General features: G+C 36.5%; 2 protein-coding genes across 3 annotated transcripts; one reads left to right on the top strand and one right to left on the bottom strand.

The window, feature by feature from the left end:
* The first annotated feature begins 24,537 nt into the window (after nucleotides 1-24,537).
* On the top strand, nucleotides 24,538-29,858 carry LOC113362792. The gene is made up of 4 exons (XM_026605286.1): nucleotides 24,538-25,855; nucleotides 25,992-26,042; nucleotides 26,149-26,221; nucleotides 29,491-29,858. Exons 1-4 carry the CDS (start codon nucleotides 24,906-24,908, stop codon nucleotides 29,710-29,712), a joined length of 1,296 nt encoding a protein of 431 aa, XP_026461071.1. The 5' UTR covers nucleotides 24,538-24,905; the 3' UTR covers nucleotides 29,713-29,858.
* A 3,352-nt stretch (nucleotides 29,859-33,210) lies between these two features.
* LOC113362791 lies at nucleotides 33,211-36,588 on the bottom strand. 2 transcript variants are annotated; one of them, XM_026605285.1, is made up of 2 exons: nucleotides 35,612-36,588; nucleotides 33,211-33,496 (listed from the first exon to the last, which is right to left on the bottom strand). In XM_026605285.1, exon 1 carries the CDS (start codon nucleotides 36,474-36,476, stop codon nucleotides 35,613-35,615), a length of 864 nt encoding a protein of 287 aa, XP_026461070.1. In that variant the 5' UTR covers nucleotides 36,477-36,588; the 3' UTR covers nucleotides 33,211-33,496; nucleotide 35,612. The 2 variants fall into 2 exon arrangements, with proteins under 2 accessions (XP_026461070.1, XP_026461069.1); XM_026605284.1 differs by lacking the exon at nucleotides 33,211-33,496 and adding an exon at nucleotides 34,407-34,530.
* Nucleotides 36,589-72,089: the final 35,501 nt, after the last annotated feature.

Below are 72,089 nucleotides of genomic sequence, written 5' to 3'. Positions count from 1 at the left end.
CTACATTTAAATCAATGAAACATTCTTCTATAATGTTATAATAGTCGTTAGACATAAAGAATCGACTATCGTCATCAAATCTATTTTCAAGATTGTCATCATGACTTTCATCACGGGTAAAGATGAAAATGTTCAAAACAAAAGCTTACCAACACATATTTCGAGAAAAATATAGGTGAGTAAACTCGGCTCGAAATAACAAATGTGTATGTATGAAAACTATCATACTTATATGACTTTTGTCTCAAAAGTAGGAGATAGAGTAGATAGGCTTTTGAGTAACAAGATGAGTTCAAGTCTCCACATACCTCTTCGTCGGATTAATTTCCAATGGTTCCTTGAGTAGTTCTTCGTCTTTGAAAGATAATCGCCATGGAGTCTGGAGCTCAACTATTCCTAACTATCCTAGACTGAGACTTAGTCATAAGTAAACTAGAAATCAAGACATATAGTTTTGATCACTAACATTGACAAACATGCTTGAGATAGCAACACATGCGAGTTCGACCGAGCAATGCTCTAACAGGTGTGCGTTGCCAGGCCGGATAGTATCCTACTTACAAGTGGCAACCTGGATGACTGTCAGGAACGGTGGGAAACTGGATCATGTTCCACACAGTACTACAAAAAAAAGTCGCATGTTGCATTATACTGGTGCCAAATCTATGGCACCAACCTTGTGAATGTTAGGGATTCCTGGGTGGTGGTATGAGACGCCATCTAGGATACCTTGTTGAGATATCCTTTTGGAAACTGGACAATTGAAATTCTTGGCAACATTTTGTACTCTTTTTGGATTCTTGAGTATGCGGTTTTGGACGTTTGCTCAGATTGTCCAAATTTTCGTCCGCGACCAATTGAAGAAATCTTGTGATTTCTTAGGATCTCGTATGAGACTTTTGCTCAGAAATCCAAATCGAAGAGCTTGTCCACAATAGTTTTTGTTTTGAATTTCGGAGACGAAATTCGTTAAAGGGGTGGATATTGTAACACCCTGTGTTTTTAACATGTCACATGCGTAAAGATGCGTCATGGCATGAGGTGAAGCTTTATTTCAAATTTTGTTGCGTGTTAAGATGAACATTGGGCTAGAGCCAATATGGCGCCAAGTAAGGCGCATTGCGAAGGTATAGTAGGAAAGGGACAATATCACACCAAGAGGATACAAGTTGTAAGCTTTATTGGCAAAAAGTCAATATCGCACCAAAGGTGCTTCAGGCCAGTTGGATGGGTGTCCTAGAAAAAATTAGCACCACAATGGCGCATTACGCAGGTTATTGGCTTGCGGCCAATATCGCAACATGCCAGAGCAGGCTGGCCTTGGCAATGTACACCCATTGGAGTGTCCTATGGGACAAATCTGGAAATACATCCATTACGACCCTTCACTGGACCTGGCTCAGTAAATGTTGAGCCATCATGGACGGACATTGGAATTGGCATTTGAGCCAGAACTGAATATACATCCATCACGACCGTACATTGCAATTGACCAGTGTAGTAATGTGCGACCATCACGGCATTGGGACTTGGTGAAGTCAATTTTCTCTCCTAATCTAAGTTGTAAAAATGTCTTTAAAACATATATAGGAAGGGGTAGTTTGTTGAAGGTGCATACGCGGACCATGCACCAAGTAAGCTTCATATCTTAGCCGAATATGCATCACTTGGATGCATTTTGATGGAACGACCTACACGAAATAGGCCATTACCATTATTGCTTGGCAACAGTCTTTCAAACGAGTTTTCTTAAGCTTTTGTCAATTCGTGGATGAACTACAGTCAGTGCTTGATCCATTTAGGGTAGGGAAGGGTACGTAGGCAGCCACAATGAGTTGCAGCATTACTGGTTCAGTACTTTGTCGCTCATACCATCTAATTTAGATATGATTGCGCATACTGGCCTCTCATATTATCTGGATCGGCAGTTCGACGCAAGAGATGATTTTTGATGAGGTAAGTTGCATTTCATTCCTTGTATGCTCATACTTCCTATCAAGTAGTTTGATTTAGGCGTGTACCAATAACACATTGGGCATGGCCTCGAAAATAAGCTACATTGATATGCAAGTTAGTGGATCTTGCATAAGCCTAAGAAAAGTACGTCATGAGCCTGATTGATGCACCCTTGGCACGAGCAAGACAAGTGCATGCTTTCAGCAATGCCTACGCTAGTGAAGAAGGGGTATTAGGCCTGCAATGTCCTATGCGTAAGTTCAAGGCATGAATAAATAACTACCGAAATATAAAATTAATTTAATTTAAAATTATGTTTTTACTTGTCAAATTTCTTATCTTTACGCAAGCATCGCATGGCTCTAAAATCTAGTTCTTTATAAGCTATATGGACCAATTAAACAACAAATAGATACTTTAACCATTAGGGATTAACCCAATTGGTCAGGATCCTGATTTTCAAGTAGAAGGTCAATGGATCAATTCTTCGTTCGAAAGTTTGGAGATCTCATAAAATACTCCTCATATGTAAGTATACTTATAACTTTATTGTGGGGAATGGGCTGGACCTCCGTTCGAGAGTTTGGAGATCCCATGAAGTATTCCTCTTATGTAAATATAATTATAACTTTATTGTGGAAAATGGGCTGGGTCTGTTCCGGGAGTAGGCTCAGTGGCTTCGGCTGCGAGGAGCAGCCCTTCGCCAAGTTACAAAGAAAAGAAAAACTTTGTTCAACACTGCAACTGAGCTACGAGTCCTCCCCTTAAAAGACCCAAAACAAAAATGCGACACCCTAATTGATCCAGACAAAAATAGTTATGCCAAATCATTTCAGGAGTCTGTATGATTTTTTCACTGTGCTCAATCCTTTCAGAAATTTTCTTGAATTAAACTTCGAAAACATTCTTTTACCCCTAGGATGTGTGCCTCGAAACAAGGCCTATGACTCTCGATTGATAGCATTGTCAATGGACTTCACCTCTTTACAAAAGAAAACATAAACAAAATGGAGAAATGAGTAGGAAGATGGCATAATGATGGTTTCCCATAGAAAAGTAGTACCTTACTTAGTGTATACCAGCAGATTATATAGTACGTTGTTGTTAGGGTACGGGGTCCACACAAAATCCACCACCACCACCCTCCACCTTCCACCACTGCAAGTATTACTATTAGTTCCCCTCTCTCTCTATCCGCATCAGAGTCTCAGTCGAGAGAAAGAGAAGTTCATGGGAATAAGCAGGAAAATGAGAGAGAAAAGGGCTTTTGTATTTTTCGCATGCGCAGTCAGGGAGATGGGGACCACAAAAAGACCCACGCACGTCCCATGCAAGCGTGGAATTTTATGGCCAGGTTTGTCTGCCTCGTATTATCAACCATAGTTACTCTAAATCTAACGTACGTACCGGCCACAGGTAAGAGGAGCTGATGTGGCATGGCGCATACTCTATTGTTTCGGGTGTGTCCGTGTTGTGTCACCGTTGTGCAAATAGTTCGATTATTTCGGCACAACACATAGCTATTACGTTTGTGCAGGTTATACGTTGTGTTTTTCCCGTCTAGTTTGAGGCTTGTAAATGTTTGAAGCCTATTACTAAGTGATAAAAAAGGATTCATTATGAAAATTTTCGTATCCAACTATTTTAATTGTTATTTGAGATAGTTAATCTATCCCAAATTAATAAGTTTGGCTGATTTGATATTCCTTAATGGCTAATCAACCCTTGATTAATAAGTCTGCGAAATTCGATGTTTAATTGATAAGTTCGGAGAATTTAATATTTAATTTTGTTAACCTGGAAATTAACTAATATTAATTCATCATCAAAATATGAATTCTTCTTAATTTTTATGAAAAGATATCAATCCAGAATCAATAGATGTTCATGTACTCGTAAACCGATTGATCACAATCGGTTGATAAACACAAGTGTCGATTGTAAAAAAATACTCAAAAATGATAACTTTTCCCATAAACGTTCGCAATCTGTGAATACAGTTCCCATCGTGTACCGATTGTAAAAAAACTAAAATTCAGTTATTCTGTAAATTATTATTGTCAGAATCGGTTTATATAAATGTCCTTACCAACCGATTGCAAATGTGGACATTTCTTTGACTGTTTTTCCCATAACTTCTTCGTTCGATGTCGGAATGATCTCGTTCTTTTTGCTTTCAACTCGTTTTTCATGCTCTATAATACATATATAAATATTTATGGATTTGTGTAAAAATTCAAAATGGTTAATGAATCGGTTGATATAAGCATTGACGTATACCGATTGTTGTTGATGTCCATCAAACACGAAGAACATCAACCCAAAATCGATTACGTGACTGTACCATTTGCACCAATTATGGGTCATCTTCTTCGTGTGTGATAAACATCAACAACAATCAGTATACGTTAATGCCTTTATCAACCGATTCTTGTTGAGTTTCAGAAAAGTTTGATGAGAAAATTTCATAATTTCATAGTTTAAACATTGATGAACCCCTCTTAAAAGGAACAGATTAAAGGGACTTAACTCAATCTCTTGAGTTATTTGTAATCGAAAATATTGTTTTGTAAAATACAATAAAAATGTAATTGTTGTTTGAGATTATGTTTTAGTTTTTGATTATCATGGAAACCGAAAAAAAAATAAATTATTTTTAATATTTTGATTAAATTCTTTTAATAGAAATGATTTAGTTGTTTGTATTGCTTTAGATATGAAAAATTATCAAAGTTAGTGTAGATGATAGTTTAGTATTTTTATACATTTTAGACAATCGTATATCCCACTCTCTAGGTTGCGGGAAGAAAATGATAGGCCTCAAATAATTCATTTAGTCCCCAAACTAGCCAGGTTAAATTTTAGCGTGCTAGCTATATTGTATCACAAACTTGTGCAGCGGCACATACTTACTTCACAGCCAGTTTTTCATGCATTATCCTATCTTGGGTTGAACTTGACACTATTGTAAGAAATTAGTAAAACCAAGTAACAAAGGTTTTTCCGTAAAGTTGCTATTACGGATTATCAGTTTCAGGAGAATTTATCAATCCACCTGATTCAATGATGAAGATTATTTAATTTTTGTGGGCGTCATTTACTAGGAACCACAATGCACAAGTAGTGTATAATGGCAAGTCTTTGGACTTGAGGTGTAACTTGTTATCTGTTTGTCCAGTATATTCATATAATTTTTGTATCATATATAATTTTTTATTTCTTAACAAGAAACAATGTATCTTATTACAAAAAAAATTTGGCAGGGATTCCAGCGACAAGCTGAGCTCCTATGATATTTTTGTATTTTTTTTAATAATATTTTTTTATCAACAAAGAAAAGAATACATTAGATCAAAAACAAAGGATATAACAGGATCATACCCGTTAAACCAGAAAACAAAAAGAAGAAAAGAAGAGTCAATAGAGTTGACAATTAACATTACACCACTTTTGTATTACGTCTGAGGATTTAACAACTTCAAAATCTTTGAAAACCAAAGCCCATAAAAGATGCAATAAATACTTTGTTAATAACAATTTGAACATTATTTCTTTTGACAGAAAAAATTCAGGCATTTCTCTCGTTTCAAATACTCCAAATGGTAGCAACATAAGCTAAATTCCATACTACAAAACTAACTTTACTATGTTGCGGTAGATGCCAAGCATGCAAGATAGAAGCAACATCCACAGGCATAAAAAAAAAAAAAAAAAACATGATTTCAGCTTGCACAAAAAATCCGACCAAATTTGTCTAGCTAAGGTACAGTGTAGAAAGATATGATGACTTGATTCAATGTCATTACAATACAAACAATTTTTTAACCTATCAATTCCTCTTCTCCTCAATAAATCTCTCTTTAGCAATTTGTTGTGAGCAATGAGCAATAGAAAGAAAATTATCTTTGATGCACATTTTTAGTTTCCGAAGAAAAACAAAGGTGAAGATGGTTTGGAGATAGCTATCTTCTAAAGTTAAACTATCGTAAAGAGATTTAATAGAAAAGATTTTACTATTTGTCAGATAATACTGCAGTTCATCCTCCAAAATGTATATTAAAGTGGAAAGAAGATAAAGATTAATCAGAACAAAGAAGTATGAATTCATATCTTGCAGTATCATTAAGTATTCTAGGAAACTGAAAATTCCAAACCATAAAATTGCTCATAAATTCACCCATTTCAACAACAGAAAGATGCTTTGCTCTATTAAAGCATGGAGATTTAGATAATAAGTTTTAATGGAAGAGTCAAAGATCTAATTACCATCACAGGATCTAACATCAACACCCTTGTTAACAAACCTCATAAATACAAAATTGTGCTTCATTATAGATCTCGAACATGATTTGCCATAAGTGCATTTTGGAATTTTTGGCATCCATGTTACTTCAGCAGAACTATATTTCTCATAAATGATGGATTTCCAATTTCAACAAAGAGTATTGTCCTCAACACAAATCTCCAAGACCACTTTGAGAGTAAAACCTGATTTACTTCCTCAAAATTCGTGATACCTAAACTCCCGTTCCTCAAAATTCATGCTAAAGAAAATCCCTCGTAATTTTCTCGAGTTATAATGACATTTAATACACTAGAAAGATAGCAAGCACATTATTGATCAAATTGATCTTTATTGCTCCAGAGTGTAAAGATTTTTTCCAGCTAGCCAACTTTGTAATAAACTTGTCTATAATCTTATCATATTTAGCAAGACCACCACACTTGTCTCCAAGGACATACCCAAATAAGTTGTAGGAAGAACAACATTATAACATCCCAGAATAAAAGAAAAAACTGATATACCACCATCATATCAAATGTTAGGAGAATTAATCTTCAAACCAATGAGCATATGCAAAGATAAAAGAATTGGTCTGAGATTTGTGACTTGTTCAATATCAGCATCAAGATAGATAAGAGTGTTATCTGCAAATTACAGATCACTAACTAACACCATCATCCTTCACTTGAAACCCAAATAAAATTCTTTATTCTTGAGCTCTTTTAATCATGAAAGTTAAAACTTTACCAACCCAGCAAGAATAAGAAAGGTGAAACGGGATCACCTTGTCTTACCCCCTACGAATTTTAAAATTACCGGCAACACTGCCATTGTCAAGGACTAAGAATCTTAGAAACTCAATACAACACCTTATCCATCCCCTCAAATTCTCTCTAAATTCCATAAGCTTGAACTTTTCATCAAAAAAAGATCTTATTTCATATGGTCAAAAGGTTTTTGAAAATATATCTTACAAAAAAACAAGGATTACCACTTCTTAATCTTGAATAAATCAACTCATTAGCCATCAACACTCAGTCAAGAATTTGTCTGTTCTAACAAAAGCATATTGTTGGAAGAAATGGTACTCCCTCCGTCCCAAAATAGATGGCCTAGTTCATATTTGCACAATTCTTAATGCAAGAAGGAGAGAAGAGTATTTTTAAGTATTTTTTACAACTATATCCTTATTGATAGTAATTAGTAAAACTTAGAAATGATTTATCTCTCAAACTATACCATGGATATTCGTAAACTTCATACCATTGAAAAGAATTTTAAAACACCTACATAAGGAATATTACATGGCTATCAAATTATACATATTTCTTTTTAACAACAATCAATCAAAAGGGTAGTTTTAGAAATATCCCCTTGTTTAATCATATAGGTCAACTATTCGTGGGAAAAATTTGAAAGTAACTAGGTCATCTATTTAGGGGTGGAGAGAGAGAAAGTAGAAGGAAGAGTAGTCTTGAAAAAAAGTAGTTGAAATTGTTCCTCGGTCCTACTCGATTGGGGAGCTTGGAGCGAGGAGCAATAAGTTCGGACTTGGAAATCGCCAAAACTCGGTCTAATACTCGGAATCAATTTATTAGAGACTTATATATTGCTGCTCATAAGTCATGATTTGTACCTATTAAAACTAAAATTTTAACACTACATGTAATTAAGTATGGAATATTGTTAAATTGAACATATTTATCATGTATTTAGAGGTTTTCTATTTGATAACTCCCATCTAAGGGGTTACAAAAAATTTCTTTTCTGATTTTAATGCATGCAAGGCCAAATCGGAAAAATTGTTAACTCGTTTTGCTCAAAAATTTATCAAAATCGAAAAAGTCGCTCGCCTTAATCGCTAAAAATCGTAAATGACTTGGAATCGTAAGCACGTAATATAGCCTATAGAGATTACTCGGTGATTATTCGACCCTGGAGAGCGATTTTGACTACACTGGTCTTGAACCTTCCTGCATGAATTGTGGAAAAAGTTTTATAAGCGCGTAATATGGACCAAGATGATAGGTCTTGAATCCTTAGTTTCTTCAATAAAGTTTTTTTTATTTTTTTTGAATTAGAGCAATAAAGGTGTCCGTTGGTCTCCAATCCAAAAAAACCCTTGTGCAACACTTCTTTCATAAAATTTTCTATGATAATATCCAACATAACAAGTAAAAACTAATAGGAAAACCATCTGAACCCGGTGCTTTTTAGTGTCCTAACAACTTCATAGCACTAATACATTCTTCATCCTCCATTTCTTTTTCAAGCTAAAAGCATGCTTCCTCGTAAAATTTAGAAAATTGCATATCATCCATAGACGAACAAATGACATACTTTTTTTTTTGATAAAGGAAAATTATATTAAGACTAAGAAGGAGAAATTACATAGTTTTTGTTACATAGCTTAATGATCCACAAATCTTTTCTAGGTTTATCCAAATATCTAGAGTCAACCGATAAACCCATATACCAATTAAAACTCTTAGCCAACTTATCTGCATAACTATTACAAGTTCTTTTTATATAAAAGAAGGAAGAACTAGCAAGAATTTTGTCGTAGTTTAAAGCTTGAACCAAAATAGCTTTTGATCTCCAACAGACAACAAAATTATTCTTCTTCTTCTGCATACTAGCGAGCTAGGCGTACAGAATCTGTAACATGGTCTCGTTAGTGATAGCCATGTAACTGCTTTTCATGCCCCATAGATGGCAATGGTGGCCATATTTTTGCTCTTTTTATTGTTATTTTTATTTTTCCAATTAGCAATGGTTTGAATGCGCACCAATAATCCTACATGGACTATCAACCAACCAACTTGCACTGACAAATGACATACAAATATCGTATACTTGCTCACCTTCGGGGAAAACATTATACAACAATATCTCCATGACACTTGGATTATTTAAGGGGTTATATACAAGTATTAACCCATATTAGATTTTAAAAGAAAATAACTAAAAAGTTTACACATTATTTTCAAAAATATCACAAGCCTAATCACAATCCGAAAGTGTTGATTCTATCGTATATGCAATATACCATATTACTTTACTTAATGAGAATAAAAAATATATTTAGTTAACAATTTCTAATAGTTTCTGGCTTATAGTTTAGATTATTTATATTAGGATAGGTATTGCCGACCGGAATATTTGGAATGCTACCGGAAAAATTATATTCGTAATTTGCTACAAATTTAGTTATTCAAGTTAGGCTATATTTATATAAAAATAGTTTTGTAAACTTCCGAACATTTGATACGAATAGTCGTGAATAAAAATATCAAGACACAAATTCATTTTTTATCTTACATATGAATAAGGTATTTTGAATAAACACTAAGTCATATAAAATAAAAATGAAAATATATGTGAACCTCCGTATTTAAAATGCTAATTTGAAAGATATAATATTCATAAACCTTCGATTTCATTCAAACCCTCTTTGGTTTCTTACCCCTGGAGGCCTTAAACCCGACTAGTTTGAGTTACCTTTTTTATTTGAGACCCACCGCACATATTAAAATAGTTTTTAATTAATAATGAAAACCCTTTTATACACCGATTTTTGTTAATAGCTAAGTTTTCCCTCATTAATTAGTAGCAAAAAGATTGTGTTACATGTGAAAGTAACTAGTGCTAATTAATCAACAAAACACGATATTTTCTTTTTAAAAATTTTCTTTTCAAGAATATCAAACTAGATTCAACGGATGTGATATCACCCATACGTTGATTCGGAGTTTATGTTCTTCATGCATTCATCCACATCAATTGGTGGATGTGGGTGCCCAAATATAGAAAATTCTTATTTCATAAAAAAAAGAATACCCAACCGAATTATAATAAAAATAAACAAGTATAATAGTCATATCGTATTATTAACATAACAGTCCAACATGTTCTTATATTTTTGGGTATGGTTTGTCCATATTATTTAAAAATATTTATGTTCTTAAATAAAAACCTAAGTCGGATAGATCCATATCAGCCGATTGAAGCAATTAACACTTGAACTAATAGAAATGTGTGCATTTTCTCTAAGCTACAATCAACCAGTATAAACATTTTGGAAAATTGAAGAATTTACAATTGGTTAATACTCCCTCCGTCCCCGTTATATAGGCGGAGAAGTGAGTTTCTCTTAGAATAATTTTTTTTTTTTTTGATTTCCTACATTTCCATCCTCTTCCTGTTTTATCATTTGAACAATTTTCAACACTAGAAATATTAACTTAATTGTGGTGATAACTACCTATAATAAATAAGCCAATATATGAAAAAACCCATCTTGGAATTGAAATTCTACCTATCTAACAGGACTACAAATTTTTACAACTCCGCCTTTATAATAGAGACGGAAATAGTATTTTTTTACGTAAGCCGATTATAGCCTAAAGATCCAACAGAAAAAAATAGCATTTCCTTTAATCAGAATCGATTGATATGAACGTCCACATAGCCGATTCTAATTAAACCCAAAATATCCAAACCTGTGAAAAAATTTCATCCCTTTCTCAAAAATAACAAATTTATTATGTCTTTTTTTAATATAATGGAATCAAAAGTCTTATCCGACCATCAAGGTCTGATGGTTGATATGTTCCCTCCCACTGCGGAGGTAAGGGTTCGAAACGATTATTCCAAACCATCAGTAAAATAATCAAAAATCTTGTTAAGAGGAATAAGTTGATATAAAAATGTCTCAAATAAGAGTAAAATTGAAATAAGATTTAACAATCCGGTTAATTTAGTAGTTTCATCCTGTTTAGCCACCTCTAATCCCCTCATTTAGATGGGATCAAACAAAATTTGGTAGGTTTCAGCTAAAATGAGCAGGCCTAATTAGCCAGGTTAAATATATTTTTCTCTCGTACGTATTCCTTTTTTTTGTGCTCAAAAAGCAATTGTAGCGCATGCATGGGTGTTGGTGCATTATGTTGCCTGCACGAGAATGCATTGTCCTTGTTATTTGTAAGATTCTTTTTTAGAATTTGGTACTACGTAATCATTTCACATTGAAAACGGTTTGATATGTTTTTTTTGCTGTTCTTTTTGTCATTTTTGTTTGTTAGCCCTTGAAACATGTACTCAATAGAAAATTAGTTAATTAGGGCTCGAAAATCCAATAATATCAAATTATTAAAACAGGATGTGCATTTAGTTTATTTTGCTAAATCATGGTCGCATTATTATTAAACCTTTTACATCGTGGTAGGTTTTCTAAGTTTTCCAAGTTTTTGCTTTTGCTCTAATCTTATTATTATGTGGTGAGCACTTCAAATTCTCAACTATTAGATCCTAGGATCCCAAACCTAGTTAGCAATTCGGTGTACGCGAAATACGGAATCACATACGTACGTGTATTATTCATTTTAACGGAAGATAAATTCGGTCCATTATTCGGTCAATCATTTTTAGTTCGGGAATAATTCGGAACGGGATACGTACGTGTATAATTCGTTTCAGATAATTGAATACGGGAGAGAAAATTCGGCCCATATATAATATTAAATTAATAAGTATTCTTAATTTTAAAAGTCTAATTATAATATATGTATAATATTTTAAAAAGAGTATGGGAGGAAACATGGAATTCTATGGTTTAAATGATTATACAGATAATATATAAACATTTAAGTAAAAAACTAGCGAGTGGAACTGTGATCTACCGCCTGTAGAGGGAATTGAACGTTGCAAGTTCGATTCCTATTCCCATCAAACATCTTTTTTTTAGTATAAACTAATATACAAGTCACCCGAATAGTTCGGTATTTGAAAAATTCGTGCATAATTCGGTAAAGCCAGAAAAACCACGAATACAGGTCGGAGTTGCATTCCAACCCATTTGGTATGGGTAAAATTCGGATTCGGAACTATTCGCGTATAGTTCGCCGAATTGCTAACTAGGATCCCAAAAATTCTCATTGATTCGTATTCCACTCAAACATTTTTTTTTAGTATAAACTAATATACAAGTCACCCGAATTAAATATCCCGAATAATTCGGTACTCGGAAAATTCGCGCATAATTCGGTAAAGCCAGAAAAACCACGAATACAGGTCGGAGTTGCATTCCAACCCATTTGGTATGGGTAAAATTCGGATTCGGAACTATTCGGATATAGTTCACCGAATTGCTAACTAGGATCCCAAAAATTCAGATTGATTCCTATTCCACTCAAACATTTTTTTTTAGTATAAACTAATATACAAGTCACCCGAATTAAATATCCCGAATAGTTCGGTATTCGGAAAATTCGTGCATAATTCGGTAAAGCCAGAAAAACCACGATTACAGGCAACCCATTTGGTATAGGTAAAATTCGGATTCGGAATTATTCGCGTATAGTTCGTCGAATTGCTAACTAGGATCCCAAAAATTCTGATTGTAATTTGGAATCGCATGTTTTTAGATTTTTGCTTCTAACGTGCTTGAAGTGGTGCTTTCATGTCATTTTTTTTATAATGTTTGGTAGCTAATGAATCAAATGAACCGCTCTCTCCAGTATCAATTAGTGGATACGACTGGTGTCCAATCTATTTTGTTGCATTGCAGTTAGCACGTTCTGTAGTCAGCTAAATTGGATGGTATATCTATCAATATTCTCTAAGAATTCTTCCTTTAGGTAGCAACAAAATGAGCTTTTCAAAGGAGGCAAACTTTTGGTGAATGGCTGTCTTTTTTGTCGTCGGAGTGGTGAATGGAACTCTCATCTCTTTTTTCATTGCAATTTTGTGTCACAAGTGTGGAATTTCTTTCCAAGAACTACAAATATTTATTTGGTGAAGCCGAATTTCATAAATCTGATCATTAAGAGTTGGAAATGCAAGCTACTTCATCCAATTGAATAAAGTTGTGGCCTCTGATTCCAGCTGCCATTTGTTGGTCTATATGGACAACTAGAAATGCTTTAATTTTTTTTTATCACAAGACGGTGGTGGTAAATGATATCATTCGGCAAGTCGAGACCCTAGTCTTCACCTGGGCTCGTTCAGATGAGGTGTTAAGGTTTAACTCTTGATAACATCGTGGAAAATTGGGGCATGTATTTCATAACTTAGTTTTTTTCTTGTTGTTTTTTTTTCCTGTTTCTGGGTTCGGGTTTTTTTCTTGTTGTTTTTTTCTCCTGTTTCTGGGTTCGGGTTGCTAGAGGCTTGTCTCTTGCTTGGGCTGTTTTTGTTGTAGTTCTTGAGCTTGTTTTGCTTACCTCTTATAGACGCTTTAATATATAGTTATTTTTTGCCGATCAAAAAAAAAGTAGCAACAAAATGAAACCAAATGACGTAAGCGAAATGTAATGGTTTTAAACATAATGTAACAATCAAAGTTAAAAACTACTACGCAAAATTGGTTAAAAAGACCAAAATCAACCAAAATCAACAATTCATGGGTGAAAAAGACATCTAGATTTTGATACTGTTTAAATTGACAAAAATGTAAAAATAACCAGAATGTAAACAGTTTCATCCTACCCATTTTTTCTTTTCAAATATTTTTTCTTATTTTTAATTCACATCAAGATACATCCAATTTCATCCTCACTATTTTTTAAGTTTAAGCCAAAATGAATCCAGTTACATCCTTGAATTTTTTTTTAGTGTCCATTTCGCCTATACTAATTTTTACTCGTACATTTGAACCCTGTTCTAAAAATATTTCACCCATTTTTCATAGAAACTACACGTTCTAAACTTTTAAAATGAACATACTCCATAAATATCAAATCTTAGATTCATAGATATAAACTTTTGACTTAATGAAATGATACAAAGGACCCCATTGGAAATAGTGGATCTGCAAACCCATCAATATACTCATGGAGTACTCTTTTCTCTTAATAAGTCTATCTCAACTATCATTGTGTGAATTTCTTTGTTGAAATCACAATTTCACACATTATAAGAAGACAAATAAATATAAAGAGAAAAAGTGAGTAAAAAGAGACAATTACAAATGATGATATTTAACAAGTCAATTCAAGCGTAATTGCAATGTACTCTCTAAAGAGCAATGATGCTAAATTATTACATAAAAGAAGACACCGAAATGATCAATAATTATACTTATATAAAGGAAAAGTCCTTAGGGTTCATGTAAAATTAATATATACCAAAAAGAGTATTGATATAGCTGTGTGAAAACCATTTGTAAGGGACAGAATGCCGAACACTCTTGTTAACAGTAGAAGCCCAAGTTATCAATATACAACATGACGCTGTCTATAATGCTACAAATCAACCGTTATCCAGCACCCTGGACTTGTCGACGACTCCACAGAGATATTAAGGTAAATATTAATGCAATGCAGTAGTTAATAGTGATATCAATACATGTGGAACTGAAAATGAAATGGATCAGGGGAATATTTAGGAGGTGGTGCTGACATGCAAAAGGAGAGAGAGAGAGCGTATGTCGTACTGGTAGATGCTGCATGCCTTTCTTCGTGTTTATGCATTTGCTCTGAATAGAAGCCGGGCGTGCCTGTACTCTTCTACTTATAATTAGTGAAATATACAAGCATTCAACAAACAGATGGAGAACAAAAATGACATATAATAATGTAATCTATAGTGTTTGCAGTGGGTCTCCATATTTAGGGTTACTTTATGCACATGGAATACAGGTCGACTTAAAATGGTAAAAGATGTATAAAAAAGAACGAAAAAGAGAATGTTGTTTCATGGGCATCACAAATCTTAAACATATATACTATGTAAAACACTTTATCTGAAAATAAATATAAAATTGAAGAATCTTTTCCTAGCTAGTAGAAGAAAAGCTAGTAGTTACACGTATATGAGATCGTGAATTAAATTACTTGACAATTTGCGTTAAGAGAGTTGTACAGTACAGTTACATGTAAAACATACAAAACTACTCCACCGTAGTACATGTAAAAGATAAAGCGAGAGATTGCACCGTATAACCTTCTCCTTGCACACCCTAAATAGGAGATATAGATGTGCATGGAATGGGCGTATGTTTATAACTGAAAACCGAAAAGGAGATAATAAAATGTTGCTAGAGGTTTAAAGCGTCACTTGGAGGATTATTTGGCGGTTGACGAAGTACGGCACGATACGTGTTGTGTGCCATGTCAAGCTAAGTAATACATTTAATCCGGAGCACAACACGCATTGTGTAGTACAATTCCACGAAATAGAGAGCGCGATCGGGGGCGGAGCTAGGAAACTAGCAAAGGGTAGGCAAAAATATTACTCTTACCTTGTGAACACGTAAATCACGAAGGCATTTATACGTTCACAAACAATGTTCGCATTCTATACACATGCGCGCACTGATGAGACGATTGTATTGATTCCTTGGCTCAAAACCTTAGGGTTTTTTATTGCCTCGTCTAATATCATCACCAGAGGGGTTCACATAGAGGAAGATAAAGAAAACGAAGTGTAAAAGTAATACTCGTGGAGTATGAACTGGATGTAAAGTGCTGAAATATAAATAAGACTGGGATTTACGTGGTTCAGCACTAAGGCCTACATCCACGGGGTTGTCGTTTTCACTATGCATTTGATGATTACAGAGGTAGTCGAATGACTTTGGAGTTTACATAGGTCTGCGAATTTTAAAAGGTAAACTTACACTAAGAATTCTTCTCTCTCGACTTCTCTCTAAACCTCCCTCTCTTTTTCGATCCCCTCTCTCTTGGTGGACAGGGGGTATTTATAGGGTTAGAGTGTGGGACCCGTTTCTGAGAGCCGTTGGAACCTTATCTTCTTGTGCTTTGTGTCTATCACGCAGAGGTCTTCGTTCATTGCTTGATCACGCAGAGTCATCCTCGTTCGTTCCACGGGTTGATCGATACGTACACTGCTCAGAGTGTTTAATGCGGGTAGTTGAGACGCATGCTCGTGTCAGACAAGTGTCTTCTGTCCCTGTCACGTCCATGTCAGTCAACCTTCTCTTCACCGTTGATCTTGGCTTCTTTTGGGATGAGATAAAGCAATTCTTCGGGAGTTATTTGGTGCTCCGCAATACACCGTGCTTTTGGTACATCCTTTAACTTCTGCCCTTGGATTTGTTCGGGCGAAGATCCGACGTCGACGGGATGGACTTCTTGGCTGTGGGCGTGTGTCATCATGTTTTGATGACTTGGTCCGCATGCTCTCCACGTGTCTTCTCACATACACGTGTTTGATGATGAAATACGTACACACATACCTTTTTAGGGTAGGCAAAAAAAGAAGAACTATGAGCCAATCCAGCAGAGCAGGCAACTGCGTATCCTTGCTCTAGGTTGGCTCTGTCACTGAGAACAACATAGAATTTGTAAAGCATGTCGAAAGCACGCTCATAATCCATGTGCACTTCTCAAAAAATGTCTTCATCATAGCCATTGAGTGACCATACATTGTCTTCTACAGTTTACCAATTGTTTTTACCATCGCTATCTAAATTCATCAAGTAATACACAAAATTATGAAAAGTGAAAAATGAAAAAGAACGACCGATGATATAGTATAAGTAATAGTTTTTAATAAGATTCTTAAAAACTTTATAAATTACTCTGTGGATATGAGTATGTTGTCACTAATGGCAACTGCAAGATGAAACTTAACTTATATAAAGACAACTCTCTTTATTGATGTTTAGAAAATCTCTCAAAACTAAACACAAGCTCTAATCTTGCTCATATGATCAACCACAACTTTAGTGATCATATATATATGGAACTATGAATTCCTTTTCCTAGTCCTATTACCTTATTACATGTCTTTCCTTTTCTTAGAACTAGATGACTTCTAATTCCCTTAGGATTAAATCAATTTCCTAATCTTGTCCTTTACTACATGTATTTCCTATTCTTAGAACTAGTTGGAACCTAATTCCCTTTAGGAATACATGCTAGGCTTTCCTTATTCTAACCAAACATGTTAGAGACTATCTTAGCCTCAATGTTGAAGTTAATCCAACATTCTCCCCCTTAAGCTTCAACTGCACTTGTGACATGTCTTGTACACCAATCAGTTTTCTCATTTCTTCAAACTTGATCCAAGCTAATGCCTTTGTCAATATATCTGATTTCTGCTCAGTTCCAGGTATGTGTTTTACGTTAATGACCTCCTTCTCGATGCATTCTCGTATGAAATGATACCTTTTATGAATGTGTTTCGTCTTCCCATGAAACACTGGATTTTTAGTGAGTGCAATTGCAGACTTATTATCAATCTTGATGAGAACTTTTCCAGGTTCTCTTCCTTTGATTTCACCCAACAGTTCTTGAAGCCATATTGATTGTTTAGCTGCTTCTGTTGCGGCCATAAACTCAGCTTCACAGGATGAGAGGGCTACAGTGTCTTGCTTCTGTGAACACCATGTAATATGTGCTTCACCTAGATAAAATATATGACCAGTTGTACCTTTTCCATCATCTTGGTCAATATTATGACTGCTGTCACTATACCCAACAATTCCTTTTGATCCTCCTCGACCATACTTCAATCCATACGTGATTGTTCCTTTTAGGTATCTTAATATTTGCTTCATGATGTCACCATGAGATTTGCGTGGACTTTGCATATAACGACTAGCTACTCCCACTGAGAAAGCCAAGTATGGTCTTGTGTGTAATAAGTATCTTAGGCATCCAACATTTCTTCTATAACTCGTTGAATCAATCTCTGCTTCTTCTCGTGCCTTTGAAACTTTAAGTCCAAACTCCATTGGTATCTTAGTTGGATTACAAGTTTCAAGTCTTGCTCTTTAGAACACTTTATGAATCTCATTCCCTTTAAGATTTGATCTAACTTTGTATTCCAGGCTCGAGGAGCTTGTCTTAGACCATATAGATCTTTTGATAACTTATAAACCTTATGCTCTTGTCCTTTTACTTCAAAACCTTCTGGTTGTTCAACATACACATCTTCTCGCAATTCACCATGTAAGAATGTTGTCTTAACGTCTAAGTGGTGAATTTCCCATGAGTTTGATGCAGCTTCTGCTATTAAGAGACGAATTGTCTCTAGTCTAGCAACTGGTGCGAAGACTTCATCAAAGTCTATGCCTGATTCTTGAACGTATCCCTTAGCTACAAGTCTTGCCTTATATTTGTTAATAGTTCCATCAGCATTTCTTTTAACCTTGAAGATCCACTTGAGGCCAATCACTTTTACCCCACCTGGCTTATCAACTAGAAACCAAGTCTTGTTTCTGTTGATTGAAATAATTTCTTCTCTACATGCTTGTGTCCATTTAGTCGAGACCTTTGCTTCCTGAAAATTCCTTGGTTCATCATTAACAGAAAGTAGTAATCTCACATTCTTCTGCAGCTTGAAGAACATAATCCTCCAGATACTGTGGCTTTTGTATCTGTCTTGTTGATTTTCGCAGTGGAATGGGTTGAGTTATTTCATCGATCTCTTCTTCTTCTTCTTCTTCTTCTTCTTCTTCTTCTCTTCTTCTTCTTCTTCTACTCTTCGTTATTCTCAGTGTTTTCATTATTCTCTTCTTCTTCTTGATTAACATCATTGTTTCCATTGGTATTGATGATTATGGGTCCTTCGCCTTCATCAATTACTTGACCCCATCTCATGTGAAACATTCCTGGATCCCTACTTGGTCCATCATTAGTTTCTTTCCAGTTCCAGTTTGCTTTTTCATCGAATACCACATCTCGACTCACTATTACTCTTTTCGTTGTTGGATTGAATAATCTGTAAGCTTTGGATCCAGGCTCAATTCCTAGATGCACAAGAGTCTGAGATCGATCATCCAGTTTCTTAAGAGTTGCAGAATCAACTTTTGCGTATGCTTTGCAACCAAACACTCTTAAATGATCTATGTTTGGTTTTCTCTTTCGCAAACTTTCATATGGAGTCATGTCTTTCAGAGCTTTCGTAGGTATCCTGTTTATTAGGTATGTGGAGTGTCGTACAGCTTCTCCCCATAGATAATTAGGTACCTGCATAGCCTTTAAAGAACTTCTTGTCATCTCCATTAGAGTCCTGTTTCTCCTCTCCACCACTCCGTTTTTTGTGGTAGCCCTCGAACCATCTTGTTCTGAGACATAGTTTTTAAGGTTCTGAAACTTATGTGTCCTAACCTTGCGTGCCACTTCCATGTCTGATCTTCCAGTCTCATATTCAGACACAATGGCCTTCCAATCATGAGACTTATCTTGTAGAATATATTCTGTGAGCGTGAGACTCTAACTAAAAGTCTTCCACTTGGGTCATGAACTGTTAGATAATCTTGTCGCATTCTAACATCACATCCAACTTCTGTAGCTTGTCCTAAACTTAGAATGTTGCTTTGTAAGTTTGGGATGAAGTAGATGTTTGTGACAAGCTTCTGTTCTCCGGTCTTGCTCTGAAATAGAATTGATCCTTTCCCTTCAATTTCTACAGAAGATCCATCCCCAAACTTCACTTGTCCTTTTATTTTCTCATTGAGTTCAGAAAAGTAGTGTCTCTTACCAGTCATGTGATTGCTGTCTCCATTATCTAAATACCGTACTCCTTCTTCACCATCCTTTGTTTCATAGTTCTTTGGTATTAATTTCTCTTCGTTTAAGAATACCACTTCGTGCATGAAAAGAGCAGTATCGGCTTCCCTTGTCTCGTTCTTATTTGCCACTTGTTTCTTTTGTATTCTTTCAGGGCATACAGAGGAGAAGTGTCCTGGTTTATCACATCTGTAACAAATAATGTTTGATCTATCCTTCTTTTCTTTCCCTTGGTTTTGATCATTCTGACTTGTTGTTCTATTTTGTGAGTTAAACCTTCCTCCCCTTCCTCGACCTCTGTTTACTCTACCACCTCTTCCACGACCTCTTCCTCTTGTCGCAGAGTTTTGTTGGTAAGAGTTTGTGTACAAGAGTTTTCCTTGAGTTTCTCCATTGTTTTCTTCGTCAAGGATTCTCTCTTCATATGCTTTCAATCTTCCAATTATATCTTCATAGCTAGTCTTCTTTAAATCTAAGACTTGTTCGAGAGAAGCTATGATATGAATATACTTGGATCTTGGTAAACTATTGAGAAACTTCTTTACCAGTTTATCTTCATCAATGGATTGTCCAAGTGACGCAACTTTTGAGGCTATCTCTGATATCTTTCCTGCAAAGCTATCAATAGTATCAGTGTCTTTCATCTTCACTCTTTCAAATTCAGACATTAAGGTTTGCAGACGGGCTTCTTTAACTCGATCAGCTCCGAGATTACGTGCCTTTATTGTATCCCAAATTTTCTTTGAAGTTTCATGTTCACCAACTTGTAGAACAAGACATTATGGTATTGCTTGAAAGAGTAATCCAATGGCAACATTGTTTTTTTCTGGGTCCAATGTACCAGGATCAATTGTTTCCCAAACTTTGTATATTTTCATCAGTACCTTCATTCTCATGGCCCATACTGTGTAGTTTGTGGCGTTGAGGATTGGAACTTGTATTGATGGTGGCGTGAACTGTTTTGCACCCACAATGGTGGTTTCGTTTTCCATGGCTCAGAAACACACTCTGATACCAATTAATGGCAACTGCAAGATGAAACTTAGCTTATATAAAGACAACTCTCTTTATTGATGTTTAGAAAATCTCTCAAAACTAAACACAAGTTCTAATCTTGCTCATATGATCAACCACAACTTTGGTGATCATATATATATGGAACTATGAATTCCTTTTCCTAGTCCTATTACCTTATTATATGTCTTTCCTTTTCTTAGAACTAGATGACTTCTAATTCCCTTAGGATTACATCAATTTCCTAATCTTGTTCTTTACTACATGTATTTCCTATTCTTAGAACTAGTTGGAACCTAATTCCCTTTAGAAATACATGCTAGGCTTTCCTTATTCTAACCAAACATGTTAGAGACTATCTTAGCCTCAATGTTGAAGTTAATCCAACAGTCACAGGGCAACATATAAGTATTTCTACGTTGTGCCGCATGCTGCGTTGTATCAAGATTTTGCAAAACAAATAAATATTAACACCACAATACAATACACAGTTCACTTGACCCACTCCGAAATGTGCAGTGCCGTGCCACTTTACAACACCATATATAAGCCGTAGGCATGGAAGTGGACTGTGAGAAAGTTGGCCACCTTTTTATACAAAACCTTGGAATGATATCACTTGCATTGATCATTTACCACTGCATCCACTAGGTAGCTAGCCAATATCTATTAGATATGCTGCCTTACTTTCTAGTACTACTACTGGTAAGTAGTAACAGATGTATAGATAGAGAGTCCCATGCAAACAGTTACTACAAAAAGACATTTACATTTCCTTCAACATCAAACTTTCACTCACTATAAAGTGTGCATAAAGAACTAGCTAGCTATAGGCCCCCCACCCACTTACCCATTTTCATGTCTGGTTTCAATCCTAACTTTGCATTCGCATAATCTGTCTGGGCTATAAATATATTCATATATATATATATATATATATATATATATATATAATGCGTTGATTTGGGAATCTGAATGAGCCAGATTAGATTAACCATGAACATGCATGAAGTGGTGAATTTTAGAGGCTATTCCTTTGTTTATACGTCGACATTGTATTTTTTACCAGGTTAACTTGGGAAAACTGTAGATCGTTTTGATAACTTCATGTCCAAAAGGCCATTAAAGTATCATGTACCCAAATCAGTCGAAAATCAATCCGTTCAGTAAACAATTTTTTCTCATGTTTACGATAGTTAGGCCCACTTGAACAGTTCATTTTTAGTAGTAATTGAGGACGGGGTAGTAGCGAGGATGATGATGATGCTTTGATGATGATACCATGACGGTTGAAGATATATATACACGCAATGCCATCTCTCTCATGCACTCTTTAGATTTGTTTTATTATGCTTTCAAGAAGAAGAATATGGTGGTGGTGGGGAAAGAAACCCACTTGGTTGTATTTGTGCGGAAAAGAAAGAATATCTTGGAGCGGGCCTCTCTCTCTCAAACATTAATTGGGACACGAACTAATATAGGGTGCAACAAACCCTAAATACATCCTAAAAGACTAACCGAGATACCCGATAATCACATAGATAGATTTACCCTCTTAAATTCTCAAACCCTCATGCATCCTCTCTCTAGTCTAGACAAGCAACACACACATATAAACACACGTATAATAATAATAATACTAGGGTCCCTGCCATGCAGTGCATGCTCCCAAAGAAAACCCTAGCCCGTGCTTCTCTTCCATCTCTCTCTTTAATTTTTTTTTTAATGGTGTAGTATTTTCACATGGCGACCAGTTGGGTTTATTATGCTGAAGTAGCAAAAATTAAGAAAATGTTTAGTCTTGTCACTAGATCAGGGCTATTGCTTATGACCACCCGTACATAATGCATATGTAATAGGTTTGTGGGTCGGGATATGCAGCAAGTAGATGTTAGCTAGAGACAGGGAGAGAATGACCTACCAAGCAAGGTATATCACAAGGAGTAAGAACCTAATGATGATTAAGAAGTAGACATGAGGAAGTCTAGAAGGTGACAATTTGGTAGTAGAAAGATATCACTATCTTTTCTTCTAAACCCACCAAATGAATATTCACTTTTGCTTATAGATTATTTTTCATGCTTTGATTCTAAGCTTCATAATACTATAAGTCGATTAATGCCTTATCCCTGTACCCATGCCCATGCAAAACCTATGTGCCAATCAACACGATACATGATAACATAAACACTACCACACCACCAAACCCAACTCGCCATCATCAACGTTAATTCATTTTTTTCTTAAGGTTTTTATTGCTGTAACCAAGAAAGAAAAAAGATCCATGTTTAATGTAATGTATTAGAAAAGTACGCCTAAAGTTTTCAATTAACACACATATGTTCACTTTCCCATACACTACATAGATCCCCTAAAAACAAACCATTAGTGATATTAGTATGCCTTAGCTAGAGAGTGAGAGAGAATACTTGAGTTTTTATCAGCTTTTGAGCAGAGAAGAAAGGGGCAGAGGAATGAGAGAAATGCAGAACTTTTTCCCATTTGGACTGCATGTTTACTGTTATTACTTGATCCCCTCAAAAGACAACCCTTCTTGTTATTCTAATCTAACTATATATATCTATACTTAGTTACAGATAGGTCAGTGACTCAGTGGCAAGTTAGAGTGGGAGAGAGACAGAGAGAGAAGGCTTAGAGTGAGAGGGGGTTCTATAATTTGTAGTTTTTGAGTTTTTGACAGTTATTATTAATAGGAGGAAGAGGAGACAATAAACAGTTACAAAGGTGGGAGGTAACATGATGTTTTTCTAGTTGCAGAGACACCACCACTCTCTACATCTCGAACAGAAACACCTCAGTTGTTTTACTAAGCTAGTATATTGTTTACTAATACTTTCTTAATTAATGTTTGATCAAAACCAACATCATTATTTGATATCCAATCAATGCAGTTATATCAAATTTTAGAAAATGTGTGACTCAAATGCACAACAGAAACTTTATTCCTTCCTGAAAAACAGGGATATATACCTGGCAACTTTGATTTCCATCGATGTTTATTAGCATTAGTTCGTTAGTTAACAAACAAACTGAGGCATCCGGCACCTGCACTGTTTCTGTGGAAACCGAGCTCGGAGGCTAGCTACCATTAGACATTATCGTGTTGTTTATTTGATCATATGTGACGGCCTACAAAAACCAGGAAATACCATGTCAAAGTCTGTGGGTACTGAGATTACAAGGACGTGCGGCTTTTATTTTTGACACACTAATCACTTAATTATTAAATCCTAAAATAAGCATATTATTGAAGTGTTATATTTTATGACAGTAACATGTGTTCTTACTTCCTAGGATCCAAACTTCGCAGGCAAGAGTTTATCTTCTTATGGTATAAAATCGTCTATAACCTTCCATTCACTAGATAAGCATACCATTATTCCTTTCATGAGATTAACTCCCGTCAGTAGAATCACTCTTCAAACTTATACTTCCGACTCCGAGCAAGAACTAATAAGGACTGTACAAACTAGTTTGTTGACACATCCTTTGAGCAACACAAAGGGCCTTTTTCTTTGATGTAATTTTGTCTTTCCAATGAAATCACAACCTAATTAATACTATATATAAAGTGATTACAAAATTATTAATGCACAGTTGGATCATAATTTTTTTATTAAGGTCTTTATTATTTAATATTAAGTCAAAATATTGCTATTCAATTTCATTTTCTATTAAAAGTTCAAAACTAAACTAACATCCTAGAATATATTATATTATTATTATGTATTAAAGTATTAAGGGTTTTTCCTATCTGTGTATAGACTGTCTATAGCTTTCTCTTTCTCCCCAACAACTATTTCAAATACCTCTCCACAAACTTCCAAATAAAGAGAATTAATGGAAAGGGATATTTCAAAGGTTTACCTTCTTCTCAAATTCTTGTCTTCATCATATATATGAAACAACAACAACATTGAAACACTTGCTGTTACATTGTTTCATTCATGGCTGCACATAGAAGCTAGTACCTCATGCTCTGATGAATATCTTTCACGGGAACAAACCAGCATGTCTTTTGACCTTCAATTCATGATCATATACAAGTCTTTAGTATAATCCATGGCTCATATTGATGACACCACATATTTTAGCAGTCAAGTACAGATCAATAGCAAACAAAGAACAAGACGGTTATTGGGTGATCCAATATGATCATGTTTCCAACACAAAACCCCCATAAACAACAACAACAGCAACGATACGACGGTTACGGTTATGGTGGTTGTAGAGAATATAGTTATTGTCCTAGATACGGAGGAGGGAGTTTTGATCATATGAGGTATGATCAATATTCTTACAACGAAGCCATTTATTTAGAATCTGATATAATAGAGTTGGTTGGGAATCGGTGTCAACGGCTACAACAACATCATATGGCTGAAGATGAGTCGAGAACTAGTAGTGTAAATGAAGCAGGATCAAGCTCAAGAGATCCTTCTCAGCAAGATCAGAAGCAGGGAGACGAGAAATGGCTGCAATTAGGACTAGGCAATTCTGTTGCCGAGGATTCTGAGCTCAACAAGCTCACAAACAAAGAAGTTTTGGACGAGGAACAACCGACTCCACTAAGAGATGACAAATTGGTGGAACTCGATCTCTTGTCTGGGACTGGGACACAAGATGTGAAGTCATTAACACCTATTTTCCACATGACATCAAACGACTTCCGACCAAATTTTCCTCCTTTTCGATCCGGTATTCATATCAACAATAATAGCACTACTGGTACTCGCATCAGCATGCCTTATTTTATTCATCATCATCAACAGTCGAGATCAACGAGTTTGAATCTTTCTACACATAATCATCATCTTCAGCCTGAGCATCATTTCGCATGGGCGGCAGCTGGTAATAATTCGTATAACAGGTCTAATGTATGGAATCCAACAGTAGGAACATCAGCATCCCCTTTGCCATTGATGAGTAATTCTTCATATAACTATTTACGATCACCATCATCTTTTCAGCAACACCCTAACGTAGATATTGCCGGTCCTAGTAGTAGTACTACTTCCGATAATATGATGATGAAAGTTATCGACACGCCGCCTAGACCACACTCCGGCATTTGGTTCGTCCTACAAGCATCTCCAAACCAGTAAGTACACATTTAATGACCAAGAACTAGTTCAGCATGTACATATTTTGAAGCAATTACTTAAACTTGTATATTTCGTGAGTCTTATGTTATTTTTTTAACCTGATCAATGCATCTCATTTTATGTATACTGTAGGTCAAAAATACCATTTTTGCCTCAGATTCCCAAGAGCTACCTAAGAATCAAGTAAATCTTTGAACTATAATATATTTCATTCTAGTTTATGTATTCTTGATCCCTACTTGATATTACAGATTTTTTTTCCATTTTATTTGTTTTTTGATTCGTAAAGAGACGGAAGGATGCCAGTTAGATTGTTGATGAAGTATTTGGCTAACAAACTAAGACTGAATAGCGAATCAGAGGTACTATATACGAACTTAAACTTAACCGCTAGTACCATATTAATTTCTTAATTAACGTTAATAAGTTTTAAGTGATATATTAATATGCTAATCAATGCAAGTGTTTACCGTATAGCTAGGTTGGTAGTAGATAGATTTCTCTCTTAGGTTTGCTTATTGGCATATAGTTTATAACATTTCTGCGATAAGCAAACTTATAAACATCGATCGATGCAAAACGTAAAGTAAAGACATGATAATTTTGTATGGGGAATTCGAAAAGGAAATACTAACCCTTGCATATAGTTTAATTTGATGATAGTTACATGAAAGAAACTGCAGAACTTATACCCAAAAGTATCTATCTTTAAAAATCATTTGAAGTATAGATTAAGATCAATCAATATAACTTGGATGGTGAAGTTGTACATTTTTAGCTATGTGATCCTAATGTTTTATTAGTGTAGACTAGATATACGTTTTATATGGTGGGAAGTCTTAATTAGTGTAAGTAAGTGCTTGTCTGCTCTTATATGATTAGGTTAAACGCATTACTATCAAATTTAAGATTGAACGCCTCAATAATCCATAATATGAATTTATCTTAATACTAATTCAAAAACTAAGCACATGAAACTAATGTGTTGTTCTTGCTAGCTATAAGTCGATCTAGGAATGCAAAGCGCAACGAATTTTTTGTCCGCACGCAGCTAGCTATTGATGATAAATATTTAGGCGAGTGAACGAGTAAAAGAGGATAAATCATAACTCTGCTTGTTAATCACCTCAAGCTAGACCAAAATTAACCTTATAAAACTTAAGAATTAGAGATTTATTTAACAAAGACTTATACTAAAGAGCTCTAATCAATAAGGAACGTTTCTTAATCACATATATCTTATACTTTAAATAATTTCTTCTGTGTGCTGTTTATAATTAAGATGGACGTGAACGAGTTTAGTTAACAATCAATACACTTAACACGACAAGTGATTGCAGCCATGTCTTGCATGTTGAAACTACTAATTACTTAAACTCATAACGCGCTTAATATAATTTCTCACATGTCATGCATGCAACTAATCAAGTACTTGTCAAATTAACGAATTATTCGTTTAATTCCCAAATAGGTTATTGTATTTATACATATACTCTTAATTATATTTACCGCTAGATAAGCTTAGAGCTCTATTAATTAATGGATAAAATGATATAAATAATTAAGTTGTTGAGATTTTTCATCAGATGCTAGCAATGATTTTGGATGATGATTTGATGAGTGCTAATGCATGTTCATCATCATTTCATCACTATTATGGCAAATCTTCTTATAATCATCATTAATCAAAGAAAATTGTTTGTTGAGAGTTGACTTATATATAATAGCATTTTGTTCATATTTGTTTTCTACGTGGTTTTCTGTCTTCAAGCTGTCTTCATAATGTACTAATACTATTAATTGTGTTCTTTTTTGAGATTTTAATCTTAATTATGGAATGTCTTTGATTGACTTTGTCTAAGCTAAAAGAAGGTGAATTTTGATTCGTCATTTTTTGCTAATTATGACCTAGTTTTGCTTACACCAATTATCATTATGTATAAAATATGATGAAGCATCCAAAGAAAAAATCATTACCAGAGGAAGAACCTTTCGTCACGTTGTCATTATTTCATGCTTTGGTTTACCAGATCATACTTTTATAAAAATGATATCCATGATGGTAATTAGCAAGCTAATTTGCCGAACGAAAGAAAAGTGAAAACATAAAAACTCGAGTTAGTCTTCTCCATGTATAATGAGAACCCTAATAATAAGTAATAAGTGGTAGTGCACACACATTGTTGGAATAATATTACTAATTGAGAATATCCCACCAATCATATATATGTATCCACAACATCACTGAGCAATACTAATAATTTTAGAATGAAAACGCGTAGCTTTGATGTAGCTATCTAGCTTGGCTAGAAAAAGTATATATGAAGTAATAAGTAATGTAATGCACGTGGAATAAGTAAGATGAACAAGAAATGGATATCAGAGAAAATCTCATGTTTGAATATATGTTGGCCTATCTGCATACTATATCAGAGAAAGATGAAGAAAATATTTGTAATTAACGTTGTAACTTGTTGTTAGAATGTTTAAACCTTAACAAATCTGAAAAGGAGTTATAAGGCAAGGTTGTTATAGGACCTACCAAATACATACGACGAGGGTTACTAATTGCTTAGTGCTAGTTACCAATTAATCCCACATAATTTGATTGGGAAGTTTATTTTTCGAAAAGAAGAGGTTATATTAAAGAATTTGACAAAAAATTGATTTTTATTCATCATTACGTACGTGAGGATTTTATTTTATTTGTTTTAATTTTGTTTTGAAGCATATATTAGGATCCGTTTAATATAAAATGCTTCGAAAAAAAAAAAACATTCATCATTCTACTAGGGCAATATCAATTTCACTTTGCAAAGCAAGCCTTGAAATAGACGTCCATGAAATTGACATATATGGAAATTAACTTAAAAGTATAAAAATATAGGGACAAATCGTTAGGTACTCAAGTTTTTTCCCTTGATTAACTGTAGGAAACAAGAAACTAATGGAAGCAGCTAGCTAGAGCTTATGACATTACGAGAAAGTCTTAATGGTTGCGTACTGATATGATTATGGCTTACTACCAAAGCATGTCTTGGCTAGGGTGGGGTTTGATCTAATGATGAATTTCTAAGTGCCATATTGAGACATATGTTGGTGGAGTGAGCAGCGTCATGTAGTCGGGAGTAAATTAAAATTTGGCTCTTGATGAACAACATCTAGGACAATATGCAATGGTAATAATAGAGGACATATTTGAGAATAAAATCCATCTACATCTGTTTTACAGCATGCGCGACCAAAACGGTGGAATAAATAGTTAAGGAAAAAAAGAAGTGTAGACGTAAGCTTGTGATAGAGCATGACATCAATATTAAACGAATTTATGTTTTCGTTTTGGTTGTCCCATGAAGCTTGAAAACTAGCGATAACTTGAATAATAATCACCATGTTGAAGAGACTGTGTCCACCCACCACCTTTTGATACCTTAAGCAGCCGGATACACTTTTTGAGTTTTCATCACTCGACTACCTAAAAATTTTCAAACTCCGGTCAGTGATATCATATCATCCGATTAATTTAGTTATCATCTAATCTATTACTACTATATGCAAAATGAAGAGTTTATGAGATTAGCTAATGATCACAACAAAATCTGATATTGCATGTGGGGTTTGTTTCATGCAGATAGAGATAAGATGTAGAGGGCAACAGCTTGACCCATTTTTGACGTTGCAACATGTAAGAGATCATATTTGGAATCCAAAAGATGATCGTGATCAATTGCTGATGATGACTTTGCTTCAGGATGCTTCGGCCACTACTAGTACTGATAATCATGTTATGATTCTACATTATGGTACTAACTCTAATACAAGCAGTACTGTTAATAGGACTACTACTCCGTGATCTTGATCCCTCCACTTATTTGAAAATTTACAACCAAAAAAAAAAAAAACATAATTTTTTTCTTTCTATTATTTATGATCAACCAGTCTCAATCTTCTACCGTGGTATGTTGTATAATTATTTTATTTATTATTTACTTTTCAATTGAAAGTTTTTGAGTTTTCTTTGTTTCCTCTACCGAGTACTTTTACATTAGTAAATGAGGGTTTCTCACTAATGCCAGGTTTGGTACTTCTATTTTGCTTGTGATCTTACTACGATGTTTCATTTACTAGAAATAACCCGTGCTGTAACGGCACGGTATGAGGCTAACATAAAGTTATAGTAAAAATATTTAATAAAAACATATAGAAAAAAAGTAATTCGACATGTATTTAATTAACGATTATATTTAATTAGATCTCGAAATATGTTAGGCTGAATTCCACATATAAAAATTATGAACCTGAAAGTTAGATATAAATAATTTTAAAGTTGGTTTACAGTGCAGTTGATTTAAGAGTAATTACTAAAATTAAATCTTGCTAGTCAAATTGTTTTATCGTGTTATATTATTTTAATTTTTGATGACCTACACCAAAACCGAATAAACTCATCAAACTTGGATTAATTTGCAATATCTTTAAGATTATATCATCAATCCATTTAACAAATCCTTGGCATTTTAATACCAATTCATTTTACTGAATAAAAAAAATGTAAATAGTTGATATCTGGTTTATTTGATAAAAAAAAACCTTCCGTGTTATTAATTTTATCTTGAAAAGTAACTTTTTGATCCACCTCTAGTTGCTTCCTAGAATCATACAAAATGAGAGAGGGCGTAACATGATTAATAGAAAAACTCCGACCAAAGTATTTTATTTTCATAAATTTTACTTTATCAACAAAGCTTACCTGATTTTTGTAAAAAAAATAATAATAAATTTTGTTGTGTTTATAATCATAAAAGACATAAAGATACTGTTTAAAGAAATTCGTATTGCATTTATTTTATTTAAATGAAAAGATGCAAGCAATGTACATTCATAGTATGGAGTTTTATGACCCTAATCATGAAGGAACCAATCAATTGAAATTCATAACAAAATAGGTTATAACTTTCATATCCGTCGGATGTCTAAGATTGGGATAGTCGGATGCAATGTTTGTCTCTCAAAATGTTATCCATTCGTACAAATTCAAAAACCCATTCTGTTTAGTGGGCTCCCTGTGTAGGATGTAAAAATTGATTAGAAGGCATGACTAATATTTTATTCTTACAAAAATACTAATATATAGTTTGATTCAGATCGAAATAGCAATATACTCACGTTTTCGTCAATCATTAGTAAATCCAAAATAGTTACTTCGTTGGTCGTCATGAAATCAATCTCTTCCCATTTTCTTGCAACACGAAACCTAAGGACTCTAGGTTTGTTTTCATCGCAATCATGCATTCTCGAAAAGGAAGCAAACACGTTTTGGGCAACGGTTTTTGTAGGGCTGCAGCTAATCATGTTTGACATGTTGATATTCTTAAGCTAAAAATTTCACCAACAAATTAATTTGGAATGAGTGAATGTGTATGGCTGAAGATATACACTCCTTTATTTATACACGATTCATTAATAATTGTAATTAATGACACATTTAATTTTGTCAACGTTTTTTCTTTTGGAATGGGTTATATGCTAGTCCTAAAGGAGCATCCTTTTCGTTGCATGAAGACCTTGGACCATGGATGGTTTTAACTTATATATGGTAAGTAATTCTCTTAATCATGGGAGGATAATGGGGGAGTAAATAGAAGATCCAAAGCAACTGAAAAAAAAATTAGTAGAATTAAAAGAGGAGGAGAATTTTTTTGTGGTCTAATCAAAAAATGAAAAAGTTGAACTGTATACCTTAAAAACCCGGTGCATGGCCTAAATTTTAGCTCCAATTATGATGATTTTTTTTTGTAACGTTTCCTTTTTGAGATTATTTCATTTTTGTTTGTGTTGTATCACCAAAAGAGAAAAAAAAAATTGATTCCATCAAAAGACATTAAACGTTTCAAAATAAATAAATAATGATTCCATATCATGAGTTTGGAGGCTGATTCATTTATAAGTTTTACTCTAGTAAGTGTGTAAATGTCATGGAAGCTCATAAGTTTCATTCTTCTTTTTCTTGGAATCAGGTTCCACCATTTAGTTTCTATACATGTATATGTGTTATCTCTATTTTTCAATTGCTTGATCAAGATTTTTTTTTTTTTTTTTTTTGAATTTAACTTCTTTTTGTTTGTTCAGATTTTTTCATGGCATTAAAATCTGATGCAAAGATAGCCGCGATCATGATCAAGAATGCTCAAATGTTCTCAAGAATGCTAGAATTGATATGGATGAAAACATGTTCATCTTTCGATTGGTTAAATGTCTCATTCGAAAATAAATTTATTATAGATGCTAGAAAATTATTCTAAAGTTCTTTGTGCCTTTGGATTTTACATCGGAATTTATTTTATTTTTTTTGCAGGATGATGAAAATAAGCTTATTTGATTGCTAAAATTAAAATTAGGCCCGTGGCATAAGATTAAATTTTTGGTGAGTCATTTTTTGGATATATATATATATATTCGTTACTTATTGTTCCATTTGTACATTAAGTATATCCAAAATCATTATTTTTATTTTTTTATTCTTCCCTTTACGCAATGAGTACAATGAAAATTATTTTTATTAGTTTTCTATGATCTTATTGACTCATCTTTTTTAGAAATAAGATAACATAGATATATTTACTATTAAAATATAAAAGAATAATTGTTTGTATTTTGAAAGTTATTAAATGATATCTAATTTAGTTTTTTAAAGTTATCCGTCAAAGTTTATTTTCTTTTAATTTTCTATGGTTGGAACATTTACTTTTTCAGTTTATTTTTTTAATGGCGTATTTATTTTTTCAGTTTATTAAGAGGGTAATTAATATTTGCATAATGGAAGGAGGTTACAAACACCACATCTGCTAGATTTCTTTAGCTGGGATGGGACTGGATGGTCGGATCACATGTTTGTCTCTCAAAATGTTATCCATCCGTCCAAACTCAAAAACCCATGCTGTTTTGTATTATAGATTCTTTCCAAATTCCACCGTATGTATTAGCTTCGTCATATGTTCGGATTAATTTTATGTAACCATTCATGGACTGAACTGCAAAAACATGACTCGTGGACTGTACCGCAAAAACCTGACTAGATATAGTCTCACATTGCCCATAACTCTAGCATTCATCTAGTACCAATTGGTTCCGAGTTAGAAGCCCAAACATCTAGTAACGAAGTTACAAACAAGTCGGGAAAAATTCTGATGCTAATGGAATTTTAACCTAGCCTACTTGCATGCCTGCATATTTCCTAAATCCTACTCCTCAGTTGTTGCTGTCAGTTTTCTCCGACCCAAAGAAACCTTGAGAACTTGGCAAGGACACAGTTGGACTGGTAATTACTATAATGAGGATGTCAACATTGATGAGGCGTATCACGGAGACCATGGGGCATCCTATACGTTCAGGAGTATAGAAATGGCAACACCACGACATCATATTACCCCGACACCTGAATGAACCTCCTGCCAGGGGCAGAGCCACATTGAGAGGTGGGTGTGCAATTGCACCCCCTCAAATGTGAGATTCCAAGCCTAATTTAAACGAATTTCCCTCCATTTTAGCCATTTTAACACTTTTGCATCCCTCAAATGTGCACTGATTGGTAACTTGCCCACCCGTTTCTAGAATTCTGGCTCCGCCCCTGCCTCCGTCTGTATCATTTATTTATACAAGTATTAACCAAATCCACAAGCAAATTGAATGTAGATCGAGGGAGTGAAGAACTATAATATACCAGTGCACCTTAATGCCATTTTAAGGGCTGTATCATTCAATTGAATTTCAAAACCCATCGTAACTGCAATCACAAGTTTAAAAGCAAAAGCATGTATTGGCTGGTAACTGGACATAGGTTAACTGCCCAAGATACATCACAGAAACTGGAGATGGAAAAGAAGGAAAACAACAAAGGATAGAACTTTCATACAATACAAAGTTCAGCAAATAGAATGTTTGCCAGAAATGGTGAATATAATTGCACTAATCATTACCGCAGAAGAACTGCAAACTTATGTGAAGTTCCATACAGGATACAGCTAATACAAAAGTAAACTAGTAAAGAGTTAATTCAAGAAGAGTTCAAAAGAAGATCAAGATTCTGGGATTTATATCTACAAGATGATTCTCATATTAGAGGGCACTACAGGAGGATAGACGCTTATCAATTTAATTTGCCTATCTGTTTTAGTTATTTGCCTCTTCTCAGTTTGGTTCGGACATAACAAGACTTAAGAGGACGGCCAAACTAAGAAATGGAGCCTAGTTCAGATGGTGAGGCAGACACTACTGTTTCTGCCGCTCTGCGAATAGTTACTAACTTGGTTAATTTGCACTCTCAACTAGAGTTATCCTACAACATGCAGAGTAGAATGGCTTAATTATCCATTATACTTTCGATGCAAATGTCCAAGTGTATCCTTCCCCCAAATTATAAGGAGCAGCTGAAGGTATTAAGGAGCATGAAAGAAGACAATGTTTTATGTATAGTAGAGAACCCACACAATCAAGAGTGATTCTTGTCTAAAACTAGCTAGCAATTGATGTCAATGTAATACATCTCACAAAAAGATAAAACCAAAGATAAACTACATAAATCTCATAAGTTTCTATTTCTAATGCTCGCGATATTGTTCATTCTTCCATGTAAACTGCATATTAAATGAGAACTGCCACAAATACACCACAGCTGAGAAAACACAAGCACAATGTTTGTCAGAATTGGTTAATGTATTTACACTTCACTACCAAATAACTACTGAAAACTTAATGTAGTGTTACATACAGCTAACTAACCGCAAATAGAAATGCCAAAGGGCAGGGAGTATAAGGTTGGTAAGAGAACAGGAATCCTACTTGGAATGGAATTTATTCGTAAAAGTTCTGAAAGAAGATCAAGATTCAGGGAGACTCTCGTACTACGGAGTAGAGAGTAATACTGAAGGGTCGGCAGTAATTTACTTTTTATTTAATCTCGGGTCCTGATTCTGACAAGGATACAACTTAGGAGGATGGCCAAAATATAATTGGCTACATTAAGTCCACAAATACAATTACAAAATTGGACTTAAACAACTGCAAAATGGAGCCTAGTTCAGATATTGACACTGATACCACTTGTTTTTTAGCCGCTCTGTGATTTGTTACAGACTACTTTGGTTAATTAGTACTTCCGGCCATGGAATCATTTTGAAGATACAGGGTAAAAGGCTTAATTTCTAATCACACTTTTGATCTGAGTGACTAAGAGCATCATTAACTCAATTCTTATTGAGATTAACTGAAGGTGTTAAGTAGCACAAAAACAAGCCATGTTCTATGTTCAATTTCCTAATTCTAATTTTCTATGTCATGTCTATACAAACGGGGAAAGCTCACTATCAAAAAGCTGAACCATCCATAAATTTTCACTAGAACACTAAAGAAAAAGACAATCACAATTTTTCTCATAAAGTTTCTATTCAAATGCTTGCGATATTTTCGTTCTTTCATTTAATTGCAAAATTAAAGTCAGAACTACCACAAATACATTACAGTTGACAAAATCGATTTCTTTTTTTAGCCTTCAATTCCATAACATCACAACTAATGTGAGAAGTCAAAAGCAGAATTCTATATCATCAACATTCATTGTTCTAGTACAACTAATTCACAAGAAATCGCGCTAGACCTAATACTACTGGTGCTGCTGCGACAAGTATACAAAGTACAAGAACAAAAATAGATGACCATTATAATTTGAAAACTACAAGGAACTAAGATTAGAGTACCTCAAGAAAAACCTTTTCCAAGCTTTTCAATCGCGCAATACATTTTCCTCCTTGAACCAACAGCATTAATACCCATATCTTTAAGATCATCCAATGTTAACAATGGCAACACTTCTTCATCCACTTCATGTATTTCAAAAACAGGTCCATACCTTCCTAATCCCAATCCATTAAGCCAATTCTGAACACCATCTTCGATAATAAACCGCGGCGTCTCATCATTATCGTCATCATCATCACCATCCGATTCCCCAATCCTAGAACCCCTAATTTGTTTCCTAGGGTTTTCTTCAATTGATTGAATTGGGCTAGTTACACCTAATTCCTTCAAAGGGGTATCAGAATTGTCATCCAAGTCTCTAATTCCATCATTAGATACCCAATTGGATCGAACCCTTTTAACCCCACTTCTTCTAGGTTTGTTCAACTTTCCATCACCACCATCAAAGGTTTCTTCTGCATTGGTTAAATTGGTTAAAGGTCTGGTCTTTGATGATTTAGGATCTTTAAGAAAATGAGAAGGATGACGATATGAGAAATTGTTATGAGTATTACTATTATGATCTTTCCATTGTTGTTTTGTTGTTCTTCTTAGATAAGATTCGTAAGAATGTGTTGTTGCTGCTGTTTGATTATGATCTCCTATATCACCTAATCTTACACTTGGTCTTCGTTGTCGCTTTGTACCTAAAGATTGTTGCTGCTGTAGCTGTCTGTCTGAAGATAGAGGAATTCCAACTGTTGCTGCTGCTGTTGTTGTTATGGTGGTGGTGGTAATTCCTTCTCTTGATCCTAGTACTAGCCCATTTATGGATCCTAGGGGTGGAGGGGGTGGCGGAGGTGGTGGTGGCTGTAACTCTGACATGTTCCTTTAGGGTTTTAATTTGGGGAAGATTTTTGGTCGTTCTACTGCGTGTTATTAAGAGTTATGGAAGGTTTTGAAAGCGTCTACTGTACTTTTAATTTCCAAGGAAAAACAAAACAACACATTCAAGCCGTCGATAATTTATTCTTTTTCGAAGGAAGCAAGGGGGATTTTATTTACGTGGAAATTGACTCGTTGAAATTGAGGTTTCAGGGATTACGTAGAAGAGGTGGTAGATAGGCGCATCCTCTTGTTTGATCATGATACATTGCATATTGACACATTAAGCGTGCAACATAATTTGAATTTTTTGAGATTACAAAGAACCAAATGATATGGAAGAGACTAACAGAGATCTTGATCCTACAAGTGAGAAATTTGATGCTCCAAATCATATCTTGATAATTCCTAAAACCGGTTTGTTGACTATTGATTACATCCCCCTCAATTATCACTTCAGTAAGAATGAAATTTTTCTTCAAATTAATTTCCAAATCATACATCTTTGTCTCCTCCATCAAAGAAGAAGTTGTATCAAAATCAGTCTGGTATTCGAATTTTTATAACGGAAGTTATTGAATAATCTTCCACACAAATGACAAAATTAGATTTCGCCCAACAAAACATATTTCTCGGTTCTTCTTTCCACTAATCTGGATTGATGAGATTGTAGAGACAATATTTGAAGAAAAACTTTGTTGTAACTGTAGATGGGGAAAAACGATTTGCTGGTTTTTACGGAATTGAGGAGATGACCGTGCGGAGGAGATTCCTTGAACCGAGAAAATGCTCAACTTCACACAGATGTACTGCAAGAAGGGAGTGCTTTAAGTTCGAGAGATCAATCTGTAGGACTCCGGCCTAAACCAAGACAATGGCCGTTCCAGAGTCAATTCGGTCACAAGAGAGGATGGTTTGATCTGTAGGAGGGAAGCTGAGAAATGTGTGAGATCAATGGTGATCGAGATTGTAGGTGTGTTGTGTATTCTGCGTAAGAAAGTTCTGAATGATTGAATTTACTCAGTTGAGAGTGATTGCTCCGACGATGAGTTCGTGTAGACGAAAGATTGTCTGTATGAACTTGTCGAGAAATTCTTGTCTGTCTCAATCATGATTGATAGGCCTTTTATATTTCTGAATTGAAAACACCATGATCCAATGAAGTGTGACAGTTGCTGGAGTCAAATACTGGGGAAGTGGAAAATCGTGTTGAAACCAGTTGCTCATCGTGCGGATACTTGGTTAACTTTCCACCCACTACTTTGCTAACTCCTCCAACTGATTGCACGACTTGCTCACATTCTCGTCGTATGTATGAACACACGTGCCGTAGACCGCCATACCAAAACCCTAGTTAATATCCCCCCATGTGACACGATTAATATCTCGTGAGTATTTAGTTAGTCAGTTGCTGACTTTATGGGACGATGAGTCCTTGTATTGCTGAGTTGAACATAACTTATAAATGTTCTGAGACTCATGAATTGAACATGTCTGTTGAGACAAAGGTATCATTTTCGAATAAATGTTGATAACCTGAGGCGAGCAAATTGTGTTGCTGAATTATTGAAATATTGATAATTGATTCAATATTCCTTAGTCCGAGAAAATATTGCTAGTCTGAGTGAATGTTGCTCATCTAATGAATTGTTGGTGGCAGGACCAAATTTAACATTACTTTAAGATACTGACTGTTAGGCCGAGTATAATAATAAAAGTGTTGATCATGGGATCAACGTAAAATTATTAGTATTTGAATCTGCTCAGAATTATATTTTTGCAGAGCTCTGGATTCAAAACCCTAATTTTTGATTAATTGATGATTTATTGACAATCAACCACAGAGTGAAGCAGGGACCGGCTACATGGGATGATGAGTCGACCGTGTATCCCCCGGATGCTCAAATGAGAAAAATACCAAAGTCTCTTGAAGACCAGTTGATGAAAGGATGATTAAATGCTGGTTTAGTCATTTATTAAAATAATGCTCGTGTGAGCATTAGGTAATAAAACCTAGTTATGAAGAGATAAGGGACCAACCAAGAGGGCATAAGACCGGCCCTTGGTGGTCGTGGGACAAGCTGATGGTCATTTGAACAAACTCCAAGTTGTTCGAAAAGAGTTTGGACCTAATATGAGCAATTGAGCAAATTAGGTCAAAATTATTAAAACATGCGGGACCGGATATTTGCAAGCCTTAGGGCCAGCCTTGGTCGGTCAAGGGTACATGCACGTGTCACCATAATGTCCGTGTATCAGTTCTGAGAGTTTCGATATTTTCCAGTGCGTGTTTGAGCAACATTTTGAGAAAATATGAAGGATCCAGGGTTTTGCTGAAACTAGGAAATATTCATGAGATGATGAAAAATAATTAATAAAATATGAGATTGCAAGGTGTGGGACCGTCCACGGCTAAGGAGTGGCCATCCAGCTAGCAAGCTCGGTCCTGCAGCACTTTTCCCAATTTTATGTATTTTCCCTGATGTGAGGGAAATACCATGAAACTGAAGAATTTCATGAGATTAAGGAATTTCCATGAGATTAGGGAAATAATAATAATAATAATAAAATAGGAAATGATGAAGTGTGGGACCGACTATGGCCAGGGCATGGCCGGCCGACCAATGGGCACGGTCCCAAGGCACTCTTCCCAATTTTATAATATTTTTCATGATTTTAGGGAAATATCATAAAATCAAGAGGTTTGTTGAAACCAAGGATTTTGTTGAAATCAGGGAGTTTCCATGAGATGAGGAAACATAAAAAATAATAATAATAAAGTAAGGGGCGTGTGGGACCGGCTAGGGCATGACCGGCCGACTAGGGCCCGGTCCCACGAGTTTCCCTAATTTTACATTATTTTTCATGGGTTTAGGGAAATATCATGAAATCAGGGAATTTTCATGGGATGAGGGAAATAATAAAAATAATAAGGAACCATAAGGTGTGGAACCGGCCACGGCTAGGGCATGGCCGGCCGACTAGTTAGCTTGGTCCCACGACACCTTTCCTAATTTTTATTATTTCTCTGACATAAGGAAATACCATGAGACTAGGGAATTTCCTTGAAACGAAGGAGATTTTCTCAAATGAAAGGATTTTCATGAGATCATGGAAAAATAATAAAACATGATAAAATATAAAATTGGGCGTGGGACTAGGACTGGCCACGGCGTGACTGGCCGGCTGGTGATCCCATTCCCCTAGCGCCTTTGCCAATACTTTATTATTATTATTTTTCTTCTTATTTTGCATAGGTTCATCGTTCCTTCGTGTTTTGAAATGCTCGTTTGCGCATTCAGGTGCTCGTTTGTGCATTATTGCTGAGTACACTTGCACCATTTTAATCAGGGCTTACTCGATAGTTGCTTAGATGCCTGTACGTTGAATATTTATCACTAACCTGTGGAGTTCTGCTGGGAAGAACCACAAATTGAAGTGACAAAATATTAAGAAAAATCGTAGAATATTGTTGAATATTCAGTTAACGATTACAGATAATTAATTGATGGCTTTATACTAGCAGGCATGCTGTCTAGGAGCATTAATTATCTGACAATTGAGAGATACGAGCTTGTTGAAACGTCATATTTTCTTTATATAGTCAGGGAAAACATTGTTGCATCCTGAAGACATTGTTGCTTTATACTAGCAGGCTAGCTTTCTAGAAGCCGTCCAATCATTCGATTCTATATAGAATTAATTACTGAATTTTCTCAGTATTTATGAGATGTGTCGTTTCCTCAGCTGAGAGACTACACATCTACATATACTCTGAGAGACAGCATTCTCAGTCAGAGATTTTTGTGGCATGAGCTTTCATGCTTCAATGAGAGACATGAGCCTCAATACTCATCTGATTGTTGGATCTTGAGTACCACAATTATGGTTTTACGATTTTAACCTTTGTCGAAAATCCACCATCTACATTAAGTCCCCTGCTTATTGAGGGACAGTCATGTTCCTCAGTCAACACTGAATGGTGATTTTCCAGTTACAAACAAAATAAGTAATTGAACTTAGTCATAAGATAAGACGTTACCGGATTTTTGACTGAATGAGCAAACCATGGTTTGAATAAAAACCCCAGTGGAATAATAGAGCGTCATCCAACGAGCATAAATTAGTGTAGAATATCTGATTTGATGGTGGAACCTTGGTCGGTTTAGGATTCACGGGCCGGGCCCAAATAAGGAAATCCTTGTGAAATTAGGTTTTGGAAATAAATTTTGATATAAAAGGGATTAACCCCTTTTTTTTCACCTTCACGGCCAACCACCACCTTCCTTCCTTCATCATCTTCACGCCTGAGCTCAGAAGGAAGCAGGAGAAAAATCGTCAGATTTGCTGATCGCCGGTGCTGTCCGGCCATATTCCGGCCGGCACCGACCAGGTAAAAAAAAAAAAAAAATTTGCTTGCTGATTTCATGAGTTGTTCATGCTTTGATCATGTTAAAATTTTATACATGTGTATATGTGAGCGTGAGTTTTGTAGAAAAAATCCTTATTTTACTAAATGTATGTTTGTTCGATCATTAGTTCAATAGACTAGCAATAATCCCTAACTTGAGAGAGATTTTTATTTTAAAATATACTTGTGTCCAGTGATAATTTTTTTTTATGAGCTTTCATGGAAACCAAAACTTTATCTTAAAAGATGTGAGCTTTTTCACAAACCCGAAAGAAACCTTCGTTTCGAAGAAAAACAATCATACGAAGGAAAAGAGATTTTTTTCTTTTTCTGTAATATTATGTTATATATCTATTTACATGAGCAAATAGAAAATTTGAAAATTTTACGTGAATTATTCACGTCAATTATTAAAACATGGGTTTTGAGTAACCCTCGAAATTTAGACAATTTATTTATGATGAAATATTGTCTGGTGTAAGTTTCGTAGCTCAGTTGTGAATCATACTATGCAGATTATGTTCATGATTTTATGAAAATTCAGTTTCGATTTTCGAATAATAAAAGCTTTGTTCGTTATTGCAGGTTTCAAGGAACAAACTAATTTTGGAGTGTTAACTCTTATATCACAATCACTGCTGGTGGAATTGTAAAGAGGTAAGAGTTAAGGATTACCATTTTTGTAGATGCTTGCATGAATATTTTATTGTCAGGTCATATAACTCCATCATATTGTCGAAGTTTGCACCTTGTATGATGATATACTGAAGTAGAATGCTTTGTGCACATTACAGCTACTTCGCAAGGATGTCTGACTCCCAGGAAAATGATGCCTCCGGAGACAATACATGTATGGATGAGACTTCTTCTGGTGAAGAAGAAGAAGAAACTCATGGGCTCAAAAACGTTCGAAACATAGATGATGCATTTTTCGCGGTTCAACAGAGAACTGAAAAACGTCATCAATCCCCAGCATTTCTCCTTCTGATAAATCCCAGAGAGGTTGTTTAGAAGAAACTAGTGACTCCTCGAGCAGTTATTCGATTTTGTCTTGAACTAGGACTTTTCCTTGCGTCGATTATATTATTCAAGCTTTCTCGACGGCCTTTAGAAAAATTCTCTAGATGGGCGAGACACATGCTGAGTTTTCCTCGTGTTAGAGCCATGTTGGATAGAGCACAGGTAACCAGAGCTATCCAAGCATCTGGATATTTTTTTCATTTTCCATGATGCGCGAGGCATTGTGGCTCTATTAGCTCGCTGGTGCATCCCAACTCATACCTTCATATACCGATGGGGAGAGTTTACTATTACCTTGGAGGATGTAGTCGCTTTGTTGAATCTCCCAATCACGGGTAACTTTCCTGAAGAGCTTTCAACAGAGGAGACAGCAGTTTCCAACATCTTGACAGCCGAGATGGAGAGAATTGATAAGGCATATGGCAAAGGTTTTTATGCCCATTGGTTAACACACTGGTGGCCACGAGATATTCCTCTTGACGAACCTGACGGTATGTTATCTATTGCTGCTTTCTTGTGTTTATGGTTTTCCAGGGACGTGTTTGAAGACATCGGAACTTTGGTAAAGCCATTTGTAATCCCTTTTGCTATTAAGATGGCTCAAGGTGAACAACTTCCCATAAGTAGTCTATTCTTGGGTTCTTTGTACTCTAACCTGGATTCCTTGGTTATAGACTCCAGTGTTTCGAACGACTTTATGAAGATTGAATGCTACGCCAATACGATGTTTCTCCAGGCCTTGATGTGGGAACGCTTCAAGAGTTATGCACCTATTCCCCATAGTATTTTGCAAGGGATGAATGCTGCTGATTCTCGCCGTATTTTTCCTGAGAGGGATAATGCCAGGATTATGTGCTGGTTTACAAAGCAACCTCAATCCAAGACATGTCTCATCGATGTGTTAGACAATGAATCTGAGTTTAATTTTCGCCCCTGGGTGCTAATTCCTTCTTATGTTTCTTAGTTGAAAACCTTCAATACCGAAGAAAGTAAGACTTTAAAATCTGGTGTCAACTTGAGTGATGGCGAGAGGTCTTTCATGTTGAGTTGTACTCCAGGTCACTTGATATCAGCAATATATGGAGACTTTTCTGTAGAGGAATACAACATTGATAGAGCGGCTCGTCAGATGGTCATGGATCAATGTGTACCAACTTTTCGAAGGAGGAAACCACCAGTGGAACAACTTAAGACCTGTTTAGATCGCATGCATGTGGAAGGAAGTTCTTACTGGTTCCCTGGTTCTGAATGAATTACATATGTAACTCCATGTTACGTATACTTCTGGGATCAACAGATTGAGCGTTTACACAATTTCGTAATGGTTGGCCAGCCTTTAGTGAAAGAGCCTCCTTTTGCTAATATGATTGCTTCTCGACCAAGATTGAAACACATCTCCGGCGGCGATAAGCGAAAGACATCTCCAGGATGTTCACCAGTATGTATATTTTTGCACATTCTTCATGAAATTAAAATAATTGTCTTTGATTATCACTTCAATTTCTTTTTGCAGGACGGTCGTGTTGTGAGACCTCGTCTTGAAGTAAATTTCTCGGAAGCAGAAACAATCATTCACGGTGGAGAAGGTAGGAACAAGAATTGCAAGTTGTTTCCTAACACCATAAAGTCCCCGGTTGTTTCTTTGGTGAGTTGTCAACACTTTTCCGACGTGACTTCTTCTATCCGTATTTATAGGATCGTAAAACCAACATTTGTTATTTGGTTACAGAACTTTGCTCCGTCAAGTATTGACGGTCTTCAATTCTCTGCTGCTGGGCAGACAATTTCTGATTTGAGCGTTGAAGAAGAGAATGATGTGAGTACTCTTCCATATAGACAAATATGATGCTTCATATATAAAATGCTAATTGTTTGAGAATATGTCTAGGAGGATGTCGTTATGGAAGTGGAGAGTGCTGATGCCCGTTCCTCGGAGAATAGAGATGAAGAAAATTCTCAAGGTTGGAAACCGAATGGAAATAATGAGCCTCTTGATGCTGACACGGGCAATTCCAACTCCTTGAATGCTTTGGAGACTCCCCAAGTAAGTATATCTCATGTAAACTCTTCATAGAAGTATGAAATTTCTTATTTGTGAATGAATGAATGAGAATCCATGTGAGTATACGAGTAATTTCGTCGAAATACGTCACCAGAAAATTTTAGACTTCAGCTTTTAGTAGAAACGTCGTAGAATCTTCGTTTGAAGTCGGCTTTTCGCGGTATGTATATGTATTTTCAAGCCCAGAAAATTTCCAAGCTTTGTGACAGGAGATTTTTGAATTTTGAGCATGTTTAGGGCCTGAAAATGGCGAAATAATGAACTTCCAGGAGACCTTCAGAACTTTTTCAGATTGCATGTTGTCCGATGTTTTGGACATATCACCTTGCTCGTTCATCAGATTGTTATGAAATTTTTATATGTTGTAGAGGACATCCATACGAAGAGAATAGTATATAACTCACCCTCAGATTCCTTGTAGATTTATCCCAGTTCGTCATCTTGTACAGGGAAGAGTAAAGTCTCTTCGGATGAGCTTGCTGCAAAACGTATTTTTATGACTTTCATGCTATTTGCTCGTGTCTTGAATGCATAATGATGAACTTTTATGATGTTGGACTGCTTATATGTTGTAATTTGTGATCCCATTTGGTTTCCATGTTTAGATTGCTCTAACCTCATGTAATCTTCGTATTAGGTGCCAAATACCGAAGTTGAGGATACTGAAACCAATAAGGATAATTCAAGCAGCCCCAGAGTTATTGATGAAGAGACAACCATCCCTGCACTTCAAGTCCATGAGAAGGTTTTCACTGAAGTTATGGAAACCTTGATTGTGTCTACTTCAGTGATAGAAGAAGCCGAGCCACCAGTAGAAAAGACTGAAGAAACTGTTTCCATGACCGTAGAAGTTTCTCCAGTAGTTGAGAACCGTATAGTGGTGCATGAATATCCAAGTGCAGGAGTTGTTTTTGATCCTCCATTTGATGCATCACTCCCATATCATGAACTAGTTGGTGGCTTCAGTGTTCCCATTGGATATGCAGGTTTGTACGAGAAGATATGGAGGAAGTTTGCTCACATCATTGTTAACAGAGATCCCGGACGCACTTATGCTTTAATAATGCAAGTAAGTGTTATCTTGCGTGTTGTAAGTGATATATGTGCTACGGCCAGAAACACTGTGACTCCAGATGTACTTTTTGATTGGGAGTTCAACTTGGAGAATTCTCAAAGACTCGGCTTCAACGTAAAGTGGCTCTGTAAGAAAATAAATGCTATTAAGGACTCACGTGAGAACAACATATCCTTTCCCAATGATGCTATGATGGAGAAAGAATACAAGATTTCCAGGCTGACTGAAGAGCTTAACAAAGAGAAGGCGGCTTTGCAAGTCTTGAAGGATGCAGAGGAGCGAAAATCTTTCTTTGTTGATTTTCTTTGATTTCCTTTTCATAATCTCTTGAAATTCTGAACTTCCGAGAGATGTGAGGTTTTATTTTGGTTTTGATATTGATTGGTTTTGGACTTGGTAGATGATTGCGGATTTTCTTTTGGATTTGATAGAGATTTTCTTTAAGTAATAATGAACTGAATTTTGATAAATTGCTGAATTAAAATACTGAATGCAAGTATTGCAAACGTTTTGGAGGAATTGAAATGCAATGAAATAAATTCCTAAATTCCAAATCCAGACGTCATGAATGCTCAAACGCCCGATACCTCAAACGCCCAATAATTTCAGGCGTCAAATGCCTTAAGCCAATTCTCGTGGATCACTGGCAGGGTCCTGCCATCTGTGTTGATCAACCTGTAGTATCCTCCCGTTTTGGACTTAGCAACCATAAATGGTCCTTCCCAATCGGAGCTTCTTCCAGAGTGGAGATTGCGCTGAGTTTCTTTGAGAACTAGGTCTCCTTCACAAAATTTGTTAGCTTGGTTGTCCGCGCCTTGAATATTTTCTGTTGATTCGAAATCCCTCGTGTGGTGGGATTCCAAGGTTATGGCACATGTGGACACTCATGCAAAGGGGAGTATCCAGAGTATTGTCTGTCATGCTTAGCCATGTCTTCAGCAATGAATCTTTCGATAGAATGCTCAGTTTGAAGAAACTATGTATTCAACCACTTAGTGTAATATTGTCATGGTGAGGCTATCCACTCATAGCTTTTTGTAATTGCTAAGTTATTAGTGGGGAGAAGTCCCTAGACCAGAGCAGCATATTTGAACATTGGTAATATTGGATCATGAAGAGGAATAAGACATGCCTGAGTACGGAACATTTTTACGAAGGTATGTGTACTTTCTCCGGGTTTCTGTGTGAGTTCCATCAAGGCTTTAACTTCCTACAGATGCTCAAACGGTGGGGTACCCTCTATTTCTTCCGAATTAGAGTCTTCTTCAACAATAGGGTGTGCTGAAGGAGTCATCTTTCCACCATGAACCCAAGGTCGTCCAAGAATCATGTCATATCCTGGATCTTCCTGTATTATATAAAACTTGGCCTCAGTGCAGACCGAGTTTTCTCTGACCTTAAGGGTGATGTGGCTGTATGCATCTTTGAGTGTACCTTCGTGATCCCTGATTGATATGGGAGCATGAGTATCTTCTTGTCGAGTAATGCCAGCGACTCTGAGAGTTTTCAAAGGAATAATGTTGATGACAGTTCCAACATCAACAAATGCTCTCTTGAATTCGTTCCCTTTAATATGCACTGTGGTGAGAATTCCCCAGTCGTACATTTCTTTATCAGTGTATGGAGGTTCAGGAGGTACTTCTGGAATCTGTAGACGTTTCCCAGATACTATGTGGTTCAAATCCATGAACATGTCTCCCCTTTGCGCCTTTGACAGATAGAGCAATTCGCAGACATGCTCTATCAATGACTGAACTGCTTCTTTGACTGGTTCTTCAGAGATGGAAAAAGTCCTGACTGGGAGAGGGTAGTTATGCACTCTTTAATTCCCCAGGTTAACCTCTCCTGACTCAACCTTTTCCCTGAATATGCGTTTCAAAACTCTGCAGTTACTTGTGGGATGGTTGACGAACCTGTGGAAGCGAAAGTAACGAGTACTTTCCATGTCTTCTTCAGTTGGTTCTTTCTTGATATATGGAAACTTGATTGCACCATCTTGGATCCAGGAATCCAAGAGTTCGAGCACCTTTTCAATAGAAAGAGGAAAGTCAGGTGCATCTTGATCAGGAGTCTCTGCGCGTTGGTCAAGGGCTTGTGCATCTTGCTTATCTTTCCTTTGTGTTTTTGAAGGAGCTGAGGTATGTTTGCGCGGAGGTTCAGCTTTCCGTTTGCTCCCTTCTGCAACAACGTTTGTGGAAGGCTGAAGGTTGTACTGCTTGTTGATCAGACATCTGCTACCTCGAGTGTCTCGCGGTTCTTCAGCCTTTGTATATTTTGCTATTTCCAATAGAGCAGGCGCAATAGTTGCCGATCTCTTCGCCGCTTCATGAAGCTCTGAGAATATCTGGAAACGAAGATTTTCCAATAACGCCCTGTAGACCGGGATCATGTCATTGATGCATAATTCTACCAGTTGTTGCTCCGTGATGTTTGGGTCATGGCAGTCCAGGGCCTGGACTCTGAATATTTTCACGTAGTCATTGGGATGTTCACTGACCCTCTGAAACATTCTTCCAAGATCAGAGAGAGTAACTTACTCTGACACAAAGAAGTACTTTCTGTAGAAGGCATTGATCATTTCTCCCCAATTGTTGATAGTTCCTGGTGCGATGTTGTTGTACCAGGTGTATGCCCTTCCTTTCAAAGATTTTGAAAATTCCTTGAGGCGAACAACATGGTTGTGTTCATGTTATCCCAAGGCTTCCAGAAAACAAGAGACATGTTCTCGAGCATTGCATGTTCCATCATACAGAGTGAAGTTTGGATAGGTATAACCTTTTGGAAGAGGAATCCTTTGCGTAGCAGCAGGGTATGGAGGCTGGTGACGATGGACATGTGATGTCTTGTCTTTTCCACGGTTCTCCAAAAGGAGTTCCAAATCTTCCCGAGTAATGAAATTTGATGATTTCTTTGTTGATGGATCGTCTGCATCTATGCGGACTTCGTTGTCATCCACTGTATGAATAGGAACTACCTCAAGATCAGCATATGGGGATGTCTCTTTTTATTTTCCTTTTTCTTGAGTCTTCTCAGACATCTTGTTAGTGAGAGTTTTGAGATAGTTGAATAGTTCCTTCTGTGTTGTAGCCATATCAGTTTGATTCTTTGCAAGAGTTTCTTGCACCTTGATGAGATCAGCAATTGTAGGTGGTGGATTTCCCCTGACTTCCTCAGGGTTTAGGCCAAACAGGGGATGACCTTCCATGTTAGCGTGAGGAGGAATAACATCACCACCGTCAGTGTTAAAGGTCAGGATGGTTTCCGGGATACCCTCATTATTGTTGTTGCTAGTGCTAGCGTCGTTTGTGTTGAAACCTGTAACTAACCCAGACCTAAGACCAGCCATCTTATGAAAATGTGAGATTGCAACCGAGAGATTAATCTCCCACTGTGGTCGCCAATATGTAGATGGGGAAAAACGATTTGCTGGTTTTTAAGGAATTGAGGAGATGACCGTGCGGAGGAGACTCCTTGAACCGAGCAAATGCTCAACCTCACACAGATGCACTGCAAGAAGGGAGTGCTTTAATTTCGAGAGATAAATCTGTAGGACTCCGGCCTAAACCAATACAATGGCCGTTCCAGAGTCAATTCGGTCACAAGAGAGGATGGGTTGATCTGTAAGAGGGAAGCTGAGAAATATGTGAGATCAATGGTGATCTAGATTGTAGGTGTGTTGTGTATTCTGCGTAACAAATTTCTGAATGATTGAATTTACTCAGTTGAGAGTGATTGCTCCGACGATGAGTTCGTGTAGACGAAAGATTGTCTTTATGAACTTGTCGAGAAATTCTTGTCTGTCTCAGTCATGATTGATAGGCCTTTTATATTTCTGAATTGAAAACACCATGATCCAATGAAGTGTGACAGTTTCTGGAGTCAAAGATAGGGAAGTGGAAAATCGTGTTGAAACCAGTTGCTCATCGTGCGGATACATGGTTAACTTTCCACCCACTACTTTGCTAACTCCTCCAACTGATTGCACGACTTGCTCACATTCTCATCGTGTGTATGAACACACATTTCGTAGATCGCCAGACCAAAACCCTAGTTAATATCACCCCTATGTGACACGATTGATATCTCGTGAATGTGGAGTCTGCAAGGCAGACGTGTATTTAGTTAGTCAGTTGCTGAATTTATGGGACGATGAGTCCTTGTATTGCTGAGTTGAACATAATTTACAAATGTTCTGAGACTCATGAATTGAACATGTTTGTTGAGACAAAGGTATCATTGTCGAATAAATGTTGATAACCTGAGGCGAGCAAATTTTGTTGCTGAATTATTGAAATATTAATTGAATCAATATTCCTTAGTCCGAACAAATATTGCTAGTCTGAGCGAATGTTGCTCATCTGATGAATTGTTGGTGGCAGGACCAAATTTAATATTACTTTAAGATACTGACTGCTAGGCCGAGTATAATAACAAATGTGTTGATCATGGGATCAATGTAAAATTATTAGTATTTGAATCTGCTCAGAATTATATTTTTGCAGAGCTCTGGATTCAAAACCTTAATTTTTGATTAATTGATGATTTATTGACAATCAACCACATAGTGAAGCAGGGACCGAATACATGAGATGATAAGTCGACCATGTATTGCCCAGATGCTCAAATGAGCAAAATACCAAAGTCTCTTGAAGACCAGTTGATGAAAGGATGATTAAATGCTGGTTTAATCATTTATTAAAAATAATGCTCGTGTGAGCGTTAGGTAATAAAACCTAGTTATGAAGAGATAGGGGACCGACCAAGAGGGCATAAGATCGGCCCTGGGTGGTCGTAGGACCAGCTGCTAGTCATTTGAACAAACTCCAAGTTGTTTGAAAAGAGTTTGGACCTAATATGAACAATTGAGCAAATTAGGTCAAAATTATTAAAACATACGGAACCGTCTATTTGCAGGCCTTAGGGCCAGCCTTGGTCGTTCAAGAGGACATGCCCGTGTCACCATAATGTCCGTGTCTCAGTTCTGAGAGCTTCGATATTTTCCGGTGCGCGTTTGAGCAATATTTTGAGAAAATATAAAGGATCCAAGATTTGTTTTGCTGAAACTAGGAAAAATTCATGAGATGATGAAAAATAATTGATAAAATATGAGATTGCAAGGTGTGGGACCGTCCACGGCTAAGGCATGGCCGTCCATCTAGCAAGCTCGGTCCCGCAACACTTTTCCCAATTTTATGTATTTTTCTTGATGTGAGGGAATACCATGAAACTGAAGAACTTCATGAGATTAAGGAACTTCCATGAGATTAGGGAAATAATAATAATAATAAAATAGAGAGTGATGAAGTGTGGGACCGGCTATGGCCAGGGCATGGCCGACCGGCCAATGGGCACGGTCCCAAGGCACTCTTCCCAATTTTATAATATTTTTCATGATTTTAGGGAAATATCATAAAATCAAGAGGTTTGTTGAAACCAAGGATTTTGTTGAAATCAGGGAGTTTCCATGAGATGAGGGAAACATAAAAAATAATAATAATAAAGTAAGGGGCGTGTAGGACCGGCTAGGGCATGACCGGCCGGCTAGGACCCGGTCCCACGAGTTTCCCTAATTTTAAATTATTTTTTATGGGTTTAGGGAAATATTATGAAATCAGGGAATTTTCATGGGATGAGGGAAATAATAAAAATAATAAGGAACCATGAGGTGTGGAACCGGCCACGGCTAGGACATGGCTTGCCGGCTAGTGAGCTTGGTCCCACGACACCTTTCCTAATTTTTATTATTTCTCTGACATAAGGAAATACCATGAGACTAGGGAATTTCCTTGAAACGAAGGAGATTTGCTCAAATGAAAGGATTTTCATGAGATCAGGGAAAAATAATAAAACATGATAAAATATAAAATTGGGTGTGGGACTGGCCACGGCGTGACTGGCCGGATGATGAGCCCAATTCCCTAACGCCTTTGCCAATATTATATTATTATTTTTCTTTCTATTTTTCATAGGTTCATCGTTCCTTTATGTTTTGAAATGCTCGTTTGCGCATTCAGGTGCTCGTTTGTGCATTATTGCTGAGTACACTTGCACTATTTTAATCAGGGCTTACTTGATAGTTGCTCAGATGCCTATACGTTGAATATTTATCAATAACATGTGGAATTCTGCTGGGAAGTACCACAAATTGAAGTGACGAAATATTACGAAAAATCATAGAATATTCAGTTAACAATTAGAGAGAATCAATTGATGGCTCTATACTAGAAGGCATGCTGTCTAGGAGCATTAATTATCTGAGAATTGAGAGATATGAGCTTGTTGAAACGTCATATTTCTTTTATATAGTCAGGGAAAACATTGTTGCATCTTGAAGACGTTGTTGCTCTATACTAGCAGGCAAGCTGTCTAGGAGCCGTCCAATCATTCGATTTTATATAGAATTAATTACTGAATTTTCTTAGTATTTATGAGATGTTTCGTTGCCTCATCTGAGAAATTACACATCTATATATACTCTGAGAGACCGCATTCTCAGTCAGAGATTTTTATGGCATGAGCTTTCATGCTTCAATGAGAGACACGAGCCTCAATACTCATCTGATTGCTGGATCAGGAGTACTACAATTGTGGTTTTACGATTTTAACCTTTGTCGAAAATCCACCATCTACAGTAACAAATCCATATACAGAATCCCATTAGAAATCCCCAAAGACAATAATAAACTGATGTATAAGCGTAATGAAATAATATATGGTATGTAGTATCCATTGATAAAATTTATTGAAATCAAACCAAAAAAATAGAAACCTAAAACTCATAGATTTACTCGGTGAATCTGAAATCTCAGATCCAATACCGAATAAATCTAGATTAAACACGAAGATTGAAAACGCGGGGGTACCAAAATACACCACCAACTTTTTCTTTGGCAACCTGTATGGACAAACTTAAATACAATTCCAAGAGTTCAACTTAATGAATCTCAAACAAGGAATAATATGTAGAGTTGTATCTCTTTGTCCCACAATCAGAAAGTTTACAGAGACAAGTCCGTGAACCTGATTTGCGTGATAGAGTACTTGGACGATTCTAAAGATCAATATCCAAGAATCAATCAAGTCGTATCCAACAAACAAGGATGAATATATGTACTTTTATTGATTTACATACAACCTGTGATATTTCAATTATAAAGAGAAACAAATAATGAGGAAAAAGAAATGACACAGACACCAGAAATTTTGTTAACGATAAAACCAAAAATGACCGAACACCAAACTGTATTAAGCCACTACTGACACTAGCCTACTACCAATTAACTTCGGAATGAAATGTAGTTGAGACCGAATTAAACCCTCACGGCTGTTGATGGTGGATTTTCAGCAAAGGGTAAAACCGAAAATCATGAGGCATGTTTTTGACACGGCTTTCAGGCATGCAACGATTCATATTTTATGAAGCCTTGATGAATATGTTGTCGAAAAGCCCCGCTGGCTGAGCAATTCGATCCCTGGCATTTCATCATGCCCTCTACGCAGATTAACAGTTCCATGGATGCAGGAGAGAGACCCCCCTCCACATAGAAGAAATAATTTGAAGCGATTCTCCGTAGATTGAGAGCAAGAACGCCTTCAGGAAGTCGGTGACTATGTGGAGAGACCATGTATAGATTCAGGAGGTTCTCCGTAGATTGATAGCAGTAACGCCTTCGGGTCGTAAACAACATCCTGACTCCCTGACTATGCACCATTCAGAATGAATATGACGCCTTAACTGGCTAATATTCTTTCTGCAATATATTAATTCTGCTGTGACACTCACCACTGAATTCCCAGAATAATCTATTATCGCTCCTATTCCATGGTCGAATCCACGGACTGATCCCATGGAATGGTAATAACCATTGCTCCGATTCCATGGTCGAATCCACGTCCTGATCCCATGGAATGTCAATACCCATTGCTCCGATTCCATGGTCGAATCCATGACCTGATCCCATGGAATGTCAATACCCATTGCTCCGGTTCCATGGTCGAATCCACGACCTAATCCCATGGAGTGTCAATAACCATTGCTCCGATTCCATGGTCGATTCCATGGTCGAATCCACGACCTGATCCCATGGTCGAATCCACGACCTGATCCCATAAAGTGGCAATAACAATTGGTCTGATTCTATGATCGAATCCACGGCTTGATCTCATAGAATGACAATAAACCACTGTATTATCTCATTACTCCGATTTCATGATCGAATCCATGACTGATCTCATGGAATGGTAATAGGTAATTTTATTACTCCGATTCTATGGTCGAATCCACGATCCCGTGGAATGGTAATGCCTATTTTATTATTCCGAGTTGTTGGTCGAATCCGTAGATGATCCTATGAATTGATAATAAATCACTACTCATTTTTATTACTCTGTTTCATGAATTATTCTCCACGGAATTTCATGAGTTAGTAATAAATACTCAACAACCGGGCATCTGGACCATCCCTGAGTAAGCCCCACAAAAATGGTGCAAGTGTACTCGACAATGATACACGACTGAGCACCCGGATGCACAAACGAGCATCAAAAAACATGAAAAGATGAGTAATCATACGCAAAACTGGAGAAAAACAACAAATAATAATAAAATAATAAGGGGCGCCCAGGGGTTGGGCCCACCGGCTAGCCGGCCATGCCCTAGCCGTGGACGGTCCCATGCCTCCTTTATTATTTTGACCTATTTAGTTATTTTTCATGAACTCATGAAAACTCCTTGATTTTAGCAACTTTCCTTGTTTTTGTGCAAAACTCATGAATTTCCCATAACTTCATGGATTCATGAAATATTATTATAAAATAGGAAAAGGTGTGCGGGACCGGGCAACCTAGCCAGCCGACCATGCCCAAGCCGTGGCCGGTCCCACACCTCACAGTCCCTAGCATTTCATAATTATTGTTCCCAATCTCATGAAACTCCTCCGTTTCAACAAAAATTCATGGATTCTACATAACTTCATGTATTCATGAAAAATAATATTATAAAACAGGGAAAAGTGTGCGGGACCGGGCAACATAGCCGGACGGCCATGCCCTAGCCGTGGCCGGTCCCATACCTTGCAATCCCTAGTATTTTATAATTATTATTTTCCTCAATTCATGAAACTCCTGGGTTTGAGCAAAGATCATGATTCCTTCATATTTTCTCAAATATTGCTCAAATCACAAAAAACCAAAAGCTAACATGGTCACATGACCGGCTAGCCTCTCACGATAATTTTAAATATTAAAACACTTTTATTTTAATATTTACAAAATATTGATGAATTGAGCATACATTCTCATTCCAACAAAAATCAAGAATTTCAGTCAAGATGAAACTCTTCTGAAAATTCACAACGTTGCTCGAACTCATATCAGAAAATACTGAAATGCTCAGTATGGAGACATGGACACCACGGCAACGCGTGCATCACTTCATGACCGTCCAGAGTCATTCCTATGGCTTGCAAAAAGCCGGTCCCATATGTTTTCATAATTCTAACCTAATTTTCTCAATTGCTCACATTGGGCCCAAACTCTCTCCAACCAACCTGGGGATTGCTCAAACGGCCAATCCTTCGTATTCCCATTCGGTTCAGGATTTCGGGAATCCTTCGTATTCCCATGTCCCAAAGAAAATTTTGCTTCATCAATATGCTACTTGTCTATAATTATTTCCTCCTGGATACATCAAAAATAATTATCATTAATTCATTCAAAGGTGTATTACGATGGTTAACACAAAGGAAGATACTTACATCAACTTCTTCGTCAATGATGGATCCCTGAATTGTTTGACCGGGAGAAAAACGAAGACCGTCAATAACCTATGGAGCAAAGTTCTTAAACGAATTAACAATTTTCTTAAGATCCTAATTACATGGATGAGAGAGTCGCAACGGCAAGAAAAAGCGCTAACAACTCACCAAAGAAGTGGCAAAGGACTGCACATTATTCAGTATCGTTCTATGAGTTGTATTGCTTCTACCTTCTCCACACTGGGGACTTTCTTGAAGGTCTAAGAAGTTTACACAGATTCGAGACCTCACATCACGACCATCCTACACAAAATTAATGAATGATTAAAACGCGTCCAACTTACTTTCATCAAAATCGTGAAGAAAAGAGCTTACATGTGTGCATTCCGGAGATGTCTTCCTCTTGTCACCAGGGGAAAGGTACTTTAGTCTTGGTCGAGCATTAATTGAGTCAAGGGAAGGAAAATCTTGCGATGGAGATTTAACATCCATCACAAAAGCATACATACGCTCAAGTTGCTGACACCAGAAGTCTATGTAACCCGGGGTCACGAAATTAGCACGATTAGAGCATGGGAATAAATACTTATTTCCGCCCACATGAGTGCAGTCCGGATTAGCCTTCAGATACTCGACTGATGGTTTGTTCATTCGGTGACCTGGGATACACTGGTCGACTCCCATCTGCCGACCCACCCTGTCAATGTTATATTCCTCTACTCGGAATTCTCTATGCATCGCTGATATTATGTGGCCAGGAGTGCAACTCAATATGAAAGATCTCTCTCCATCATTAAAATCAGTACCAGTCTTCAACTTGACATTTTATTCAGTAGTATAGAAGGTGATCGATTGCGAGAAGAGATCAGGAACCAATACCCAGGGGTGAAAATTGAATTCGGTTATAATATCTAAAAGATCAGTGATGCATATCTTGTATTGCGGCTGCTTTGTAGACCACCTCATGATCCTGGCGTTGTCTTTATCGAGTAAAGCGTGGCGAGTGTCGATATTAGGCCCTTACAAAACACTACGGGGGATTGGGGCATACCTTTCAAGATGCTCCCACATCAAATCTTGGAGGAACATGGTATTAGCATATGTTTCGATTTTTATGAAACCGTTAGAGACGCTGGAATAAATAACCAAGGAGTCCAAATTGGCAAACAATGAACCTAAAAACAGACTACCAATTGGAAGCTTCTCACCTTTAGCCATCCTAATGGAAAAAGGAATCACCAACGACTTCAACAAATAACCATTGTCCTCAAGAACATCTCTGGAAAGACACAAGCACAAGAAATCAACGATGGACATGGTATCATCAACAGGTTCTTCAGGAATTCTATCTCTTGGCCACCAGTATCTCAACCATTGAGCATAGCAAAATTTTGGAGACTCGTTGAACTCATGCATTTTAGTTTCCAAAGTACGAGATGTCAACTTCTCTTCTGTCGAGAGTTCTCCAGGGAAATTATCGGTGGCTGGAAGATGCAGCAAAGCGACTACATCTTCTAAAGTAATCGTGAACTCTATCTTCATATAAAGGTGTGAGTAGGGATACATCAACGAGCAAGCAAAGCCACGATATGGTAGGCTTGGAAATGTGTGTAAAATAAGAGAATAAGAAGCCTACATGCCGCAAGTGCACGGTGTCGTGATGTAGTGTGTGCAAGTGTGAGTCGATCCACAGAGACTTGTGTGTGTAAGTTGAAGTTTCCTAAACTATTCTAAACTAAGCAGTGACAGTAAACAAGAATGTGAACTTCAGTGGAAGTGAGCCAAAGGCAGTGATAAAGAAACAAAGGCAGTGAGCCAAAGAACACAGTGTGTAAACACTAAGAATGAAGGTACTAGGGCACTGAATCCACCACTAACTTATACTAGTTATTCTACTAGTGATCCTAACCTTGTCCTTATAGTTGATAACAGGGGAGATGCAAGTCTTCTGTGTATCTAAGGTAACTCCTATATGAATAAATCAATCACAACAGCTAAGGTATCTTCTCCAAAGCATCAACTGTCTGTTTAAGGCACAGCTGATCAAAGGGTCAAGATGTGTAATGAATCATGAGCTGCAGTTCTACAACACTGGAGTGTTATAACTACAATGGATGCATGACATTCACTGTGAAAGGCTAGTGTTGAAGCCCTAAGACTGAGTTTCAATTTAAACATTTAAGTACAACAAGATTAATGCCATTAGCATGAATAATAAATAACAAACTAGAGCTTCATCTAAACCCTAGCAGATGGAATAAAACATCATGAACATAATTGACAGTGCAAAACAATTGAAAATAACACAATTGAGGAACTGGCTAGTCCAGTCCTCTTGGGTGAAGCTCTGGCTAGCCCAGGCATGGTTACAACACACACCCACACATCATATTTATACCCAATTTATCAATTTAGGGTTTCCCCAAATTCCCAAATTCAACAGTTGAAATTAGGGTTCGACTTTACCTAATTTGACGTGACAAATCACTCAAGAAGGTCGACCCATTTCTTCTCTGACTCTCCTTCTCCTCTCCATGCCTTCCAATTGTGTTTCTAACTCGACCTAATTCATCAATCTCTCACCTAGGGTTTCAGAGATAGAAAAGAGGAGAGATTTATGAAATAAATGGGTAGAAGGCTAGGGTAATGATGGGTTTTGGTTGTTAGAGTGGTAAGATGGTGATGGTAGCTGTGGCAGGTGGCTGAGGCAGAGGAGAAGGTGGTGGCAGGGAGTGGTGGTTCTGCAGAGGTGAGGGAGAAGATGAGATCGATGGTTTTGGGAAGAAGGGAGTGTTTGGTTTGCTGCTCGACTTGGGATGTAGGTGTTTGGTACTATGGTGTGTGTCGGGGACAGCAAATGTTGATGCACAGCGAGGATGAGACGTGGGATGTTGAGATGGTGGATCGATTTAACGGTGAGATGGAAGGAAGCAAGGAGCGACCGTTGGATGCGTAAGTACAACGAAATTGACGGCTCAAGATGGAGTTAGGTGCTATAGTGTTTGACAAGAGATTCAGATTTTGATGCACTATGATGAAGCGACCGTAGGATGCTGAGATGATCCAATCTGACGGCTGAAGATGAAGGAGGGTATGGATATTGGAAATGGGTTTGGGTGAGGGGTTTGGGCCTTGGGTATGCCAAGCCCATATCTTCTTTAAGAACAATTCTTCCTCTTCAAGCCCAGTTCTAGCCTTTTGGTCTTGCGCACAACATTCTTCGCGGCTTCCTTGTGTGATTCCTCTTGGCTTCCACCACTTTTCTGCTCTTTTTGCTCCGTAATTCATCCAAACTTTATTTACAACCTAAAAATGCAAAATTAATTAATAAAAATATTGATTCTTGAAAACAATGAAAATACAGAATATGGGATAAAATGTAGAATTAATGCACAAAAGATGAGTTAAATGCCAAGAAAAATATATAGAAATATGCACTTTTTAGCACTCATCACGATACCTGGTATGTCATGATTAATAATCAAATCCCCAGCAGCTTGAATGGCTCATGTCACCTGCGCACTATCTAGCAAGGCCCTTACACGGCTGTGGCCTAGCATATGCCTCGCCCATCTAGAAAAACGCGTCAACGGCTTCCGGGAAAGTTTGAATTCCACATGAGAATCCGAATAATCTTTCCCTTCCAAACATAACCGAATTATTGTTGAAGGACACACCAACTTATTCTGAGCAGTAGTCCTGGGATTTATGAGAAACCAAAATGAGGAACCTAAAGGACGTTTTTCAGGCCTGTACAAATATTCGAAACCTGTATTCAATGCTTGGAATGTTCTTGGGTTTTGGAATTTTCTCCTTCCTATGAGAAGTCCCAGAATCGCCATCCCTGGAGCAATCATCATCTCTAGAAGATGCATCTGTGGAAACATCATCTTCAGAAGTGTCTTCTCTGGAAACTTCACTTTCAGCATCATCACGGAATCAAGTCATCTCCGCCAAATTGTTGCAACATTCCACACGAGTTTCATTAATACAATCGAATTAAAGCAATCAAACAATTACGATGCTTACAATCAACGTCTGCAAAAAACGGTAACTCTAAACTCTTACCTATTTACGTTTCACCAACTTAGTGATAGAAACGTAAAATCCACAAACTTTTTTACTCTTTCGAACCTTCAATGTAAGCGAGAAACTTATTATCTAAGAGTCAACACTGACTTTCCACGAAATTATAACAATTCACATAAACCCTTCGTGTGAGCATCCCATGATTTTATACCGCAAAACACACATCATAAAATCACGAAACACAATTATTCACCTTTAAAAATTACTCCAGCATGATATTTAATTTTGTTTATTAAAAAAAAAAAACTCATGTACTGCTAAAAAAAATACGTGGGTTAATTTCGCTCAATCGAGCATTCGTTTATGAAACGAGGGTCTTTTCTATTTTTATAGGGATCCACATGTTTCAAATAAAATTTTCAAAGTTCATAAACAAATTTTATCATGAACTACAGGTCTTTTCAAAATTTCCTTAACCCTAAGGATCATTATTTATTACTTTTATTACGAACAATCCTACGTTCCTAAAAGTATTTGCAAAGTTCATGCTCTGAAAATAAGTTTGGGTTTTCATGAAACCTAATAAATCAACACTTTTCTAATGCAACTAGACCATGTCTATGAAAAATTTATGTATCTCTTCCATATTAGGTATTTTTGCTCGTTCCTAAATTAACGAAAAAACGGGCATACATATGTTTTCTAAGAACAAATTCTTCATAAATCCTACGCATGCTCGCAACTATGGGATCTTTTTTATTTTTGAACAACTCGTGAATCATAGAACGAACAGAAAAAAAATAAAATAATTGCACCGACCTGTCGCCGGCCGGAAACTGGCCGGACGTTGATCAACGGTGGTGATCGGTGCCGGTTTTCCGGCAAACTTTTCCCTGACTATGTGGAGAGACCGTGTATAGATTCAGGCGGTTCTCCGTACATTGAGAGCAGTAACACCTTCAGGTCGTAAACAACATCGTGACTCCCTGACTATGCACCATTCAGAATGAATGTGACGCCTTAACTGGCTAATATTCTTTCTGCAATAGATTAATTCTGCCGTGACATTCACCACTGAATTCCCATAATAATCTATTATTGCTCCTATTCTATGGTCGAATCCACGACCTGATCCCACGGAATGGAAATAACCATTGCTCCGATTCCATGGTCGAATCCACGACCTGATCCCATGGAGTGGCAATAACCATTGCTCCGATTCCATGGTCGAATCCACGGCCTGATCCCATGGAATGGCAATAACAATTGCTCTGATTCCATGATCGAATCCACGACCTGATCCCATGGAATGGCAATAACAATTGCTCCGATTATATGATCGAATCCACGGATTGATCTCATAGAATGGCAATAAACCACTGTATCATCTCATTACTCCGATTTCATGATCGAATCCACAGCTGATCTCATGGAATGGTAATAGGTAATTTTATTACTCTGATTCTATGGTCGAATCCACGATCCCATGGAATGGTAATGCATGTTTTATTATTCCGAGTTCATGGTCGAATCCACAGCTGATCCTATGAATTGATAATAAATCACTACTCATTTTTATTACTCCGTTTCATGAATTATTCTCCACGGAATTTCATGAATTAGTAATAAATACTCAACAACCGGGCATCTGGTCCATCCCTGAGTAAGCCCCACAAAAATGGTGCAATTGTACTCGACAATGATGCACGACTAAACACCCGGATGCACAAAAGAGCATAAAAATACATGAAAAGATGAGGAATCCTACGCAAAACTTGAGAAAAACAACAAATAATAATAAAATAATAATAATGGGCGCCCAGGGGTCGAGCCCACCGGCCGGCCGGCAATGCCCTAGCCGCGGCCGGTCCCATGCCTCCTTTATTATTTTGCCTTATCTTGTTATTTTTCATGAATTCATGAAAACTCCTTGATTTTAGAAACTTTCCTTGTTTTTGTGCAAAACTCATGAATTTTCCATAACTTCATGGATTCATGAAATAGTATTATAAAATAGGGAAAGGTGTGCGGGACCGGGCAACCTAGCCGGCCGGCCATGCCCAAGCTGTAGCCGGTCCCACACCTCAGAGTCCTTAGCTTTTTATAATTATTGTTCCCCAATCTCATGAAACTCCTCCGTTTCAACAAAAATTCATGGATTCACATAACTTCGCGGATTCATGAAAAATAATATTATAAAACAGGAAAAGGTGTGCGGGACCGGGCAACATACCCGGCCGGCCATGCCCTAGCCATGGTCAGTCCTACACCTTGCAATCCCTAGTCTTTTATAATTATTCTTTTCCTCAATTCATGAAACTCCTGGGTTTGAGCAAAAATCATGATTCCTTCATATTTTCTCAAACGTTGCTCAAATCATGAAAAACCAAAAGCTAACATGGTCACATGACCAACTAGCCTCTCACGACGATTTTAAATATTAAAACACTTTTATTTTAATATTTATAAAATATTGATGAATTGAGCATACATGCTCATTCCAACAAAAATCAAGAATTTCAGTCAAGATGAAATTCTTCTGAAAATTCACAACATTGCTCGAACTCACATCAGAAAATACTGAAACTCTCAGTATGGAGACATGGACACCACGGAAACACGTGCATGCCTTCATGACCGACCAGAGTCATTCCTAGGGCTTTCACAAAGCCGGTCCCACATGTTTTCATAATTCTGACCTAATTTGCTCAATTGCTCACATCGGGCCCAAACTATCTCCAACCAACTTGAGGATTGCTCAAACGGCCAACAATTGGTCCCGTGACCACCAAGAGACGGGATCATGATCTCTTGGTCGGTCTCCCATCTTTCATACCTAGGTTTTATCACCTAATGTTGAACCCAACAATATTTCAGTAAATGATGAAACCGGCATTTAATCATCATTCTTTCACCAACTCTCAAACTGAGAACCCTGGTGCATGCTCATTCGAGCACTAGGAACCACATGGACGCCCATAATCCCATGTGGTCGGTACCTCTATCACTCATAACCTATTTTCAGCGATTCATCAACTATGATCTGAAATTAGGGTTTCAAATAAACGTTCTACGAATCAGCATTCTGAGAAAGATTCAAGAACTAATGGATTTATATTAATTCATCAACCAACATCTGAATTAATCATATAATATTTGGTAATATACCAATATTTTAATAGTTTATTGGGTCACACCACCAATAAATATTACGTCGAATCGAGCAATACTTGCCAATTTTCTCAAATATTGATCCAGCTATCAATATTTAGTAATTTATCAGTAATTTGTCGAATTGAGAAACACTTTCTCAATTGCATGTCAAATTATCAACATTTAGTAATTTGTCGAATTGAGAAATACTTTCTAAGTTAAACGTCAAAGTTACCAATTTGTCGAATTGAGCAATACTTGCTCAGTTACTCGTCAAATTCCCAATATTCAGAAATTCGTCGAATTGAGTAATACGTGCTCAGTCACTCGAATACTGGTCAGTAATTCATCAATGAATTTACAATACTGACATCATTTCATAGAACTACATTTTCAACCCATGAGTCGATGAGCATTTACCACTTATGCTTGATTCAACAAGACCTACACTCACTGTCCAATCAGTCAACAACTGACTAACTAATACACATATACCACTCAGACTCCACGATTCGTGAGACATCAATCACGTCAAATTGGGGGATAACAACAAGGGTTTTGGTATGACGGCCTACAACACGTGGGTTCATCCACAACGAGAAATGTGAGTAAGTCGTGTCAACTATTGAAGGAGTTAGTAAAGTAGTGGGTTAATGATCAACCAAGTCTCCGCACAATCTGGAACTGGTTTCACCACGATCTCCCACTTTAAACTCTATTACTCAAGAAACCGTCACGCTTACAGGGATCAAGGTGTTCACAACTCTGATAATATAAATAAGTCTCTGAATCCATGATTGAAACAACAGACAACGAATGATCACTAGATATCAACTACATACACAGAATTTCTCGAGTAACTACTCTCAAGAATTCATCAGAGCTTATTCGAACTCATCAGTTCACCATAAATTGCAGAAACCTTCAACACACCCACAATCCTTGATCATCATTGATCCCACGCAATTCTCAGCTTCCCTCCTAAAGATCAACCCATCTCCCTCTTTGCGACCGAATTTACTCTGGAACAGCCATTGACTTGGTTTAGGCCGGAGTCCTACAGATTGATCTCTCGAATATAAGCACTCCCTTTGCATTGCATCTGTGTGAGGATTAAAATTTTTCCCGATTGAGGAGTCTCGACAGCACGCTCGTCTCTTCACTTCCCTAAAAACCGGCAAATCGTTTTTCCCCATATACAACGGCAATTCAGTTATAGTCGCGTTCCTTAAGCCTCTTTAATCCCACCAGGACTCCGCGCAATTGATTCCCTTAGTTGACGTCATTTACACCTTAAGAGTTGCTTTAACACAATTGAAGACTTTAAATCAATCTACCTCCCACAGATAATCCTATATAGTGATTTCCTTTTTGATTGTAGATCAAAGTGATACTGGAAATCGATAGCAATAGACAAAGTATAGCTAACCTCAATATCCGGACTTATGCTTCGCGAATAACAACCTAGATTATTAGTCACCTCAGAAGTATTAAACCTGTGGAATCACAAAATCTGAGACGAAGAGAACTTTGTGATTTGTATCTATCTTATTTGAGTGAGTATCTCAACAATCAAACAATATCAGGATACACGAACTATCAAGATAAAGATAGTTGGACCTGGCTTCATAATCCCTATGAAGTCGTTTTAGTCGCCCATAAAAGGGTTTTAGGAAAAGGACGACTCTAGTTTACAACTAGAACACACAAAGATAGCGTCGTGATTCAAAAATCCCAGTTGCTTGAGGTTCCCCTTATATAGACTTTCAAAGTATAGGTTGCTTTAGGTTTAAGCTAAGATAGCTTTGGAACCAAGCAAAAAACATCCACCGTTAGATGAATCTTTGAAATGTGATTGACATATCGAAATATACACTCTGGTTAGGATGAACCGTAACCTAACCTGTAAAAATAACCGAACCGTGTACAAAGACATCGTTCATAAACGGTTAGACGAAACTAGCTTATTAAACCATAATCTTAATCATTTTCATATAACACTTAAGACTTTAAGTATGATTCACAACCATAGGTTATAATGTGATCAATCATGTCTATATAGTGTTCTTAGAGATTTATTCAAATGCTAATTATCTCACAGAAATAATTTATGTGCATCTGAAAATATTCGACAAGGTAATTACGTGTACTCAACCTTGTTCATGATTATATTTTTCATGGTACATCTACCGGGTATGTGTACCCTTAAGACAAATATCAGTTGCAGAACATACAAAACTTTTCCGGTTTGCGTACCGGTTATGGATACCATACCGATTTCAAAACCAACAGTTCTTTTTTGGTATGCATACTAGGTATGCGTATCATTCCAGGTTCACGAGTTCACGGTTTTTTTTTTGGTATAAATACCGGGTATGCGTACCACTAATTCGTTGTCGACATATAACTACTCTGGTATGTGTATAGGGTACATGTACTGCGGATCCAAACCTATAATAGTTTTTTCAGTTTGTAAAACTTGTATGCATATTGTCCTGATTTTCAGTAGTTTTATATTTCTCTCTAAATCAATACGAAACATTCCCAAATAAGATCAATGACACATATCATTGTTCCATGCTATTTTCGAATGATAATCTTGAATCACAATTTAGATTGTGAACAATAAATTGTTCTTAACCGAAATTCACCAAGTATGAACAAATGTTCATTAAGTTTAGTCATATATATTTCAAGAACTAATTACCAAGATAAACTTGACTCGAAATTCTTGATATGCTTATGATAGTATAATTAGTTATGCGACAACGTCTCATAGATAGAAACTGAATATAACTTGAGAAATAGATGGTTGAGTATTCACCCACCTTTTGTTGAAAAAGTTCTCCAAAAGCTTCGGTTGATATTCGAATTCAAATGGTAGAACTCAGTGATGTTTGTGTTAGACAACAGTGTATGGGCTATCGTAGGATCAACAATTTAATAATACTATTTCCACACAATTAACTGGTAATATAATGGAAGTAAGGATCGTTCCCATAGAGAGCTGTGTAATTGATAGGTTATTTGTATTAGCAAAATAAAGCAAATTACAAAGGGGGATTGGTTTTAAGATAAATATAAAGACAATAAAGAAAGATGATTAAGGAATCCTTCGTCGTTACCAAGAGATAACTGGATTAATATACTTATCTATTGTTCGTAAGAACCATTCATAACCAACCGTGGAATAGCAGGTACACTTAGCTATCCCCAGAACTCCTTTTATCACCAGATAACAGGTACGCTTAGTCATCGGATTCTATCCAACTGAGCCGCCTTGAGGTACGCTTACAAGGTGTAACTCTTACAAGGTGTAACTCGATCGAACGCTTTAGTGTTTGTGAATTTAGGTTTGATCCCAGTAGTTAAACACAGTACGCTCGGTTCACTTACTGGTGTTGTTTCCACACACAATAGATTTAGAGAATCCCTCTGCAAGGTCTCATTTTTTCTACTTGTGTAGGAGATGCACGATAATTACGGATCGTTCAACTCGCTATTAGCAATAGAATGATTAATGGACTAATCTAGCGTGCAATCCAAACCAATCTAAGAATGAATCATAACCCCTGGATAGAATGAAAACAAACGATGATGATTAAAACCTCAAATAGACTTGTATTATTAATAAAGCTTTACTCTTGGAACATTGAATTCATCCTTAATCAACAAAGGATTTAGCTACTCATACTACAAAGAAGATGAATAATGGTGATTTCCCCCTAAAGGGGTAAACCCTAGGTTTTTGATGTAGAACTTGTGATATGAGATTCGATTGATAATCATTTCTTTGGAAGGCCTAATACCTATTTATATAGGTTTACATTACTTGGTCTCCAAGTATTTAGTTCGGTTCAAGAACCCGACCCGAAAACACGAACTAGCGACCCCAAACATGCCCTTAGGCCTTACAAGGTAGTCATACACGTTTTCATACTTGTTGAGTACGCGTACCTCAAATTCCAGCAGATATTTTCGGAACTAAGGTATGCGTACCCTACTGTCTTCGGTATTCGATAAAAACTTGTTTTGGCCACAACTTCTTCGTACGAACTCGGAATGACCTCATTCTTTTTGCATTATTTTTATATTCCAATTATCTTCAAGATGGTGATGAGAAATCCTTGATTTGAATGAGTTAAGATCGGTATTTGGACCTTTTCTTCATTTTGAGCGTTTTGCTCCTTTTCGTCGCACTTCTTCCACTTCTCTTGGACTTGGGCGCTTGGATTCTTGGAACACTTCTCTTCCTAACTCTTTTCAGAAATTTGTAGCTCTTTTTTGGATGATTCACCTAATATAGATAAATAAGAGAAAACCAAAGTAATAATACGAAAATATGTAAGAATAATAGCTTAAACAAGTATGGAATGGACATTAAAATCATATGAATTATGCACTTATAAAACAAATCGATTAAACCCACCAAGCGTTGTTATGTCAAGTTTGTTTGTCATATTTTAGTAAATTAAAACTCTATTAAAGAGTCGCTTTATTATGTACTAGAGTCAACTTCGTATAGGTTAAACTAGAAAGTTATTAGCATGTGAGACATACAAGTATTTCTCGAAGATTTGAAGAATGTGAAGAAGTAAAGAGCTACATCTACGACATCATCCTTCCTCTTGAGGTTAGTAATATTGTGACTTGAACTGTTTCATTCCTAACGTATCTTTCAAGTCATGCTATATTGAAAATATAACTGCTATATTTTTCAGTACTGATAAGTATAACTCTTATCTTTTGAACTTCGTATATAAGACATCGACATAATCGTTTGAATGCTATTATGATTATGTGTATGGGGAAAGGTGAAGATTTCATCCTAGGAAAAAATGTTTACATTTGTTTAAAGGAAGTACATTCATGAACTACCTTGTTGTTGTGTTACTTGTGGAGCCGTCTATTCGGAGAGGAAAGTACTGAAAAGGCGAGGGTACCTAAATATACCTCAAGATAAAACTTTTCCTACCTATAAGTCCTTTCTACGAAAGTGATTGTCTATGGACTAAGTCGAGAGAATACAACTAATCGGTTCACACTTCGTGTGATCTTCTATGGATACAAGATCGAGACAATAAAACAACGAAGTATGTTTACTTTGTAAGAGGTTCGGACTTAACCAAACACAATAGGATTGTTATCAGATAAATAGGAATTAACGTTTGTGTAATTTACTTTAAGTTATAATAAAACAATTATAATTGCGGAAAATAAAAGTAAATGACACGGCAAGATTTTATTAACGAGGAAACCGCAAATGCAGAAAAACTCCGGGGCCTTGTCCAGAATTGAATACTCTCAGGGTTAAGACGCTATACAAAATCAAACCAACTTCGTATAGTTGAGACCAAGCAACTAAACCTATAGTTCACTTAGATCTGTCTGTATTCCCACGCCTCCAACTTATGAATAAGTCACGTAGTTGGAACAATTTCTTTGGTTCGTATTCCAAACAGTAAAGGAACAACAAATCTGTTTGGTATCAACTCTCTTCAACCAAGTGATGTGAATTCGACAAAGGCTCTTCTGTTTGGTATTAACTCTCTTCAACCAACATGGGATAGAACTTAATTCTGCTAAATCAAAAATTCACCCAAACCATAAGGGTTCACAACATTATGAGATTGAATATCAAGGTTAGAAAACCGAAATCAAACATCCCATAAACATATAAGCAATAAAATAAAGCATTCGAGCATAGGCTATGTAAAACAAAAACTATCACAAGAAAAATTATAAATCAAAGGGGGATTTTGTATTCCCCCCAAAATAAATAGCTATTTTTCATTTCACCCTTATAAAAATGCTAATAGGTGAAACCCCCTCTCTGTTATAACTGTCGTTAATGCTGGTTAACAGTGCGCGTGCCGCATGCCTGTGTAAAATTAAAATATTAAGATCAAAGTTAGAGGTTAAAACGCCGAATCCCTTTATTCTTCTCGGTCTCGGTCTCTATCTTCATCTAAATTCCTCTGCAACAACAGATATCAAATCCTAAGCTTCACATCGAATAAATAATGATTATCAAGATAACGTTTTACAAGAGAAAATAGAGTAAAAACTATGATTTGAGTGGATAATCATTTATCACCACCTCATAACCCAACAGATTCACATCACCACCTCATACTCGTATAGCACCACCACCACTAGAAGTTATCATCCAATAGCCCCGTTTAGGATCTCCACTGTAATCAAATCATTCACCATTAACATCAATTGGGTGGCCGGTGAGGTAATTTGACAGAACATGGATGACTGGGGAGAATTTGTGGAAATTTTAATAATAAGTTTAAGCGGCGGTTACAAGGAGGGAGATGAAATACTGTCGTTTATATAATTGGTAAATAATTGAGATTGAAGGTGTTTTGGAGTTCTGTCGAGCATAGAAAAAATGGATTAGAATAAACTTAGAAACGGATTCATTGGAGATTTGGATGAAATTTTAGGAAATGTTTCGCCGGAATATCAGTTTAAAACTGTTGTTGTTGCCGTTGATAATGCAGATTGAAGGTCTTTTTCCTTTGATGAAGTCTTTATCTGTGGAGAGCTCAACAGAGACGACGACTGAGATTTTTTCTTTTTCATAACGACGACGACGGAGATGACGAAGAAGAAGAGATATATTTTTCTCTCTCACTATTTTTTATTTTTTATTTTATGCTTAAGCTTATTTATTTATTGTACTCACGTGCACAATTAGCTTTATGATAACGACAATATTTGACAGATGGGGGTTTCACCAATTATAAATTTAAAAAGGGGTAATGTAAATTAGCTATTTGTTTTGAGGGAGAAACGCAAAATCCCCCTAAATCAAATAATTTTATTCATAATAGTTTTATTCATAATAGTTATATTCATAACAGACCAATACAATCATTGAAAGAAATCAAAAATTGATGTCTATTTTTCTGTTGAAGATAAATATTAATCTTCATAAACATGTGATCTCTTACGCTTGATAGGCGTGATTTTTCGAACACCCCGAAGAGATCCTTGATTGAAGAAGAGTTCTTTAATTCTGTGGAAGTTAGGTTCCTCTTCGTTTACTCTTCTGGAGATTAAAGCTAGTTGTTTGAGGAGCTGAGATTGAACAAGCAATGATTTCTCAAGACTTCGTTTTACTAGTAAAACTTCCAACTTTGTTTTGGCACAAGTTAGAGCCATCTTATGAAACTCCTTCTCATAATCAATCATACATGATTATTGACTTGTACCCGTATAGGGAATTGATCCTAATTCATTGAAGTTATGAAATCCGAAGGTACCATTGTTCAATTTTTACGCATACCTTTCTGAAACCCTAACAGAAAGCTTTGCATGATAATCGGTATTGTTCATGATTTTTTGTTGCAGAAGGATGAACAAAAACTCTCAATGAGTTACCGAAAACTTAAATACCCAAAAGTTTTTCCAGAAAAACAAAAATTCTTTCTTAATATGACACAACCGAAAATTAACAATATTAATATTTTTAAAGGAAGTGTATTCCGAATATCTTTTTAGATCTTACAAGTTCTACACTACTGTGCAAAATACACTGGTCTCATAAAACAATTGTTTGAGCACATCAAGAGCCAGTGCGTTTCTCAACCGATACTAGGTATTTGGTTGAGACATACTACTCTTTTCATGAGTAGATGAAAGTCTCCCTTTATATGTTCTTTTAAGAACTTTGTTTATTTTTGTGGAAAACCCAAACTTATCATAGAAATAACTATCATCAAGATATTTAGGGATTACCTTAAATGTTGATGATCTGTAATTGTTTTCAGCTTCCGTCCGGTTCAGTTCCTTGGTTTCCTTTGGTATCCACTTCTTAGTCTTCTGATCCTTCTTGCCTTTGTGATGAACTACTGAAGAATCCTTTTGAGAATCCTTTGATCTGAAATGATCATGTTTATGTATGACTTCTATAGAGGAAGTTCTCATGTTATACTTTGAGCTGGAGTTTGAGCAAGGTAAACGTTGACAGTCCTTGACTACATGACCTTTGTTTCCACAAAAAAAACATCGTTTATAATGATGTTTATGATGATGTGAAATCTTCTGATGAGAGTAATTCATCTTGTTATTCTCTGAGAACGCAAAATTCTTTGTACAAGATGAAACCTTGTTTTGAGTACTCTTAAGGTTGACATTCTTCTTTCCTCTTGAAGGATAGAACAATCCAGATTTCTTGGATTTCTTTGGGAAGGATGTAATCAACTGAACTTCAGACATTAATGAACACATATCATTTTTTAGCATGTTCACATGTTCGGTGACAGTCTTTATTTCGGAGTCATATGAGATTTATAAGGCATTGTATTCATATGTTGTTGTTTTTCTTAAGAGCTCAATTTTATTTTCTTGATCAATACTTTTCTTTAGCTTTGCTTCTAAGATATTGATCTTTGATGAGGAACTGAACTTGAAAGAGTCTAAGTCAGTTTCACATGATGACAAATCACGTTTGAGATAATCATTTTCAGCTTTTACATGACATAGGTCTTTAAGAAGTTTTCCTTCTCTTTTTAGTGCAAGTGTAAGCTCATTTTCACATAAAAGAAATTCTTTCTTTAGTTCATCTAGCTGAGATGATTTTATATTCACATAATCAACTTATTCTTTATCATCAAGAGATTCAGAGTCAGAATCATCAATTGTGAGCACATGGAATAACTTAAACTCTTCTTGAGAACATAAGGACATATTTTCAGAAGAGCAAGTAGAGCATGCAGAAGACATTCCTTCTAAGCATTTTTGGAAGTTAAACCCATGACGAGTTTTACTCAAACAATGTGACACGTTAACCAAGTTTATCTTTGGTTTCGCATTACCTTTTTGTAGACTCATTTCTTATAGGTTGGATCGCACCAAACACTGATTGTTAGATATTTTCGTGTTTTCCTGCTCTGATACCAATTGAAAAGGCGAGGGTACCCAAACATACCTCAAGCTAAAAAATTTCCTACCTATAAGTCTTTTTTCCGAAAGTGATTGTCTATGGACTGAGTCGAGACAATACAACTAATCGGTTCACACTTTGTGTGATTGTCTACGGATACGATATCGAGACAATACAACAATGAAATATGTTTAATTGATAAGAGTTTCGGACTTAACCAAACACAATAGGATTGTTATCAAGTAAATAGGAATTAACGTTTGTGTAATTTACTTTAAATTATAATAAAGATAATTATAATTGCAGAAAATAAAAGTAAATGACATAGCAAGATTTTGTTAACAAGGAAATCGCAAATACAGAAAAACCCCGGGACCTTGTCCAGATTTAAATGCTCTCAGGATTAATCCGCTATACAAAATCAAACCAACTTCGTATAGTTAAGACCAAACAACTAAACTTATAGTTCACATAGTTCCGTATGTATTCCCAAGCCTCCAACATATGAACAAGTCACGTACTTGGAACAATTCTTTGGTTCGTATTCCAAACAGTAAAGGAACAACAAATCTTTTTGGTATCAACTCTCTTCAACCAAGTGATGTGAGTTCGAAAAAGGCTCTTCTGTTTATCTCATATAAACTTGTAGATGGGGAAAAACGAGTCGCTGGTTTTTTGGGGAAGTGAAGAGACGAGCGTGTTGTCGAGACTCCTCAACCGAGAAAACTGTTCAACCTCACACAGGTGCACTGCAAAGGGAGTGCTTAGATTCGAGAGATAAATCTATAGGACTCCGGCCTAAACCAAGACAATGGACGTTCAAGAGTCAATTCGGTCGAAAAGAGGGAGATGGGTTGATCTGTAGGAGGGAAGCTGAGAATTGTGTGGGACCAGTGATGATCAAGGATTGTAAGTGTGTTGAAGGTTTCTGCAATTTTGGTGAAATGGTGAGTTCGAATAAGTTCTGGTATATTGATGAATTCTTGGAGTAGTTACTCGAGAAATTCTGTGTGGACGATTGCTGATAGCTAGTGATCATTCGTTGTCCTCAATCATGGATTCAAAGACTTATTTATATTGTCAGAGTCGTGAATACCTTGATCCCTGTAAGTGTGACGGTTTCTTGAGTGAAAGTGTGGGAAAGTGGGGAGATCGTGGTCAAACCAGTTCCAGCTTGTGCGGAGAGTTGGTTGATCATTCACCCACTAC

The sequence above is a fragment of the Papaver somniferum genome, chromosome 4 (assembly GCF_003573695.1).
Source record: "Papaver somniferum cultivar HN1 chromosome 4, ASM357369v1, whole genome shotgun sequence".
Lineage (NCBI taxonomy): Eukaryota > Viridiplantae > Streptophyta > Magnoliopsida > Ranunculales > Papaveraceae > Papaver > Papaver somniferum.
The sequence above is the reverse complement of the archived record's forward strand: the minus strand, read 5'-3'. Positions and strand labels throughout refer to the sequence as shown.

What these genes read in the sequence shown, in the direction of transcription:
- LOC113362792 (XM_026605286.1), top strand. Translation starts at nt 24,906, where the DNA reads ATGATCATGTTTCCAACACAAAACCCCCATAAACAACAACAACAGCAA. An exon ending in CTACAAGCATCTCCAAACCA is followed by an intron (nt 25,856 to 25,991) that starts GTAAGTACACAT and finishes TGTATACTGTAG; the next exon opens with GTCAAAAATACCATTTTTGC. An exon ending in AAGAGCTACCTAAGAATCAA is followed by an intron (nt 26,043 to 26,148) that starts GTAAATCTTTGA and finishes TGATTCGTAAAG; the next exon opens with AGACGGAAGGATGCCAGTTA.
- LOC113362791 (XM_026605285.1), bottom strand. Translation starts at nt 36,476, where the DNA reads ATGTCAGAGTTACAGCCACCACCACCTCCGCCACCCCCTCCACCCCTA.